The sequence below is a fragment of the Abrus precatorius genome, unplaced genomic scaffold (assembly GCF_003935025.1).
Source record: "Abrus precatorius isolate BTA unplaced genomic scaffold, Abrus_2018 Scaffold9, whole genome shotgun sequence".
Lineage (NCBI taxonomy): Eukaryota > Viridiplantae > Streptophyta > Magnoliopsida > Fabales > Fabaceae > Abrus > Abrus precatorius.
The window spans coordinates 3,769,863-3,841,951 of NW_020874439.1; the positions used below are offsets into that span (position 1 = coordinate 3,769,863).

Here is a 72,089-nt window from a genome sequence, read left to right on the forward strand (position 1 = left end):
ATAATATATTAAAATAAAATAATATAACAAAGTATTTATTAATTTTATTTTTATATAAATTTTTATAAACTTGTTCTATTGTATATATATAAAAAATTATACTAATAACTGAATCTTATATATATATATATATAAAAGTAGAATCTTCTTATACTAGTGTAAGCCTAAAAACTTTTACACTCAATTTGAGTTTTTCATTTAACTTACATTTAATGGAATATGATGTAAGTTAAATAAAAAGCTCAAATCGAGTATAAATTTTTTTAGACTTAGACTAGTATAAGAAAATTCTACTTTTATATATATATAATGAATTAAGTATTTAAGTTGGATATTTATTGTCAATGGTTTTCGACTCAAATTATGATATGAAAAATTTAAAATATTACATGACCATATTTTTAAAAAAAATATAATTTTATATTTCAAATTTAACGTTTCATAGTTAAATATAGTGGTTATTTTTACTTTTTTATTTTAATATAATTATATATATATATATATATATATATATATATATATATATAAATGACTAATGAGAGAAATTTATAATTTTATAATGGTGTTAACAATAATACATAATATGGACTAGAACATATAAACAAATCTCAAAGAATAAAGCTGGGAGGGAGAAAGCATATCTCGTTGTACTAGATAAAGATCAACTTGATCCTACTTGTAGGAAAAGAAAATTGAGTATCTGTTAAGCATAATAGGCTGGATACCCCTCGTCAGGATTAAAAGGTAATTAACCCAATTAAGAGTAATAATCAAGATATTATTTACTTTAAATAAAGGGCTAAAATAAAGACTGGCTCAACAGGCCCATTGGCCCATTACAGTGCCTATATAAGGAAGGTAAAAGTACAGGTAAAGGGTTGACTTTTCATTATTAAATACAATTTATTGCTCAGAACCGAATCTTGACTTCAGTATCGGAGTCCTTTTGCAGGTACCCTCCCACGTCAGCAACGTTAGAGAAACGTCAGCACGTCAGAGCAGAGACTTGAAGACCCGTGTTACCTTAACAGGAACATTTTGGCGCCTACCGTGGGGCACGATTAGCCTCATTTTTCAGAATTAAACATGGTACTAACGAGAAGCCAGCTGGAAGGACATGTTCAACAGGGAGGAACCTCTCGGCAACAGTTGGAGAATGTTACACCAGATGAACCGACACCTGAAGTATTGATGCAAGGAGGGACCGATGAGAGCCTTTTAGCTGTACTAAGACAGCTCAAAGCAGAAATGACAGAGATGAAAAGGGAGAGAGAGAAGGATGCACTAGAGCTCTCGACTCTGAGAAGGGAAAATGCTAGCTTGAGAGGAGAGATCAGAACACACATCCCTTCCCAAAATACACCTATCATCCAAGATCATGGGGAATCTTCGGCGCTGCAAGAGAAATCAAAGCAGGTTTATCAATCTGAAGCTAAAAATGACTGAGACGATCTCGTAAGCCGAAGCCCATTTGTTCACCATATACTGGAGGCTAAGCTGCCTGATAATTGGAGAGGCTTAACAATAAATAAATATGATGGCACATCGAACCCTGGGGAACATTTGGATGTCTTTATAACCCAAGTCAGTCTGTACACCAAGAATGATTCTTTATGGTGTAGGATTTTTCCCACCTCACTCCGAGGGCCTGCACTCAGTTGGTTCACCCGACTCCCCCTTCATCCGTCGACTCTTTTGCAACACTCGCAAGATGGTTCAACTTGTAGTTCGCCACAAGCCGACCTCATCCCTTAACATCCTTGGCGCTGGTCAACATTTGCCAAGAAAAGGGAGAGTCACTTAGAGCATTCATGGAACGCTTTGGCAAAGTGACCCTTTCGATCCATAACTTGGAGCCAGTAGTGGCCATGCACCACCTCACAACGGCCTTAAAGCCAGGACCTTTCGTTAATAGCATCTGTAAAAAAACCACCTGTCGACCTAGACGAGTAAGAAGTCGGGCTGCAAAGTATATGCAGATGGAAGAATTGTCCGAGTACCGAAATCAGGTACGGATGGACCAAGGGTCTAATTCAAAAAATACAGACAGGAGAGAAGCTTTCAAGGCTAGGCAGAGAAATGAGAGAAGAAATGAACTTGAAAGGCCGCCCCGGAGACCTAAGTATCCTTCCTACACTACGCTCAACACTAATCGGTCTAAAGTACTTGATCAGGCATTGGCCACATAAATATTGAGAATGCCTAGACGCGCCAACACCCCTCCTCGGGCAGATAAAAACAAGTCTTGCCGATATCATCAGAACAGGGGTCACACCACTGAGGAGTGTACAACGCTGAAAGATAAGATTGAAGAATTAATCAAGGAAGGACATTTAAAAGATTTTGTACAGACAAATCCCATCGGTCAAATTAAGAGAGGAAGAGATCAATACCCTGAACTGCCGAGGAGATCCGATGACAAAAGATTTGAACGATAGAGGAGTAGGTCCAGGGAACCCCCAGCTAGAAGATACGATGAACGTGAAAAGTATCCTAAAAGGATCATTAATACCATAGCCGGAGGGTTTGCAGGTGGAGGACCCACTCATTCGACTAGGAAGAGGCATCTCAGGCAGGTCCGTTCTATCAATAATGTTTCATTGGGCAGCAGAATCCGGATCCCCCTTATTATATTCACTGACGATGACTTTCAAGGAGTCGATCCGGTGCAGGACGATCCCATGGTCATTAGTGTAGATATTCTTAATTGCACTATCCGAAAAACACTAATTGACCAAGGGAGCTCGGCTGACATCTTGTATTAGAATACGTTTAAGCAATTAGGCATCCCAGAAGAAGAACTCAGAGAATATCATGAACCGTTGGTTGGTTTTTCTGGGGAAAGAGTGGAGACTCGGGGCTGCATTAACCTGTATACCTCGTTCGGGTCAGAGCATGAGGGAAAGCGAGTAAAAGTCACTTATCTAGTGGTGCATGCGAATACCTCCTATAATATACTACTCGGCAGACCATCCCTAAACAAGTTGAAGGCTATAGTATCCACTCCACACTTGGCCATGAAGTTTCTATCTGAAAGAGGCCGAATCGTTACAGTTCATGCTGATCAGAAGACAGCTAGAGAATGTTATTTTGCAAGTCTACGTCTTAAGCCTTTCCAACGGGGCAGCCGAGATGTTAACATTGTATCCCCTCGGTTGGGAGAGGAATTGGATGTGGAACTGGATCCTAGAACGGATGAGGGGTGTCGGGTTGAGCCCAATAAAAATAAGCAGCCTTTCCAACTTGGATCAAAACCAGATCAAGTAACTTATTTAAGGGTCGGGTTGAATGTACAAGAAAAGCAGGTTTTTTAGGAAATATTGCTGAATAACACCGATTTGTTTGCTTGGTCAGCTTTGGACATGCTTGGCATCGATCTGACATTTCTATGTCACCACTTATCGGTTTATAAGGGGGCCAAACCGATAGCTCAGAAGAAAAGGAAGATTGGCGGTGATAGAGCAAAGGCAGTAGAAGAAGAAACAGGTAAGCTGCTACAGACCCGCTTTATCCGAAAAGTCAGGTATTCAACATGGTTAGCCAACGTGGTCATGGTTAAAAAAGCAAATGGTAAACGGCAAATGTGCACAGACTTCACGGACCTCAACAAAGCATGCCCAAAGGATGCATACTCCCTACCAAACATTGATACCCTGGTTGATGGCGCAGCTGGTCACAGGATACTAAGCTTTTTGGATGCTTATTCTGGATACAATCAAATACGTATGTATCCCTCGGATGAGGAGAAAACGACATTCATCACAAATTCAGCAATTTTTTGCTACCGTGTAATGCCATTCGGTTTGAAGAATACAGGGGCGACATACCAGAGACTCATGAATAAATTTTTTGAGAAACAAGTGGGTAAATGCATGGAGGTGTATATGGATGACATGGTGGTTAAATCTCTCGCATTGAAGCAACATCTCGACCATTTGGAGGAGGTATTCGGCGAAGCCAGGAAGCATGGTATGAGGTTCAATCCTAAAAAATGCACATTTGGTGTAGCCGGCGGTAAATTCTTGGGTTTCATGTTATCCGAAAGGGGGATTGAGGCAAACCCTGATAAATGTAAAGCCATCATCGAAATGGCCAGCCCTCAGAATGTCAAGGAAGTTCAACGACTGGCCGGGCGGATTGCAGCCCTCGTTAGATTCTTGCCAATAATGGCAGAGAGGTCTCGACCTTTCATTGAATTATTAAAGAAATCCCAAAAATTCGCTTGGTCCCACAAATGTGAGGTCACCTTCGTCCAATACAAGCATATGCTAGCAGCGCCGCCTGTGTTAACAAAACTGAAACCTGATCAAGACATGATTGTTTATTTGGCCGTATCAGATAACGCCATCAGTTCGGTTTTACTTCAAGAAATACTTGAACCGACTCCTGTATACTTCGTCAGCAGAACACTCCAAGGTCCTAAATCTCGGTATCAATTAATAGAGAAAGTGGTGCTTGCCCTAATCCACACAGCTCGTCGGTTAAGACATTACTTTCAGAGTCATCGGATGGTGGTACGGACAGATTGTCCAATGTCCAAAATTTTAAGAAAACCTGAGTTGGCTGGTCGGTTGGTAACATGGGCAATAGAATTATCCCAATTTGATATACACTTTGAAAGCTGACGCCTCCTTAAAGCTCAAGTACTTGTTGACTTTGTCAATAAATTCACGGCTCAACCACACACCAGTTGGGATATGTGGAACTTGCATGTTGATGGATCATCAAACTGATCCGTAGTGGAGCAAGAATTATACTCGAAGGCCCAAACACCATAACAATTGAACAATCCATTCGGTTTGGATTCAAAGCCTCTAATAATCAAGCTGAGTACGAAGCCCTCCTAGCCGGCCTCAAATTGGCAAGGGATGTGGGAGTAAAACGTGTCACTTGTTGGAGTGATTCAAAGATAGTGGCCGAACAGGTCAATGGAACATATCAGGTGACGGACTCGGTCATGCTCCAATATTACCAAGAATTTAAAAATATAGAAGCTGAATTTGACAAAGTAGGTGTTCGATACACCCCGAGAGCAATGAATGAACAAGCTGATAAGCTTGCTAGGTTGGCCAGCCAAAGAAAACCTGGTCAATTACAAAGCGTAATTCACCAGGAAATCCTTAAACCGAGCATAGCTAAACAAGAGTGCCTGGATGTAGAAAATGTGCCTCACAATTGGATGACCCCCATTATCCAATACCTTACTAATAGCAGCCTGCCAAATAATCCAGACTCGGCCAAGAAAATAAGAATGCATGCAGCTAAATACCTCCTTCTCGGCAAAGACTTGTACAGAAGAGGGATTTCAACACCTATGCTTAAATGCCTTGATGACGACTAGACAAACTATGTCATGAGGGAGATTCACGAAGGAATCTATGGTACCCATTTGGGTGGACGAACCATGGCGGCAAAAATACTTAGAGCTGAGTACTATTGGCCAACACTCTCCCAAGATTGCCATGTGTTTGTAAAGAAATGTATCCCCCGTCAACAACACGGTTCACAATTACATCAACATGCCGACACCCTTCGCCCTATTAGCTCTCCTTGGCCTTTCGCCATTTGGGGTATGGACCTCCTCGGTCCTTTCCCCTTAGCAAAAGGGCAGTGTAAATTCCTAATTGTCGCTGTGGATTACCTTACCAAATGGATTGAAGCTAAACCCCTTGCCACCATCACGGCCAATAATGTACAGAAATTCATCTGGAAAAACATCATCACACGTTTTGGTCTCCCTCATGCGTTAATAATAGACAACAGATTGCAATTTGCAGATCGGCGATTTAATGAATTTTTGGAAGGACTTCACATCAAGCACAGGGTTATGTCTGTCGAGCACCCTCAGACTAATGGTCAAACTGAGGCTGCAAACAAAGTAATTTTGCATGAATTAAAAAGAAGATTGGGTTCGACAAAAGGAGAATAGGCAGAGAAGCTTCCCGAGGTGCTATGGGCTTATCGGTGCACGCCGCAAACCACAACAAAGGAAACTCCTTTTCGGCTTACCTATGGTACTGATGCCATGGTGCCGGTAGAGATTGGAGAACCTTCATTTTGAAAGGAGAGTTTCGAGGAATCGGCTAATGAGTAGGCTCTGGCCGTCAACCTAAACTTAATAGATGAGATGCATGACCAAGCAGCCATTATGACTGAGGCGAGCAGAAGAATGATGGCTAGAAAATTTAACTCCAAAATCAATCCATGACAATTTTATGAAAATGACTTAGTATGGCAAGTAACCGGAGATGCACGCAGGGATCAGCGAGAAGGGAAGTTGGTAGCTAATTAGGAAGGCCCCTTTTGGGTAGCGGCAAGATTAGACAATGAAGCATACAAGTTGGAAACATTAGAAAGAAAACTAATACCGAGGACCTGAAATGTTACACATTTAAAGCATTATTACAGTTAAAAGCTTGTAATTTGTAATCGGTGTACTCTTTTCCTCCCTCAGGTTTTATCCTCTTAAAAGAAAGTGAAAATGGGTTTTCCTGGGAAGGTTTTTAATGAGGTATCTCATCAATAAAATACTTTTTCTCAGCTATATGGTTTTTTATGAATCAGTATTTCTTTCAAGTACTTCATTTGATTTAATGAATTCCCTCCCGAGTACCCTTACTCAGCCAAGGATGAATCATTATTTAAATTCCCTCTCAAGTGTCTACTTGGTCAAGGTTGATTTAATGAATTCCCTTCCGAGTACTCCTACTCGACCAATGATTAATCATTGTTTAAATTCCCTCCCAAGTGTCTACTTGGCCAAGGTTGATTTAATGAATTCCCTCCCGAGTATCCCTACTCGGTCAAGGATGAATCATTATTAAAATTCCCTTCCAAGTGTCTACTTAGCCAAGATTGATTTAATGAATTCCCTCCCGAGTACCCCCTACTCGGCCAAGGATGAATCATTATTTAAATTCCCTTCCAAGTGTTTACTTGGCCAAGATTGAATTAATTAATTCCCTCCTGAGTACTCCTATTCGACCAAGGATGAATCATTATTTAAATTCCCTCCCAAGTGTTTACTTGGCCAAGGTTGAATTAATTTAATTCCCTCCCGAGTACCTCTACTCGGCCAAGGTTGAATTAATTAATTATTTAATCACTACCGAATCCCCTTGCAGACGTTATCCTTACAATGATTAATTGTATGAATTGTATAATAAGCGTTCGATTATGATTGGATAAGTTATTTAAGTTTCCAATACACATGCAAAAATCCAAAGAAGAAAATTGTATTTCAAATTTTTTGATTACAAAAGGGGAGCACTATTGCCCCGACAGTACAAGAAAAAAAATTTATAAAAGATGATTTTAAGATTGTTCTTCTCCAGCATCCGATCCAGGGCCCTCAGGAAGGGGGGCATTTTCATCAGCAGCTCGGATAGGGGCTTCGGCATCCGGTTCCACATCGTCATCAACTTCAGTGTAAGGAATGAACCGGCCACTGAAGAAGTCTTTTGTAATGTCAAAATGGAAGTCGGCCGGGACGTGACAGAATCCATAGCATTGACGAACAACGTGCTTAAAACTAGACTCGTGTTCAAATGCAACTTGATCCAAACACTTTGCGGCGAAAGCCCTCAAGTCAGTTTCAGCCTTCTGCCTTTCAAGTGCCACAACTTCCTCCATCTCGGTCGACTTGGCCCTTAGGATTTCCTTCATTTGAGCAGACTTTACCCTTAACGCCTCAAATTCCTCCTCATTTGCCCTCAGAGCCTCCTCGGCCGTTTTCACTCGTCCCTCCACTATCTGGTAGTGTTCCTTGTACTGGTTGACCTCAGCCTCCAAGGATTGAATGGTCTCGCCAAGGCTGGATTGAGTCTCTCGGCTCTCGGCTAAAGCTTCTTATGAAGCCGAATACGCCTTTTGCATATTCTTCAAGTCAAGAAGTGGATTAACAACTAGCCTTCGAAGCATAGCTATCGATCGTACTTGAAGTTTTGCATAGCAGCGCCAGACAGTCTCATAATCTAAACTGTTGACCAATTCTTTACCTGAATTAGACAACAAGTTTGGAGCAGCTAGTCGACCGGCGTGAGTCCCATTTACCAAGAAGGCCTCGGCAAGCATATCCAGAGGAATTACCGGATTGGATGAACTACTAGCCCCCTCAGTAATTGCTGTTCAGGTGTGCTTACGTGCCCCTTCAGCAGCATTAGGCTCACCCAAGTGAGCATGTTTTCTCTTTTTCTCCCTCTCAGTCTCCTTGCCCTTGCCCTTATCTTTGTGCCTCTTGGGCTGATTTTCTACTGGGACTAGGTCTTGGGGAGGAGGGCGAGGCTCAGATATTTCTGGAAGTTGGTCAAGTTGAGGGTGTCAGTGCTCCTCAATAGCTGTACCTTCCAGCGTCCTTTGCTTCAAAGTACGATGGAAGGTCGGTACATCAACACATCGCTGAGCCATTAAGCCTACAGTAAAAATAATAAGTCAAATCAATACAACTTGATTCAAAATATAAGTCAAATCAATACAACTTGATTCAAAATATAAGTCAAAATCAAGACAATACATACCCTCCATATCCCAATGAGGACGCGAAGACTTGAGCACGAGGATTATATGTCAGGCAGGTAGATCTCGGGGGAGCGACTTCAAAAATTCCAAGTCTGATAACTCCCTAGCCGACAACATGTCCTCGGGGAATATGTCGTATCGGCGAGGTGCCCGAGTCCAATGAAAGGGGAAGAGGGGATTATTCTCGCTATCAAAAAAATAATTCCTACCTACAAGGTCCACGGTTACCTTGAAGTATCCGGTTTTGAAGCCCTTAAAGGACAAAGCATAAGGCTTAAACAAAGGCAACTCAAGTTGCCTTATTAGGGATACCCACCTTGCTAAGTCTGATGGGCAGGTACAAGAGAGATGAAGAAATAAGCCTATACTAGGTTCTATATAATAAAATTTACAAAGTATCCTAAACGCCTACATTGCCGCCCACCCATTTGGGTGAAGTTGTGTCGGCGCTACATTTAAAACCCTTAAAACTCCCATTTGAAAGTCATCAAAAGATAGCTTAATACCTAATTCCCTAAACATATATTCATACATAAAGAAGGTGTCGACCATTCCAACACCCCCCAGGAAAACAAAGTCAGGGTTCTCGGTTTCGTCCCCTTGGCAGGGATTGAGGTGTATTGGATACGGATCAGACGCCTCTCACAAAGAAATATCACAATTATCTACAAAGAGTTGAAGACTTTTATTTCTTCTAAAACGAGAAAAGTACGCGGCCACTTCACCGTGCACCCATTCATATCCAGGTATCGTACAGGGGGGAAACACCTGTCTTTTCCTAAGGGGACTAGTACTCGATAAGGGTTCAGAAGCGTCAGTATCACTCGAAGCAGACGATTCGGCTTCGTTGCTGCATTCCCTGACCTGTACTTCTTCAGCCCTATTGTTTGATATGGATGAAACCTCGCTACTCCCCTCGGTTCCGTTCATAATGTCTACTTAGACAGTATTCGGTCCCAAGACATCAGACAGAGAATCCTCCCACTCAATAGGTTCGGCCATGAAAGAAAAAGAAGTTAGAAATTAAAACGCACCTTACAAATAGTCGGTATGGAAGAAATGCTGAAGATCTTTGAACACTCTTCGGTTTGGAGCAACAATGTGTAGGTTTTGGTACAGAGCAAAAGAGCAGAAAATGGATGCAGGGACCACTACATATTTATAGGGGATCTGGTGTCGGGCAAACGAAAAGACGCCCCTCCTTTTGAACCATCAGATCCCTTTCAGATCAACGGATAAGGTTGGGCACCCTTTCGTTTCATACACCCGCTGATGAAACCCTAAAAGCCAACATTCTAGAATATTTCTTTACAAATTATGTATTTTTATATTATGATTTTTTATCTACTATCTCGGTTTGTATCATTATGTTACTAAACCGAATACCCTTTGGTATACACCTGATACACATTCAAGTTTAAATACTACCATCACTCGTCCACTAAAAATTGAATACCCTCCTCGGTATATTCAAATTCACTCTAACCGAATACCCTTCTCAGTATAGTCAAAGACATCTTAACCGACTACCTATTGTAGCCTCAACATTGATATTTAAAGCCCTCGCTTCGTACCTCTTCGGGCTTGGGAGGCTAGTGTACTGGATAAAGATAAACTCGGTCCTACTTGTAGGAAAAGAAAATCGAGTATCTATTCAGCATAATAGGCCGGATACCCCTCGTCAGGATTAAAAGGTAATTAACTCAATTAAGGGTAATAATCAAGATATTATTTACTTTAAATAAAGGGCTAAAATAAAGACTGCCTCGACAAGCCCATTGGCCCATTACAGTGCCTATATAAGGAAGGTAAAAGTACATGTAAAGGGTTGACTTTTCATTATTAAATAGCATTTATTTCTCAGAACCGAATCCTGACTTCAGCATCGGAGTGCCTTTTGCAGGTACCCTCCCACGTCAGCAACGGTTAGAGAAACGTCAGCACGTCAGAGCAGAGACTTGAAGACCCGTGTTACCTTAACAGGAACATTGTGAAACCATAATCTGAAAATTTTAAATTGTAAATAAAAATTATAGTTATGTAATTAGTTTATATAACTTGTGGTTGACAAAGAGCAAGAGAAAAGAAATTACGAGATAAGATAATGAATATGATAGAAAGATATAAAGAGGGAATAATATTATAGAATAAGTTGTGACAAATTTGTTATATGAATCATATAACTCAATTATAAGGAACATAATATAATTTATTCATTTTTTAATCTTTCATCTATGGGGTTGGTGAGTCAATGTACGTGAACAAGTATTTCTTAAATGAATATGATGAAAGAGTGAGCAATTAAAGAACTTTTAATATTAATTCTAAATTGCATTCAATTTGAGAAGTTTAACAAACTTTTAATTAAAATTAAAATACAATGAAATGCTAAGGAGAGTAATCAAATTGTGTTATATTTGTAATAATAACATTTCCCAATTCGCATACCCCACGTTGACCTACCTTAAGTTAGTGGTACATTTTGGTGGTTGGCTTTCTGTTTAGTGTTGTGAACTCACAAGTCACAAAGCTTTATAATTTATATCATGGCCATTCAGATTATCAAGTGTCAAACAAGATCTAAACTTTGCTTGCAAGTTCGAAATATCTTGGTGCTATAAAGAAAGGAGAACAATAAGGACTAACAATTATGATGATGAAAAAAATCGACAGAAGTGAAAGCACTAAAAGATTCTAGAAAGGGTACACGAAGAGGATATCAGAGAACCCCATGAGTAAAGAAAGGTGAAATTAAACTGCTTACTTTTTGGTACAGAAAAGCTTACGGTAAAGCACTTTTGCTATAAAGTTTAAATTCTAATTTGTGAACCATCTTCAACGAATGATGATAATAATTTCATCGATTGTGCTATATGATGTCAAATGAAAGCAATTATATTGTATCCGAAACCGGTAGCCAATATCAAACAATTGATTTTTCTCGTATATATATACACATACACTTTATTTAGCCTATGTATGGTTTACTCCCTTACATATTAAAAATATATATATATAATATTTGGACAATAGGAAGGTGCTGTGTGATAGAACTTTGTCTTTATTTTTCATGCAGAAAGAAAAGAGCAAATGAGTGATAGCTGGGTTGTTATATCTTCGGGATGAACGCATCAAGACCTGCTGCACCTTTCAAAGGAAGATCATCTTTTGCCTTTTTAACCGCAGTTAGTGAAGTTTAAAAGCTTGTTGTTTTGAAAAGAAATTAAACTCCTACATATTACCAAAATGTAAAAAAGGAATAGTGACTCCTCAGCAAAAAGGAAAATGCACCACATCTGAGAAGAAGCAAATACATATGCGTCTCATTTAACTATCCTTTTTAATTTTAATTTTATTATCTTTATATATATATATATATATATATATATATATATATATTTGCATATTTCCTTTTAATCGTTTGTTGTAATTTGAATAATATGAGAAGAAACTCAAAACAAAAGGAACCTATCATATGGAAGAAGAGAAATACTGATATCATACTTTTTTTTAACGTACTTTGTGTGATTACCTATTTTTTAAGTTGAAATACTTATCTCTTAAATTAATTAATTTTTCAAAATTATTTTAATTTTTCAAAATTTGATCACTAATTATAAAAAATATTAAATAGTGTTTCTAAAGTTTCTCATAAAAGAAAAAGGCAAAAAAAAAAAGGGTTCACTTCAAATTAAGGACAATCGACCCCTCAATGGCTCAAACTGAGCATGGAGAGGAGAAAAAGTAGGAAAGTAACCATAAACCTGCAAACTAATCGTAGACGAGTGAAAAGAACGCCAAAAGTAAACTTCATTCTAAAGAGTTCAAAACCGCAAAAGTAAACCACATCAAAGTTTTCTACTATAATAATCACTATCCACGACATAAAATTTTCGTTAATATAATCTTAAACCATCCCAAAACCAAACTTGGCACGATGATCACATGAATAGGAAAATGTGTCTCTACAAAATAGGTTTACTGCAAAACAGTAAGATGACAGCCAAATAAACCACCAAAAAGAAAATAGAGAAATCTTGAGAAAAGGTCAAGTCACCAAGATCAGCCTCAAAAAAGGTTGCAGATGTACCTAGACAACCCATAATGCTCCAAAATCATGGCCAAAATCTTCAAATGTATCTAAATCATCTTCAAGCGCCACACATGTTGTAGGTCATACTATTTGCTGAAAAGAACCCATCAACAAACATGTCACCAAAATTCGTACTCACTGGTCACTAAGGTCATTAATCCTCCCATAAGCTAACCGTTTGGATTAAAAATCAATTTTATGAGTTAGAACATACGAAAATGCCAGCAAGTGCCAAAATGTGACACAAACATAGCAATACTAAAATTGCTAGGAAGCGCCAAAAACAAAAATTGACACGTATGGACAGTATAGGCAAGGGATAATAATTTGGACCCAAGAGAAGAAGAAGAAGAAGAAAAAGACAAGGGGTAAAAGTAAAGCTGAAGTTGCGTTAATTTTAGAAGGAAAATTGAGTAAGAGCCATGCCAGAGAAACTCAGAAATTCTCTTTGTAGAACTAATTCAATCTACCATGATAAGATAGTACTGGTATTATTTGAACTATTGGCAATACTGAGTAATAGTTGTTGGTCAAGCAAGAATCTTGTCAACAGGAAAGTTATAAAATGATATATAGCAACGACATAGAAGCTATTGTTGAAGGTTCTCGAAGTATTAATAGTTACACAACAACATGTTGATGTTATGAATGAGGTCTTATGAAAATTTGAGTCAAGCAAGAAACTGACAGAATTGAGTGTGACATTTTAGAAGTAATAATTGAATATTGCTTGCAGGGGCTGAGCTAGCAATTTTTTAGGGTGTCCAAATATAAAGATGAAAACATATGTTAAAAAAATTAGATATGTTTAACCAAAAAGTAAAATATTTATATGTTTAAGAAATATTTATATAAAATGCCAATTAAAAGCAAGAGAGACTATTCCATTGGAAGTGAAATAAAAAAATGAGGTCTTGACGAAGTGTTTGCTTAAATAATGAAGAGATCATTAAATAAAATAAATGCATACCAGTTTTTTATTTTATTTTATTTTATTTTGAAGTAGCTCATCATCGTAATATCAGGTTGCCGTCATATCATTAATTATGACTTTTAGTCCAATAAAAGAATTGAAAAAAATAGTAAAATAGAATTAAAAAATTTATTAAAAGGAATTTGATGATAAATAATAATTTAAATAATATTTGATTATTATTATTATTATTATTAGAAGTAGCTGGTCATACTATTTTCGCCCATAATTAATTGCTTGTGCTCCGACTTCGAACTCAGTAAAAGGACAATGATATGTGAATATTCAATTATATATGAATTTCTTTATATATATATATATATATATAAACTTATTTTTTTAAATGAGAAGGACATGATAGTTAAGTTTTTATTTTTATTTTTATATATATTATCTAATACTCTAATATTTCTCCTTTATATTATTAGATCATCTTTATAATTTAAAAAAAATTATTTTATTTTATTTTATTTTATTTTATTATTATTTTTTGCTGATCAAAATTAATTTTTATTTATGAAAGTTAACATATTATTTACTTATTGTTTTTATTTTTTATTATTAGTATTTTGCAAGTTTAATTTGAATTTTTAAGTCATTATATATGACAATGCTCTAAAAATTCTTAATTTCACCAAAAGATGTCAAACAAAAAAAGTACCAATTAATGAACAATAATTCTTCAAAATCACAAACTAAAGAATTGTATAATACAATGTATTAAGAATGGTCCTCTAGCAGAAAAATTGGCATATCCAGATATATGGCAGTAGTATTAGTATTACATGTATGACTTTTGAATTACGATAATTGTAAAATCTGGACAAGTTAATGCTACATGTCTAGGTACACCCATAGATCACCTGCTCCCGCCGCTAAAGCCTCTAATTGAGAATAAATTTACAGGAATCGAGAATTATGTGTTGATGCAAAAAAAAAAACCCAAAAAAAGAGATTAAAAAATAACAAAGGAGGAGAGGAAAAGGAGCTCCTTAAAAGGAGGAGGAAAGTTGCAGAAAAAAAGAAAAGAAAAAAAAGCAAAAATTGAAAGTTGCATATTAGGGAGGAGAAAACAAAATTGAAAGTTGTAGAATGGGAGGAGAAAATAGAAATTGAAAGTTGCAAATTTTGAATTTTAAGTGGGGATTTTATATTCAGAAAAGGGAGGAGGCAAAAATTAAAAGTGATGATCTTAAGAGGGAAAACAACTCAGAACTTGGGGAGAAAACAAAAATTGAAGGTGCAAGTTTTGGATGGAGATCTTCTATTCAGAGAAGAAACAATCCACTATGGAAGAAGCTTGGTTGGATATTTTCATTAAATCAGGATTCAGCCACAGGCCATTATTATTTTCGCTCCTTACAAATCTCGTTGGTACTGTATTTACATATCAGTTTCATTTTCCTATTCTGATATGTATGGTTTTTGTCTTATCCCACTTTCCCTTTTCTTTATTTTGGTCAATTTATGAATGCAGTAGCATTAGCCACTTTATTATTATCACTTAATGCCAATGTGTTATGTTGTACGTGTGTGTATGTATATACTCATTTACTTATTGTTAGCCAAAAAATAGCAACTGAAAAAGGATTACAGAATTTTTTTCTTATTATATGTGCTTGAAAAATCTTATCCCTTTTAGTTAATGATAATAATAATAAACTGGTGTTAGTAGTATTAAAAATTAAAATTTCTTCGTAATCTTCATGTTATTATTATTATTATTATTATTATTATTATTATTATTATTATTATTATTATTGTTGTTGTTGTTGTTGTCGTCTTTATTTTATTTATTTATCTAATTTATTTGTGTATTGATATTTTATTTTTATATAAAGTGAATGTGATTTAATGTCATTATTAGTAAATAATTTTCTTTTGACAAATAATTATTATAATAAAATATGATACACAAATAAAATTTATAGATTGATTTACAATGCAAGCAAGTAGCTTCTTTATATCATTTGTTGTAAATTATTAAGACTCTTGTACCTACAATACTTGAAGTCTTATGCAATAAAATTTTAAAATATTTTAATTTTAATTAACTAATGATTATTTTATTAATAAATTAAAATAAATTATATTTAATATTATTTCCTTAATTATAAAACTTTTAATCAATTTATTAAAATTAAAATTACTTAATTAACATAATAATCTATAACGCTATTGTGTAACATTGTAACATCTTTACCTTTATGCGTTATTAATCGTGAAATTAATCTGCACCTATGTTGTCATTAGTTTTATGTGATATAAATCTTTTAAGTTAAAAATTTCTTATTTTTAAATCAATTAAATATTTTACCCCTTAAAATATACCCATTCAAATATTTTTATTAATTAAGTTGGAAAATTGTTTTTATCAATACAACAATTTACAATTTAATTTATATTAATTGAATAACTATTTCACTAATTAATCTAAATATCTTTTATTAAACATTCTCTCTTCACTTAATGAATAATTAAGCAATTAATTTATTAACTAAATAAAGTGCAACAATTTGTGACACTAATAATGTGTAGCAACTCTACCTTTATATATTACAAATTGTCAAGACCTGTATATACCTACATTATCATAGGTTTTATTTTAAATAAATTTATCATATCATAAATTTAATTAATCAAGTAACTACTTTATTAACTAACCAAATATATTTAATTAAATATTTCTTTTGTTAATTAGTTTAATTAAATCAAAATTATTTACTAATGTAACAGGTTAATAACGTCATTGTGCAATAATTCTACTTTTGCATATTATAAATCATTGAGACTTATGTATACTTATTTTATCTTAAGTTTCACGTAATATATATTTTCTAAAAAATTAAAACATATTCTATTCATTAGATACCTGGATACCCACTTTATTAACCGAATATATTATTATAAATACAAGTTTATTTTATATTAAATCTTAAACTTTTGTTTTTAATTATTAAATAATTAATATACTAACTTACTGACTAAGTTAAAATCATATAAATGCAACGGTTTATAATGTTATTGTATAGTAACTCTACCTTTATGTATTATAAATTGTTAAGACATATGTATACTCATATTATCTTATATCGTATGCACTATTAATATATTTTAAAAAAATATTTTTAAAATTAATAAATTATATATTTATTTAATTTAATTTTATATATGTCTGAAAATCTTTCTCGTTACATTATCAAATAATATAAAAATTTTAAAAATAAAACAATATGAGTTTCTATTTAATTATATAATATGTTAACTAATTGAAGTATTCTCTTATCTTTTATTTATCTCATCTTATTAATTAATCAAAATATATTATATTTTTGTGAAATTAAAATTAATCTATTTAATTAACTCAATGATCTATAATGCTAACATATAGCATCTTTACCTTTGGACATTATAAATCGTTGAAGTTAATGTGTAACTACGTTACCGTTAACTTCATACAATATAAATTTGTTAAGTTAAATAATATTTTACCTTTCTAAAATATATTCTTCCAAATATTTTTATTTTAATCATCAAATGATCAATTTATTAATTAAAAAATTAATAATAATAATAATAATAATAATATCATTGATAAAGTAATTTGCAAATTGATTAATTTAAACATCTTTTAAAATTTTTTACTCTTAATCAATAAATAATTAAGAAATTAATTTATTAAATAATTAAGTCAGCGGTCTGTAATGTCATTGTTTAGCATTTCTACCTTTTTATGTTTTAAATCATTGAGACCTTCGTATACCAAAAGTTATCTTGGTTTCACGTAATATAAACTTGTTAAAAATATATTTTAACTTCTCTTAATTAAACTTCTATATTTACTAATCAATTTAAATATATTAATTTGTTCTCTTTAAATATTTATTTTCATTAAATACAATTAATTTCATATTTAAAAATTTTAAATCATGTTTTCAACTTTAATAAATTAAATAATCAAATATTCATTTATTTAAGTATACTTTTCTATTTTATTATATAATATTTTGTGACATAAATGTGCAATTTACATTGCCTTTTATCGATGAATAAATCATGAGATATGTATGTATATCTTACGCGGCCTTAAATTTCTTTAATATTAAAATTTTTAAATTAAATTATATATTAAAAATACTTTTTCATAAATTAAAATATTTAATTTTAATTACCACACTTACAATATGAATATGAATATATGATTTTTCTTCACCTTTCGTATTGTTTATCATAGGTAATATGTATAGCTGTACTATCTTGTATCTTAAAATATTAAATGATTCTTGTTTCATTTTTTTTAAAAATACAGTTAATTTTAAAACAAACTCTTTTAAAACCTTATAAATTTCTAATTAATAAAATAATTCTATACTTTTTTATATACAACTACATGACTTTAAGTTCTCTATTGCACCAGAGATAAGTAGGAGTAGAAATTAGACCAGTTGAGTCAAAACAGTATTTAAATTTTTTTTATTTTCTAAGATATAATTTAATATTTTAATAAATAAATTTTCTTTCTTTAAAATAAAATAATATTTATTTTTTTAAGAGTTAAATAAATACTTCTAAAATTATAATAAATTTGCACAATTAATTTAAGGTAACTGTTATTTAAACGGATATTATATGATATTTTTACACTACCGAATAGTTTCAAATATTAAAATTTTAAGTTTTTTCAAGATTTTTTATTATTATTATAAAATTTGATCTCAACTCTACTGATATTTTTTTTTTTTTCAAAACATTTTTGTCTAACGTTGCGACGGGCACGGTTGCGACACTATCTCTAGTATTCGCAAGACTTATCTTCGTCAGCAGAGGACGTAAATAATGGAGGGAAACAAAGCGATAACAACTGGGCATCGATTAACAAATCGTAAAGGTGATAAATTCTCGGCAAGACAAAGTGATTATCATACTACTATAAGAGGTCCTAGTATCATTGTAGAGGGTTCAAACGTAAGAACTTTTCTCGTAGCTCTCCTAAATTTTTCTTTTTGTATTAGGATTTAGGTTATAACCATTAAACTTGGTATGTTGTAGTTAATAGTTGAAAATTTAATCAGCAAAAGTAAGTGTAATCTCCACTAGGTTTCAATGACATTATCCTACGCCATGACCCTTCCGCACAACGTTAACATAAATATGAACAGAAACGAGCCTTTAATTAAAGCCACCCACTTGCTTTTACTACCAATCAATTGACCTTCAGACTTTTCATGGTTCAAGAGTTGGGAGCATTATCTTTTAGCACTACCCTGGCCTTTTTTTATTATCACATCGTCCTTTTTTGCATGCTTTGACTCCAAAAGATGTTGAATAAATTCATAAATTATATTTCTGAAAGTGATACAGAGTGAGTTAAAAAATGGTGGTACAAAAATTAATTATCAAGATTTGGTAGCAAATGATGATCAACCACATGTCCCAATTGCAACAAAACTTTTTCTCGTACGCCTTCCCAGCACAACGATGACAACATGTTCAGCACAAAAACCTCTGGCTCTACATATTTCTTAACCTTAAATAACAGTTTTCCAGCACCCATATTCTTCTTGCTCATCAAACAACTCGATATAACCTTAAAATCAAGTAACAGGTCCATATTTGTAATTGAGGACGTGGTTATGGTGAGAAATATGTCAATAGGACCAAAGACGTGTGCAATCATGGAGGAGCATATTAGGGTTGTACAAGGGACGGATTCCAACAGGCTTATTTTTGTTCCTATCCCACTCCAAATTTATAGATAACTTTTATTACCTGAACCCAACTCAATCAAAACTTGATGATTTTGGAACAAGAGTGGATCAATCCGACTTATTAACAAAATATATCAATCTTAATATTAAATATAACTAAACCATAGAATTACGGAAGTATAAAGGTAAAATTAAAATATATTTTACAGTATATGTTTTAAAACAAAAAATATGAATATATATATATATATATATATATATATATATGATATTCAAAATATTATTTGTTAAGCCTTGAAGTTACGAACACATAATTGCTTAAAAATATAAATTTTAAAAGAAAAAAGGCACGTGGACCAAATCGAGACAATTCACACTATAACCCAAATACAATTTTAAAATATGATAACTCCAGTTTTGAAAACCCGAACCCATCAAAATTAACATTTGGGTCAGAACGAATTGGTAGGACAGGTTAAATCTTGCACACCCATAGCCATAGTGCATGTTAAGAACATCAACAAAGAGGTTACCATTTCACTCTACAGAGAAAATATCTTAAGCTCCGTGCGGACGAGTTACCACCTTCTAGTTTATAACATTTTTTAATTTTGATCTGTATACTTTAAAAATTTAATATTTACTCTAATTTTTTAAAAATTAATTAGAGTCCTCGTTCCTTGCACTATAACAACCCGTGTGCCACATAGTATAATTTTTTCGACCAATGTCTGATATAATGGAGAAACTAAAACATATAAAGACCAAAACCAAGACAAAAATTTTACGGATCAAAACTAATATTAAAATTAATTATGAAGGCCCAAAAAAAATTTAGTCCTTCATTGCAAGTCGTTTCTGACAGAAAATTGTACACACTATATAAGTATTTGAAAGTTGGATCTTGAAAGGAAAAGAAAGGGAGTCAACATTTTCATTTTTAATAAATATTCCCTAATTTAATAATATTGTAACAGAAGAAGAAATAAGATTAATATAAATTTAATATTTTGTTTATTCTAATAAACATTGCATCACTCTCTGAATTTAAAGCCAAAGAAAATTTACTCTCCATTTCCTTTCCCTTCAAAACTCCATTTCCAAACATAATCTAAAGTTTTCGCACTGGTATTTGTAATTCACATTAATATGCTCCTTTTTTGTTTAATATTTTATATGCTTGATTTTGTAACAAACTAAATTTCCATCAAGTTGAGTAACACTAACAATTCTGAAGTTGTTAAGCATCTTCACAAATTGTTTCATAGTAGGGTCACAATTATCAGAATTCATTTTCTTTTCCGTTTTGATTTAGGGATCAAGAACCAAAATTGTGTGGACTTCTTTTATTGTCACATACAATTTAAAAGCTATAAAAATTCTACCCAGAACAGGCAATTATGGTCAAATTTTCTATGGTTCCTATTTGTCTATTTGTTCGGTATCCTTTTCAAAAAAAAGCAGAACATATACATAAAAAATATAAATCTTACACTTTTAGGAACAAGATAATTGATCAACTCTGCATGGTTGATTCCACCCTAAGCAGTATTTCGTGAACTGGTTGAAGCACACATGCATCGTGGGGGAAACTGTAGTTATCGACCCACAGGTTACTCAATCTTTCTTGTAAACTAGTGTAGGGTACTCAGGACTCCACATGTTACTCTGCACATATTTCACTATCTCATCCTGCAACTCCCCAAAAGCAGCATATCCATGATTTAAAAAAGTTTTGATATACAAATACTGGCATTTCATGTTAAATGAGAACGAACTACTTGATGATGATCCGTACAGGCATACAAAACTTTCAGCTCAAGTCATAATAAGCTAATTTAGGGAACATCGATGCAATAGAAGAAAAAATAAAACAAATTTGATGATAACGCAAAAACTGATGGGAGCCAAAGAAATAGGTACATTAAGTGTGTGTCCAATGATGTATTACTAGAATTCCTCCATCCCATTTTATTTAATTTTACTCACCATTAGCTGTTCAGAAAGTTCCCTGGTATGTCACAATGCAGATAAATCAATCTCCTATAGTTGACAAGATAGTTACTGATTTATTTTCTTAACAAACCCAGTCTGACAGACTGCAAACAAGTCTGTTCAGACCCTTGCAAGAACTTTTTCCTTCAAAATTGTTTGTCCACATTATATTAAAGATTACAATGCTACCATGCCATGTTGTCCTACAGTTAATATTAAAAACAAATTAACATTCCCAAGCAAAAAAAACTTACCTGACTAAGTTTGCGCAGCTCCCGAGCATCCATTCCATGATATCCTTCAGCTAGGTTCTCTTCCACAGCTTCTTTTATAACAGCTGCAGCTACCTCCTTGGTAATATCTCGAATTCTGTAAATATGTATTAATTTTGAGAAAGACATTACTCCTTTAGAACCATCTACATAGCCTACAACACCCCCCCCCCCCAACAAAAAAAAAAAAAAAAAGAAAATTATACCTGGATATTGAAGGGAAAATTATCCCTTTGAGAACCTCTTCTTCACTCATATATGCAGCAAGCCTTCAGTTTCCAGTGATCAGGCACACCAAAAAAGTATAAAGCAAATCAAGGTAAGACAGGATTCCAGGAAGGATATTCTGATGCAATCAATAGTTATGCATGAGATGACACCTTATTAGAAATCCACCATATCTAACATTCTAACTGAACCCCAAGTCTTATAAAGAATATTCTAACCACGTATCTAATCAGCATGAGACATCTTAACAATATCAAAACTTTGATTACCATGTGGTCTAAAGTTTGATTCTTATTGACCCCTGGACTCCCAAATGGAAGTTAAATTTGTGCACAAGATTAATTGGGCCTATCAATTGTCTACACTTCAAGCTCAAAGACATCTTACATGCGGGAGCATGTTAGATATAAAATCATTCATCAACCTTCACCCAACACCATAGCTTTCAGAGGCAAAGGTTCATGAGTTGGTATTAAAAAGTCTATAAACAAGTGGTTTGAAGTTCAATTTTGATTTCAACACAAGATAGGTATGCTTTTGTATTGTCTGTGCTAAGCAAACAGGCTTTTTGAGGACCAGGAGACACATTTGAAATAGAAAAATCATTCATGTTCGTTTACCTAATAAACTAAGGTTTCTGGACAGTTAGTTCTTGAAAGATGGAATTGGTTCAAGTAACCTCAAAATTAACTATATCATATCAGTTTGATGACTCCATTCACTCTGGCATATACAAAATTTATTTTTGACATTTTCCAGCTTAAAGCCAACTTTGGCTTCCTACTTCAACCATAGCGGTATGTTCAGAAATTAATGAATCTAGTAAAACATACCGCTCAGCAGCAGCCTGTAGCATGCCATCAGAGATGATCCTAGAGCCAGACAAGAGAGTTCCAAGGCCAATGCTGGAAATGAAAAGATATTTTCAGAAGAAAATGAAACTGCATTCTATAAAATAGCACAACTTAGCTTGAATTTAGGCTAGGGTATGAAACTGTTAACTAACCCTGGAAAGAGGTACATGTTATTTCCCTGGTTGCAGTGACCAATATGACCATTTCCTGCATAATTACAGAAAATAGCAATTGTAAGTTCCCCTAAACTGAGACACAGAAGGAAAGTAAATAAGATTTATATATACTCAATGCACATGGTAAAACATATATATATTTTAACAAGTTATAATAAAGCAGAAGGCATACTTCATATTGGAAGAAACATAAACTGTATGCAGAATCTGAAGGGTAGATAAAAAGAAAAGCTAGCTTCATCTTTACTGCTGGGACTAGCTGCAGTCAGCCAGCTTAATAAGTTGAATGATGATGTGGAGATAATTGTATCCCTAATTCCCTTTGAATTAGGGATTGTGTAGTTCATATGATAGTTTCTGTATTTAGGTTGTAGATGTTGATATCAATTCAACATCTGTTTTTTATTAGCTTCCTTTTGAAATCAATCCCTTTTATAAAGGGATGTAATTCTAGGACTACTGCAAATAAATATCCAGCTGCAAAGAAGATTTTCCTAAGCTATTCAAATATTTTTTTCTAATTTGTAAGTGACTGGAATAAAGAAGAGAGGCATGAGTTTTCTCTCCCCATTTCCTATCTTAATAACCTGTCAATATGTAATTAAAGAAACATATAGACGGTACTTGAGAAAAAATGACAGGAATTCATGTTGAATTTTGCAACACTGATGAAAAGTGCTTCAGGTTGAATATCTTTCATGGACGGAGAGACAGGGCAAAAGACATAAGCTAAAATAATTAGAATAAATAAGAATGTCACAAATTGAAAGGATGATCATCATTTTGTGACTATCAATGCATTGTACATGGATGCAGATTGCTTTCATATTCCAGGAAATTCATCTTGCTCTACATGGAATCTGCAAGTCAACTCTTTCTATGGTTGAGATTGCTTGAAGTAGATACAATGTAGGAGATCTTTGGTGAACATCAGATTTGTCCACTGACTCTAGAGCACTTTCTCTCCAATTGTTCTTGACGTATTAGAAGTTGGGGCTGGGCAAGGTAAAATAGGCTAGAACAGCCGAACCTTATTTTATAATAATATTGAATACATGTATTTTAAAATGCATAAGATTCCATACAGCACAACACATTTACTAACAATTTAAGTGCACACCGACATGGAATTTGGATTTCATATTATTAGTGTTAAGAAAGGATATTATTCCCACAACAACAGTGGGAATCCTAATCTTCCTGTATGAAACGAGTTTGTAGACAATTATCATGATTCTCAAGTTTCCAGCACGCAATAAGCAAAATAACAATATCATTTTCATTTCAGCATCACTAGATTATAAAGATTTAATATATGAAAATTGATCTGTTGAGGATTTATAAAATTGTACCAAGATCCACATCACTGAATGGACTTCCGCTTGCAAAAATAATGTTGTCACCCAAAATGGAGAATGCTTCTTCAGGGGTGCACTCAGCTGTCATAAAATGAGGGAATTGGTGCACAGACCATCATGAATCTGATTCATCCACTTCCATAGAACATGTCAATTAAGAAAATGAAAGAAGATAAAAAATATATCCACACCATTCTTTGTTGGATTTGACATGGCAAATATGGCTGGTCTTGTTGATGTTGAACCCTTCAAGGCCTCTAAAACCTAGAGGACATAATGTCATCATCAGTATATGAAATAACATCACAAAAAAGTTATTGTCCATGAAAGCATAAATTATTGCACAATGCTGTCTTCGATATTTCATTCAGTTTATACAGAGAAAGCATGTTTGTGCTTGTAACCCATAGAAAGTAAATCCTTGATTTTTATTTTTTTGTTTTGGGGCAGGAGAAAGGGATACATAATCACTGATTTATCTTATCTGTAGAATCTACATCCAAAAGACCATTTCCAGAGTTTATAATTTAGAGTCATGATGGTGCAGAAATGAAATACGACAGAAATACTATGAAAGGCATGAAGATTCTCCAAAAGCTCAACTTAAAGCACCCAACACTGGCCAACAGATTGATAGAAGCACGATAAATAGAAAAGACATCATGATCTTCTTTGTTTGGATTACCAAGTGTGCTTAAGAGGTATAGAAGGCCAAATAAAATTAGGCAAAATTAGTGCTTTTGTTATTCACAAAGGTAAATTTTGTCCTCCAACTTTATTTTTATTCATTTTAGTCCTCTAATTTTTAAAAGAGCTTCAAATAAGTCTATTGTCGTAAAAAAACACTAATTCCATTTAAATTTTTTATCTTTTTCTGCTGCGTCTATGTTCATCTTCTTTCTCAAATCTACAACTTCTCCTTTCTCCCCCACCACTACCTCTTCCCCATCCTCCATCCCTCATTCATTAGTAGTCCGCTTCCCAATGTTTTCAAAGCAGAAGGCAGTATCTTGGAAAGCTTTGCATTTGGACATGCCTATATTCAACAACCCACTGGATACTGGATTTTGAAAGGGAAGAAGAGGAAGTCGCAGAGAAGGAAGTTGTGGGAAAAAGGAGATGAACAGTATTTTTAATGAAGTTAATGTTTTTAACAACAAATGATTTATGTGAAGTACTTTCAAAAAGTTAGAGGACTAAAATGAATAAACTCTTTCTTTACATGTGGGCACGCGAGATGCATTTAATAACTTTTTCAAATTCTTGATATGTAGATATATAAATTATTTTAATGCTTTGATTCTTGATACATATTTTGTTAGTCCCATTATTGATTGCCTTTAGAATTTTTTTTATTTGACTATTTTAATTGATTTTGTTTTATGTTTATAAATATCAAACTAAAGATTTTGATTGCGTCCATAGTAGTCAATCATGGATAGCAGTGCAGAGCGGCCGACTCCAAAAACACTATAGCAGCATAGAGTATAGTGGGATGGCCGCTATTCTGAAGTTCTAAGTATACCTAATATAAAATTAATATACAATAAAGAGCAGGAAAATAAATACAGATAAGGAAATAAAAAACAAAGAAGGAAATAAGAAAAAAAAGGATTGGTCACTAGAAAATGTGCAAGTTCGTCAGATGTTTCGTTATAGATGAAGAAGATGACCAAAAAATGTTTGAATCACATTAGAAGTTTTGCCGCAGTTGAAGAAGACAACTGGAAAATGTCTGAGTCACGTTGGAAACTTCGCCGAAGATGAAGGACACTGGAAGCAAGAGAATGTAGCAAAGAAAGAAGATGGGGAAGGACAAACCAGAGAGATGAGAATGAAAACTTAGAGCTCGCGATAAAAAGAAGATATCAAAAATGTAAAAAGGGGCAAAATCCCAAGATTACCCCTATTTAAAGTCATCCAATCTTAAGAAAGGGAGGGCAAAGTCAGGTTTTGGCCAGGGATGAAATAGCAGCTGCAATGGCTGCATTTCTCCCACAATTTGGCCGCTATTCACAGTGCAATGGCCGCTCCACTGAAACGTGATGCTACAAGCTCCTCATAGCGGCGACCTGCCACTCCGCTCTGCTCCACCCCGATAGCGGCTGCTTTTGACTACTATGATTGCATCTAGATAATAAAATTTGAAATTAATCGGTTTATAACAACACAATCTCTTTAAATATGATATTTTATTATGCGATACAACCATGCACTTGTGACGTATCATAGGCTTTAGTTTGAGGGGAAGTGTTAGAATATATGAAAATATCATAGATTATTTTTCTAGGTTTAGTTTATAATTTCCTGATTATCTCTTATGATTAATTTAGGTCCTTATCTTATTATGATTTCCTAATTAGTTAGGATTACGATTAGTTTGAATAAAAGGTTAGTGCTCTAGGTTTTATTGTTAAGAAATTTGAACCTAACTCCCTACCAAAAGCTAGCTCGTAGGAAGACTACCCTAGCCCTTATAAGGAGTATTTTAGCTTTATTCCTAACCAATGTGGGGCATCTTAACACACCCCTCACGCTTAGTACTGGACATTGGTGCGTCAAATTTGCAGAACTGGACATCTGAATGGGTGGACCCAACAGGATTAGAAATCTTTGGGCAGCCCAACGGTTAAACTGAATAGGCTTTGATACTATATTAAGAAACTTGGGCCTAACTCACTCTTAAAAGCCAAAAACTAGCTATAAGAGGAGGATTACCGTAGCCCTTATAAGGAGTATTCTAACTCTATTCCTAACTAATGTAGGACATCTTAACACACCTTCCTCACGCCCAGGACTGGACATCTGGTGCGTGAAATTTGCAGGACTGGACATCTGTACGGGTGGACTTAATAGGATTGGACATCTGTGGACATTCCAACATTCAAACTGAATAGGCTTTGATACCATTTTTAGAAACTTGAACCTAATTCACTCCCAAGAGCTAGCTCGTAGAAGGAGAACTACCCTATCCCTTATAAGGAGTATTTTGACTCTATTTCTAACCAATGCGGAACATCTTAACATTTATGAACATATCAAACACATCAGCATATTTAAAACAAGTTAGCTAATATCAACTGAGTGTTTTACTTTCTCTAGTCTCTCTTCCACCCTCTATACCTAAAACGCCATAATTTTAACAAATGGTAATGAAATAAGTAAAATGTGCAATGAATAGTCAAATCAAATATAGATACCTCTTTTGAGAACAATCCTCCAACAGCAGATAATCCTAGGAGGACATCAGGCTTCACTTGCTTGACCTATTACCAAAGTTCAGTAAGAATGTATGAAGAAAACATTTTGGCAGTTAATCATTTAGAAAATGGAAAATTTCAGAGAACTGAAGTAGATTGTAAAATATTAAAAAGGGGAATTTTTCCCTAACAGATATGATGAAAGATTGGAGACATTTGATACAATAATGTTTTTTTTCTCTCATGTTTTGTTTTTATATCATAGAGAATGCCTTATCCTCCAAACTCCTTTTAAATTTGTCTCATCATCTTGTTTTATTCAACAAAGAAAATTTGGCTGTCAATTAAAAGCTCTAACTAATAATTCTAGTTATCCTGTCCACCAGATGTCTAAAAACCTATTAGAATAGGAAAACAAATCAAAAAAGATATTATAAAATCATATGAATATATCATAAAAATGTATCTTTCAATATTCTATATAAAGGTATCTAAGTTTTTCTATAAGATTTTTTCTAAGGCATATTATGTGAATTTGATAAATATGCACTTTTTAATAAAATTCATTATGAAATAAGTTAGTAATAATGCCTATCTTAAAATGTTAACATGCACTCCAACAATAAGTACTTTGGATTTTTATTTTTCAATCTTTAGGCATCTAAGGTGAGTCATGAATCGTGAAAGTTCATTAAGTTTATATTCAAATACTAAGAACTTGTCCCAAGAATATTAACTGAAGTAAAAGACTATGTCAATGATTTTTCTTTTCCTTATTTATCTCATTATAACTTTCATAATTCATACTAGTATCTAATGTGATTTTTTCACACACCACTTCCACAAGGCTTGCTCCTTCCCTCAGTCCTTGGCGACCCATTTCTTTCAAATTTCTTGCAAAAGGAAGGGCGTCTGGATCAATATTTTCACGTCCTTCTGTGATTAATCCCTGTATTTCCAAAAAACAATAAGAAAGTTGAGTATCACATGGTGATCAAAAATTCAGAAATAATCATCACTAGAGCACAAGTTCATCCTTATGCAATGAGTTTTTACACAATAAAATATTTATCAAGTGGAAAAACCGAATACTTAAGCAGGTACATAGGCAAGTCATATGATAAATCAGCTTAAGCATTAAAACATGAAATCCATTCAATCAGGAAGTTATTTCTTTAGGCTCTGCACAAACAAGGGAGAAAGGAAGACATATGACATAAACTAAATAGAGCATTTGAAGAGTGATTTGAAACATATGACAGATTGTAAATGAAAAATTAAATAGAATCCATATCTACTCATGATAATTACAAATCACTGATAAATCTCCTACTTTTTTCACAAAGTAAATGCAATGCATTGCAAAGACAAAGAACATTTCCTTACCTCTCTAGGCTAATATGGTCCTTTATCTATTCATTACTCCTTTTACATGATATATGATTTATAAATCAAGTACATATTTGGTTCAATTTATTTTGAAGATACAATCAATTATTTTTATCAGCTTTCTGAGAGAGCTTTTAAAAAATTAAGTGATCATTTCTCAGAAATCATCTCTTACCATACATGCACTAAGATGTTAAGTGATAACTATTAAAATGTCCCATATCAAATAGAAATATTGGTATAATACTCCCTATAAGACTTGGATAGTCCTCCCTTGAGCTAGCTTCTAGGAATGAGTTAGGCCCGGTTTAATTCTATTGCAATATCAGAGCCTCTATGATCAAGTGGTCTAGAAGTCAATCCTTTGCCACCCCATTCTTCCAATAAAATTGTTTAATTTTAATTTTTAACAGAAGGTAGGTGGACTAGTGCATTGTCTATGTTTTAAGCCCAGTGGGCTCTTGCATGAAGAAGCATGTTAGCAATATAATATAAATCCACTCATTTGTGTTCACCTAATAGCTTATGCTTTTGGCACAGTTGGTTCATCTGTGGTCCAACCCAACATCAAGATTGAATAGGCTTTGATGCCATATTGTGAACTTGACAAAAGCTTAAGCTATTAGTCAAGATGCACAACCGGTTTTATATATATTTTTAACATTAACAATTATATGCTCTGTTGGTATCAATGCTTCATAGATTGCCACTGGCAAGGTAAAGAATGTCAACCAATAAATACATACATAAGTATTCAATTAAATATAAAATGCATAACAAGTTATCCTTTCTATCATAAATAAAATTTATTTACTGCAAAAAACTGAACTACATCTAGTAAGAACATCAAACAGTACAATACCTTTGCATCAACAACCCAAAATTGACTCTTTGCACTCTCAAAAGCCACTTTGTTATTACCCAACATCCTTGCCATTGTTTTTCTCGCTGCGTTAAGAACCCCAATTCCAGCACTGCAGTAGTATAAATATAACCAAAGAAGCCACAAAACAATGCCCTGAATATTAATGTCCTTAGTGCTAATGGAGTCTACATATAATTTCAATTGAAACAACCATTCCACACAAAGCTCTCATTAAAACCAAAGTCCGTTTAAATGAAACCAACAGCATTTTTCAATAAAATCAAGAATCACAAAAGCAAAGGTACAGACATTACCATAAAAGATTGTCTAATGAGTAGCAAATAAATTCAACTTTTAAATAACGTTGATAAAGGAATCAGTTATTATCCAATTAAGAAATTTTATGTTTGTATTGTTTAAACTTAGACCCAAAGCATAGTATGCTAACTAAGCCACCAATACTACTCGTGTAACTAGAAATTTCCCAGGGCACAGTTTTCTTATTTTTAATAAATTTTAATTAAGCCAAAAAGGGTTTTTAAAACCCTATCTATATATAGAAAGACAGAGGACTGAATGAAAGGGAAAACAGATGGAATTAGGTTGCCAAAAACTAGAGAAAGGATTCTTGCGATGGAAACCAGAGTTTTATTCTCTTTTTACTACACAAAGAAATTACGATTTTGTTTGTTAAATCTATGTTCATACTCTTTGGGGTCCTTGAAGCCACTTAGTCAACAACAAGCTTAGTGTATGTGATTTGAACGCCACAACTTGATGGGAAGTGCTGGAAAATGAGTTTTTTAAGGTTAATATTTCCAATTTAGGTTGCGTATGTGTTGTTAATAAGAATTTGATTTGTATTATTTTCCAGATTTCCTAATTTTCTTGTTTCCTAGTTTCCAAATATTGGAGATTATAAATCATGTATATACAGTTGTGCCAAGGATTTCTTCAAGTAATTAAGAAATTGTTCATCCCTTTTTAAGTGGCACAATAACATTATTATGAGATATTTTCTAGATATTCTAACATTCCTTTTGCATTTGGAAATGTAGCTGAAGATAACTAACCAACCTTCCAGCACCAGCAACAACAATCTTCTGCTTTGGGAAGTCAATCATTGGCCTTCCTTGTGCCCTTACAGCACCTAGAAGTCCTGCAATTGCAACACCAGCTGTTCCCTGGGCAGAGCCAGAGAATTTCACACACATCAAGCAATGAAATATTCCATGACAAGATATAAACGTAAATAGCTATCAATAGATCAATAACAATTCAGATACTTCGCAACATTTAGAAAGTGAATTGTAACTTATGGTATAATTCATCTGCAATCTAATGGATCATAAATTTTGAAAGAAAAATGATTGCAGAAAATTCATATTTTAGCTCTCTCAAACCTTGGCTTTTATGATCTCAAACATATGAAGTGGAAGATAACATTTATAAGAGAAGCAGAAGGTACATATAGCTGATTTCTTCCTTCAAAGCAAGTAATCATTTTACTTCAGAGGAAAATAAATAAGTAGAAAGATAGGCTATGAAATATTGCATGAGATGCTAGACAAGACATATCCCTTACAGGAATTAAATGAGAGATGCCCTCATACCAAGTCTAGAAGCCAAGAACATCCATTTGTAAAAACAAGGTGCAATAAGCCAATCACTCGAGTACAAGCTAGTGCGTGCAAAACACCAAGTTTTCTAACTAAGGTTGTTTGGTTGGACACTAAAAATGAAATGAATTGCTACTTTGCTCATTTAAATCTTGCGCCACCTTTAGGTAATTTTACTTATCGTAGTACATCTTAAGGAGTCTTGTTGAAAACCTAGAGTTAGAATACAATAACAAAAGTCCCATCCCACTAGATGAGGTCAATGGATCACACATAATCAAAAACCAAATTCTCATTATTTATCATGAGATCTCTTTTAATAATTTCTTCCAAAATTCATTTTGGCTTTCCTCTACCCCTTTTCACAAGGTCAAAAAGCAGGCAATCCACTCCCCTCCCCAATCATTTTCTGCTTATTTATTGGCTATTAAGAGAAGTCAGCTACATGAATCACACGAAGTCATTGGACTCAAGTCAAAAGCCAACATACAACAACAATCAAGCCTTATCTCACTAGGTGAGATCGGCTATGTAGATCACAAAATGCCATTAAGCTCAGTCAAAAATCAAATTTTTAAAAATCTAGTTAATCAAAAGGTTTCTTTTAATAATTTCATCTAAATTCTTTTGGGTCTCCCTTAACCCTTCTTTACCAGATTAAGAGTCATGCAATTCACTCTCTTTACTGGCATATCCAAAGGTCTTCTCTGCACATGATTAAATCATTTTAGATGATTTTCAGTCATTTTTTCCACTATAGGTGCTACCTCAATATTCTTTCATACTATCATTTTGTATCTTGTCTTTTTTCATGTGTCCACTAATCACTAGCATTCTCATTTTTGTCACTCCCACTTTTTTCTCGTATTACTCCTTTAAGGCTCAACATTCAATACCATATAGGATAGTTGATCATATTACAGTACAATAAAACTTTCCTTTTAACTTGATAGGCACTTTACGGTCACAAATAACTTGTGTCTTTCTCTACTTTAACCACCCAGCTTATATTCTGTGAATAACATCTTCATTAATTTTTCCATCATTTTATATAATTGATCCCAAGTTAACATCTCTAAAATATTATTTATCACTATAACTCTTTTAAAAATTTCTTCTAAAGTTCATTTAGATCTCCCTTGATCTCTTTTCACCAGACTAGAAGTCAAGTCATCCACTCTTCTCACTGTTGCATCAACTTGCCTTCTTTACACATGTTCAAACCACCTTAATCAATGTTTTGTTATCTTTTTCACTGTAAGTGTTATTTCAATATTCTTACATCTACAATCATTTTTCATCTTGTCCATTCTTGTGTGACTACTATCCATCTTAACATTGTTATTTTTGCAACTCCAATTTTTTTTTTCATGTTATTCCTTTAAAGTCCAACGTTCACTACCGTTTAAGATAGTTGATCGTATGGTAATATAATAAAGTTTTCATTTCAACTTGATAGATACTTTATGATCACAAATAGCTCTAGATGTCTTTCTCCACATTATTTTATGAGTAACATCTTTATTAATTTTTTCATCATTCTATATAATCGATTAGAAACAACTTATCAATGTTTCCTTCTTTCCTTGGGAAGGAAGGGATGATAGTATGATTAATGGTTTCTATCAATTTTAATACAGTGATGAAATACTCTTACAGTGTCATAGTTATGATAACTTGATAAGTGAAAGTGATTTAATCCCAAGTAAAATTAAGAAAAAACAATATTTCCTGAGAGCTCTAATTGCTTCCTGTATAAACAACTGACATCATATGATCCTATATCAAAGAAATTTTACCTGCACATCATCATTGAACATTCTGTAGGTATTTCTATACCGCTGTAATAACTTAAATGCCCATTTGCTTTGGAAATCTTCAAACTGTGTTAACATAAAAGTTAATAGCCTTATAACACAAAAATACAAACACAAAGAATTCAAGCTACTATCTATATTTTTAACCTCACTGTTAATACCTGAACAATCACGTTTGGCCAGCGAGTAAAGACAGCCTCCATAAATTCATCAACGACAGCAAGATAGTCATCCCCATCAAGACGATGCTGCTGCAATCCCAAATCTGATACACAAGAATAATCCATTCATGTTTTATGGACTCAAGTCCACTCACTTACAAAGCTTAGGATGAAAGGTGATTATCATCATCAATGCAAGTGAAATAACCAAAGGCATATGCATATTGTTTTTATGGTTCATTGAGTGAGCAACAGAAGAGTTGTTAGAGATATTGAACCACTCCTAGGCTTCAACGAAATAGCCTAAGCATTTGGGAAAGTTGGTCCTTGACTAGTTGTTAGTCTCTTTGACCATCAGGTTAGGAGCTCTTCTAAATAGAATTTTAGCTTAAAGTAATGGGTCTGTGCATTCTTCGCATGACAAGATTAAAGGGCTGCTTCATGATGAATCATGTAACGAAATATAAAACCACTTGAATCTGAATGTGTTTTTCATTGATTAATGAATGCTGTAGAATGTTTACATACAAGAGAATTAATGGTTAACAGTATGTTAACCCTATAGTAACAACCTGACTGACAAACTAACCTAATCTATCCTTATCTCAATTCTGTTTAACAGAACAGTAGTACATCTTAACAAAACTGTTCACAGGCTTCTACCTAATAGCTCTAGCTTTTGAAAGTTGGTCTTAGGCAGGATTACTGAGTTGATGAAAAACTAGTGATAGATAACATTTTAATGTAATCATGTCACTTCTGTATCACTCCCGCACAATACCATTCACTGAATGGATATAGACTTAAAACTTACATAAGGGGTCTTTGAGTAACTTCTCATTGTTAGTACCAACATCAATCATCACAGGAAGTACCTGTTGCAAGAAAAAAGAAATCTCAGCAAAGTGAAAGATGGGTACAAAGCTAGCTAACAATAGAAAAATGATGCAATATATCATGATGAAGATGATGTCATAGTTAGAAGGTCAATGGGAGCACATTTATTACTATTTCTTATGGTCCAAGCAATACCATTGTGTATTGATAAAATTAGACAAGCTATCCAAGCTAGAAAGGAACAGTTCCAAGACATAATAAAAGGTTAAACAAACTACCAAAAGCCATGACAAATTATTGTTAAATCAACATGCACAAAATAATCAGACTACTGCAATGGAGGAACCATTTAGTAGAATGAAGGTAAGTTTTCCATAACTGACAGTATCCTTAATATACAAGAAGCAAATTAACAGTTGGTTAGGATGAAGCATAGCCAAAAGACAATAAGCATCTGAGGGTAGGATCTTAGAAAGACTTCTTTGAAATCTATAAAAGCAACACAATCCTGGGGGTAGAGATCAGGATTCCTCCTGATTTTTATTTTAATCTTTTGTTGTTCTTGTTCTTCTCATTATGTCTAGGTTATTTTACATGGTTTGTAATTCGAACATTAGTAAGTATTTTTCTTATTCTAAGGTTTGAGACCAGCCCCAATTAGGATTGATAACTATATCATGAACATTTTATAATCTTTTATTAATCTTAATTGCTTCATTCAATTCTTGGTACTCCTAATGCTTGTGAATTTGTTGAACTCCTTATTTACATGATTTTAAATGTTATGGGAAGGACCAAAAGGTGAACCTTATCATTAAAAACTCGAAGATTGAACATGAGATTCTAAAGTCTAAACTACAAAAGTAAACTAGGTTTCTTAAGGAGTTAGGAATCACCACAAAATTTAATGAATTTACTAAGATAAAATTACCACAAAAGTAAGAGTTAGACTAATTAAATATGCTATTGTATTTTGAAAGGAAACAATAACTACCTTAGGATAATTTGCCTTCAAGATGAATCAAGAATTAATATAGGATCATCTATTTTAGTTAAGTTCATCAATTCTAATTTGTGGTGAAATCAATCCCTAAAAGTTTGTTAGAATTTGAATAATCTATTTTTGATTATTTTGCCTTTTCTATTCTCTCTTTAATCCACTTAATTAATTGGTTGTGTTTAGATATTTAAATTGTAATTATTCAGTATTTAACAGCACAGTCCCTGTAAATATGATAACTTTTTATATTACTTGACAATAATTGTACACTTGTGGCTTTGTCACCTAACCAACAACTTAAACGTGCATATCATACATAAGTTTATATAGTTCAAAGTAACATTTAAGGCATTCATAATCATACATTTTAGGTTGAGTTTATCAGACATTTATTTTTATTTGTTTTAGTTCAAGTTATTGCTTTCATGTATTTGATGTGTAGATGTGTGCATTTTGGGAGTTAAAATATGAAGATTTAAGAAGCATTTATAAAGCCTAAGTCTGTTTTTAAATGGCCACGTTTCATACTTCCAAATCCATTTTTAAAAGTTCCTAACCAAAATTAAATGGGTTGAAGACAGTTATGAAGCTCAAGTCTATTTTAACCTAAAAGAGATACACTCTAAGGGACCAAAGGCAATTATGAAGCCCAAGTCCATTTAAACATAAAACAAACACCTTCCAAGGAGTCCCACACCGTTAGCAAGCTGTGAAGAACTCTCCCAATGGGATCAAAGCAAAATTGAAGACTTGGGGTACAATTCTGGAAAGCATCCCTACAAGATCTATAAGAGCAACATGCTTCTAAGGGACAAATTAGGATTCTTTCTTGTTTCTTCTCTATTCTCTTTTGTTCTTTCCCATGTTTATATTTGTTTCTTTGGCTTGTAATCAAACTATGAATGTGTAATTTTTCTTATTCTATGGTTTCAGAGTAAACCAAATTAAGATTGATGTCGATATTTTGAACACTTTATGGCCATTTGTTAATCTTTATTGTCTTGATTCAATTCTTTGTGCTCTTAATGCTTGCAAATTTGTTGGTCCCCTTATTTACCTGATATTAGATGTTAAGAAAAGAACTAAATGATAAACCTTGTCATTAAAAGTCTCAATTGAACTTGAGATTCTAGAGCATGAAGGCAGACGAGGATTCTTGAGGAATCACCGAATCATAATAAAACTTAATGAATTTAATTAAATATAATTACCATTAAAGTAAGAATTAGACTAATTAAATATGTTATTGTATTCTGAAATGGTACAACAATCACTTTAAGGTAATTCACCTTCATAATTAATCAATAATTTACATAGAGTCTATTATGATTAAGTTCATCAATTCTAATTTCTAGTGAAACTAATTTCCAACATTTTCTTAAAATTTGAATTCATTCTTTTTAAATTAATTTGCACTTTTAATTTTCTATCTTTGTCTTTTTTTATGTTTCTTTATCTTATCTTATTAATTGAGTGTGTTTAGATCGTTAAATTACAATTATTTAGTACTAAACAAAACAGTTCCTAAAGAGACTATCTTTTCACTACTTAACAAAACTCATGCACTTGCAGCCTATCTACTAACTTTATCAAAAACTTGAACAGTTTGAAAGGAAAAATAATGAAACATTCACAATGGCATACCCTTTGTGGATTTATCCCAGCAGCAGCAACATATAGATCAAGCTTTCCAACAGCAATGCCAATTCCATGAACTCCAAGATCTCCAAGTCCCAGAATTCTGCTCCCATCAGTAACTACAATCATATCAACCTGAAATGAGATGTCCCAATTTCATACTTAAATGAGTTTGTAATAGTATATGTCAAAGTATTATACAAGGAGAGCAAGCCTTGGCGCAACGTAAGATTGCTACCTCGTGAGTTAGCAGTCACAGTTTCAAATCCTAAAATAGTCTCTCTATTTAAGGGAGTAAGGCTGTATACATCTACTGTACCCTCACCAAACCCAACAAATTATGAAAATAGAAAAACCTAGAAGAATTTTGGAGGAAGTTATTAAAAAGGATTGGAAATTCTTAAAAAGGATCATATGGTAATAATATCTCAAAAAATTTTATCTTTGACCGAGATCAATAGCATCATGTGATTTAGTTAGCCAACATCATTTAATAAGATAAAGCTTTGTTGTTATATCAACCAAACTACTTTGGAAGTAGAGAATAAGCTATGATCAGAGCAAGCAAAATTCCATGCCAATTGTTATAGAAACAATTCAGCAGTCAAAACAATACATATAATTTAATGTGCATTAATACAATTTAAAAATGAAATCTAAAATCAGAACAGGCCCAATTCCAGGCCATTTGTGAGAAAGAATTAACTTCAGCAATCAAAACAGTCAGACATTTAAAATTCATTAATACAAACATGTAAAGCAATGAAATTTAGGAGTACTGGCTAAATATTTATGAGGAAAACTATGATATGGATAGTTAACAACCTGCTCAGCTGGCCAGTTATAGACCATGGACATCATTTCTCCACGATCCTCAGCACTGAAATACATTCCTCTTGGCCTTCTAAACAGTCCACTAAAGTTTTGACACACAAGACCAACTGTTGGTGTGTACACTATTGGCGCATATTCCTCAATTTTGGCAATCAAAACCTGAATATAAGACACCATTTAAGTTAAAATCATTCTTTTGATAAAACACAACTTTAAAGATGCATGAGAACTACTTCATTTATTTACATACACTAAAGAAGGCAAGTTTAGTTTTCCAATTTTTTGTGACTTGAAGAAAATATACAAAACACACATAAAAAACAAAAAACCACATGATGCAGTTGTTGAAATTATAGGATTTTAGGTATAGAGGAAGGAAAAGGAGACAAAAGGACTAAGGCCCAGTTTATATTAACTTCTCAATAAGTACTTATAAGAGACAAAAATAAGAATTGCAGGGTGAACCAAAGTTTATGTGCCATTGAATTCTAAAATCAGACAACAGAAATGTCAATTAAAAAACCTCATATGATAGTTGCACCTACAACATCTCATTTTGTCTTAATCGTCTATGCAACTGTGCATTCTGTAAGTTATGAAGGGTCACTGTGTTAGAGGCACTGGTAGATATTGACACCCAAATCATGATGAAAGTTTATTCCTGCATATTTATTATCAAAGGAGTGCAATGGAAAACTCTGGACATACCTTATAGTACATTGTCTCATTTCTGTCATGCAAGCGATTAAGTATCCGCCACTTGGCCAATGCATTAGGATCAGAAGGTCCATCTCTTGCTTGAACTTCAAGTCTCTTAAGATCAACCACTATTAACAAAAGAATTTTAGCAATAGTTAAATTAAAAACTACTAACAGAAAAGAGAAAAATATTAAAAAGAATCTGAATCCTTAATTCTCATCACCAAAGCATCAGCCAGAGATTATGTATGTACAGCCTGCCATTTATATTTCAGTTGGATGACAACAAATTTCAGTATAAATGGCAAACTTATGCAATATAATCAGCACCAGCCACTACAAAATACTTCTTGCAGAAACTCCAAGAAGCACTATCTTGACAAAAATTTACTAAAGTACAAAAATTGAAGGAAATTCCCTGACAGCCTAATTTATTAATATGGCTTAATTAAGTATTTAGTCCCTTCAAAAGCTGCATATTTTGGATTTAGTCCCTAAAAAAAATTTGGGTATAGTCTTAAACTTGTTGAACTTATAAAAAATTGGTCTCTACTGTCAACTGAATTTCATTAAGTAATGAGCTAGATAATGAAAGCTCAACTCATTACTGTCATGTTAGTCAGTACTTGATAATCATTTCAATAGTTTATTACTTAAAAGTTAATCACTAAAAAGTCCCTAAAAAAACTCTCTTTAACGAGCCTAGGGGAAAATTTCTTAGTCAGGCATCATCTTCGCCGGAGAGGTTTTTCAATATACCATAGTCTAAAATCCTGGGTGGGGTGGAGCTGGTACATCAATCTAGCCTACCTGAGTTTTGTTCATCCACCCACAATGCAGTTCTCCATTTGTTTTTCTTTTTTAGATTGGGTACATGGCATCCACCCATGACATAGTTCTCCGTTCATTCATCCAACCCCAAATCTATAATACCAAGGGAACCGGCCAAGCAATTTTCTTTCTTTTTTTTTTTTTTTGCATATCTTGGCATCATATGCACCATTATTTATTTATCCTCTGAAATCACTTGCTTGTAATTTGGCAGTATTTTAAGACACATTTAATATTTTACTGGGTCAGAATTGTTTTTTTGTAATTGCGGGATTGATTTGTGGCAGAATTTTGTTTGCAGCAATGGAACATTTTCTTGGGAGTGGAAGTTAAGAGGCACCAGACAATCAACTCAGAAGAAATTCCGAAAGCTTTAGGATTCAACTTTTGACCCCATTTTCACTCTGAAGAGGCAGCAGCTGTAGAGAGAACCATATCCAATGGAGGACATTTGTAGGTGGCAGCATAGCATGTGAGCATGCATCGCAGTGTAGATGAAGACACGATAGTAAGGGTTGGGTGGTGCACAGCGAAACTAACCAGATCCACTAGTTGCTGTTCATAAAACTCGTCGGAAAAATGACAATGGCAGTGGTGGCTAGAAAAGGAAGGAGGCTGGATTAAAATAATTAAAAAAATTGAATTAATTATTAATTTATTAAAATAATATAAATCTCTTTTTTCAATATTGACTTTTAAATAATAAAATATTAAAAATAAATATTAGGTATAGAATGACATGACAGTGTTGAGTTAGACTTTTATTATTCATCTCATCACTTAACAGAAAAGACCATTTTTTTATAAGTTCAAAAAGTTAGGAACCATATCCTAATAAAAAAAATTGTAAACTAAATAAAAAATGTGCAACTTTTGAAGAGACCAAATACTTAATTAAGTCTACTAATATTCTGCAAATTTTCACATAATCCAAAGCTATAAATATAATATCATCTCAAGCTCAATGATTTCACATAACAAAATTTTAACAAAGAACAAAGAAGTGAATAAAAGTTTTTCAAAAACTCAAAGCTATCTCATAAGAACCTTGGGAGAACAGCTAGTTGTTGTAGTTAAAGAGCCCAATGCTTTATAAACTCCATATTTACTTCCAAAATGGGACTCAAGTCTCATACCTTACAATTGAATCCTAACATCCCACCACGTTCTGCAGCACCAGCTAGTTGTGCACTAACCCCTTTGAGTAGTCCTAGGCAAATACTATAACGTCAGGATGAGAGACATGGTGGAAGACTCTGATACCAATTGATAAGAACCTTGGAAGAACCACACCACAAAAGCTAGTTGTTGTAGCTGGAGAGCCAAAGATCTTATAAATCTCACATTAGAATCACATACTTCCAATGTGAGACTCAAGTTTCATATCTTGCAATTGGATCCTAACACTATCCAATTAGCCTTTATATTATAAATGAGGGTCTACTAATTAGGAAATGAAGCATTCATAAAGTTACGCACTTTCACAGTTCATCACATGTACATTTTAATATTAAACTTGATTGAAAAGGATGTGTGAATTATATTCTCTCTCGCTGCAATAGGTTTATTTTTTACCCACATCTTTGTTAATTTCGTTCTAAATTTTAGAAATTAAAGTTACTATTTAACTTTTTCTTATTTTCTTATATAAATTTTTAAATTTTTCATGAATATTTATCTTTACACTTATAAAAAATATCTTTTTTTATTTTTCTTAATTTAAAATTTATTTTTAAGGGTCTTAACTCTTAAATTTATGGTAATTTATTATTGAAATTTAAAAAATTGATACTATACAATATAAGTATTATTTTAAAATAAATTATATTTTAAATTATAAAATCTTCCCCTTACATGGTCTGGTCCATACAACTAAACCAGACTATGAAAAACATGGAACATTTCCTGCTCTTGCAAATTATTGAAACTAACCACCAACAGACCTCAAGCATTTAAGAAAAAACCTAACTCTCCATGGAGAGGGTAGATGGCCTTTGCTATTACGCTCATCCCATACTCCTCTTCTTCTATACTAGTGTGCTAAAGGGCTATCAGTAGGCAAACTACACACCACATTCAAGCCACAGAACCATGCAAAAACAGATTTCTATTACTTGTCTGTTCAAAGACCTGAAACAGAATATATTGCAAGGCCAGTATTACTATTACATGCAAAAAAGTCATGCTATTTACTCTAAGAGGTACAGACCAAACAGATAATACAACCATGGAAGAATCCTTGCATTGAATGACCTAATTCTCAATTAAAGGGAAAACGTATTTCAATTATTAACACCACAAGCACCATTATAAAAAAAAAAAAATCATTGCAAAACACAATATTGATTTGATATGTTCAACTTTGACCTGATACCGAGGAAAATATAAAAACATACTGAAGCGTTCAATCTGTAGGTCAGGAGACATAACATTTGGTGGAAGCAGACCTCGAAGATCAAGACGATCTCGTTCTGTCATGGAAAAAGCTGTTCCCTAATTTTAAAACACAAAAGTTATTATATTACTAAATCAGATTGTAAGTTTATGGGAAATGAAAAAATAAAATAAAAAAGATCCACCAATGGAAGAGTGAATGATGCACAATCTTAATAGCAAAGATATACATTTATCTTCTGGCTGGCAATTTAAGACAGACTAGGAAGAAATATCAGACTTATGAAAAGAAGATTTGCCAGAAATTTCACGTGAGCTTTCAAGCACCAGGTAAAATAAGCTGAAGATAAGGATAATTATCTATCGAATGTAGCCTCTAAAGAATAATTTGGAGCCAACATCTACAAAATTTGTAGAGCCTCAGCCTAGAAGATAAGCCAGCCAACTAGTGAAGAAATTTTATTGGTCAGAAGTTTCCTTGAATTAAGGAGTCTATGGAAAAAGTTCATCCAAATGGCAATAAAGGTTTACTGTCTCTAAAATGAAAAGTATCAGAGAATCTCTCCATCACATCCCTTCCAAAACAAAAACAAACAAGAATCTCCTCATATAAATAAGCTACTGAGGAATCGCCTTCAAGGATTTATCAGTAGAATATAGATGACATAAAGATGAATTTCAACTCTCGGCCACACAGCAAAATCTGAAAATGTATACTGTGGTGTGTATGCAGTTCATTTGTTCCCATTAAACAATCTACTCACTTATCAGAGGACATATCAAAGAAAGAACCCATCTAAAATAGACCCAAGAGAATACACATTACTTCAATCTATGTTCTGATACCACACGGAAACTGCATTTTTGTATTCACAAGACAAATTAACAAAAATAAACAACCACTTAATCATAATCCTACGAACAGCACTTTACCAATCCCAATATGTAAAACAATTCAAGTAATTCCAATTAAGATCAAACTAACATGAAATAAGTAATCGCATCTCGTCAAAGTAAGCAACAGCATACATAAAAGCAACATAGAATCACTGAAGCCCTAACTACACTATAATTAATGACTCGTGCTTTGTCTAGATAAGCTTATTTTTCACCTTATTCGGGCTTCTCAATTATAACAAGCACTTGTGAAGCATTTTATGGTCCTCTGGATGAATTAAAACTCCGAAACTCATAAATTGCTTTTTCTAGCCTAATTTCATGAACTATAAATTGAATCCTACTAAATAAGCCTTCGCAACACCTTGTTTTCTTCCTAATTTCACCTTAATGAATTATCACGATATAAACTCTTGTATTAGCAACTGTCTAATCTATCCAATTGATATTAAGTCAAAAAACCAAAAAGTAAAAACAACAAACAACACTAAACCTTCGATTTACCTCTTTATTAAGTTATGCATCCAAACAAGGCCTTTATAAAATCGCACGATTAGAATTAGTTTTCACTCGCTACCACTGACACTCATTCCAAACAGCTCTTAATTCAATAATTCTTTAACACAACGAAAATAAGCTGCATGTTTAGATTTGTTTATTTTTTTATTTAAAATACCATAATCAAAACCTTACTGACAGAGAAGGAGTTTTTATAGAAAAAAAAAAAACATCATAAAAATTAAGTGCATGTTTAGAATCACTGATACCTGGAAAAATAATCAATTATTTTTTACTAGTTCTATCAGAAAACAAACAAAAAGAAACGATTATTTCTTCAAAATAAGTTGAATTAATCACGCATTAAGCTGAATCAATCATGCACTAAGATAAAAGAAGAAGAAGAAGAAGAAGAAGAGAAGGAAGAGCGTAATACTTTATTGAACCAAGGATCATGGAGAATGTCGAGGCTGCGTTTGTGGATGATGGTGGGGCCATGACCTTCCGTTGTGGTGAAAGATCTTGAAAGCAAGTGCGTGCAAATCACGTGCCGCTTCAGCGTCGACGACGACCCCCTCACGTGCTTCCACAACATCGCCATTTTTGTGTGAGGATGAGATCTGAGCTCTCTCTCTCTCTGAGTCGTGCTTATTTATTTATGAGAACGAAAGGACCAGTAACGTTTGTTTCCAATTGAATAGGGGTGGGGTCTTAGTGAGAAGTATAGTCTATCATTGCGGTCGCAGAGGGAACGAGTATTTGTATTTCAGAGTTTCGTTTTGGAATATTTCCATTTGTACGTAGAATTTTATTTTGACTCCAGTAAATGACAGGGACTCACTCAAGAAACTTCAATTTATAAGTGCGTCGGATAATCTTTCTTTCATTTTATGACGTATGAAGAGATTAAAAAACCATATTTATAACATTAGAGGGTCTTTTATTTATACGGTGGGATTTTACGCACACGGGGATTTTAAAAAAATTGTCACATGAAAATTTTAGTTTTTAATTATGAGATAAATATTCTTTTAGTCCTGCATAATACTTCTTTTTTAATTTAATTATTAAGTAAAAAATTTATATATTAATTCATATATAAAAATTTATTTTTAATTTTATCTTTGTTTCTGAATATATTGTAACAATATTAATTCTTTTTTAATGTGGTAAAAAGTTATATAAAATAACAGATTTAAATTATCTTTTAGTTTTTACACAAGGATATTTTTTTTTAATCTTATTGGGTTAAAAAAAATTGTATAAATCCATTTATGTAAGTTTATTTTAAATTTTATTTTTATTATTATGATACACTTATATTAAATAACATTTTCTCATCATCTTTAAAAGAGTATTTCATATTCTTCAAATAAGTTGTATTCCTTCTCCTATCATCCTTATTTCAATATCTTAAATATCAGTCATATTCACATGAGTTGTTTCTAAAGTTAATAACTTTATTCTTTTGCATCTTTGGTATATTTATAAAAAAAATCAAAATTACTCTTAAAATCATCACTATCTTTATCATTTTATTTATTTTTACAACCACAGATTAATTATCTTAAAAAATAGCATTGAAATATGGATTATAGGAGAAGAGATGAGGATTATTATGGAAATATGATGGAGCAACAAGTAGTGATATTTGAGATGAAATATTCATGTAGAGAAGAATCAAGACATAATAAAATCTTATCAAGATGATTTTTACACTGAGTTTAAAGCAAAAATGTGTTCACTTATATAATAAATATGACGTCATCAATGAAAAGGTATGAAGTTTTTTTGAAGAATTTGAAATATAAAAAAAATAGCATTGAAATATGGATTATAGAAGAAAAGATAAGAATTATTATGGAATATGATGGAGCAAACAATTAGTGATATTTGAGGTGAAATATTCATTACGAATTAAGACATAATAAAGTTTTCTCAAGATGATTCTTGCACAAGTTTAAAGCGAAAATGTGTTAACTTGTACAATAAAGTTCAACATCATCACTAAAAAGGTACAAAATAAAATATGAAGCTTTTTTGAAAAATTTGAAATACTCCTTTTAAAATGATGGGAAAATGTCACTTGATATTAATATGAAAATGTCACCGTAATGATAGGAACAAATTTAAAAATAAGTTTTCATATAGGGACTAATATACAATCTTTTTTACTTAAAGGAACTAAATTACAAAAAAAAAATTGTACAAGAACTAAAAAATAATTTAAATGTGTTACATTGGATAATCGTCTACCACATAAGAGAGAGAGTTAACATCATTATAACATACTCTAATGCTAAAGATAAAATTTAAAATAAATTTTTGCATAACGACTGGTATATAATTTTTTTTTACCTATAAGAACTAAATTACAAAAAGGAGTCTTTTACAGAAACTGAAAAATCGTTTATCCCTTTAACTATTTATTGACATTTAAAAATGTCATGAGTAATTTTTATACCTAAAAAAAAATTTAAACACTGAAAAATTGTTGATGGCAAATTTTGGGGATCTTTTTTACACTAAAAAATGGACATTGACAAGTTTTAAGAAGTAAAATATTTTAAAAAACCATTTTAACCACTCAAAATTGTCATTAGTGTTTTTTGAGGAGAAAAAAAATGTCACTATTGGCATTTTTTTAAAAATAGCATTGAAAATTTTTAATCTTGATCCTATATAAACTCAGTTCCATCCTCGTTCATGTTGCTTGAAAGAGTTTCAATTCTCTTGTCCTTTGACAAAGAAAAATGAGTACAAATGTAATAATATATTTTAATGATAAAATTGTTACAAACTTAAACTTAAATAAAGATGTGATGTTAAAATGTGAGAAGCCAACACATGTGTATATTTTATATAATATATCATCTAAAGAACTAAAGTATTGACTTAATCAATATATTAAACTTGATAATTTAAAAAAAAATGGAGAGAATAACATATAGGTGTTTAATCTTGATTTTTGGGCATTTCATGCAATACTAGACAATTTCAACGAGCAACGACAATGATCATCAACAAATGTTTAAAATACATAAGCAATATAATTCTTAAATTCTTGTCATTGAGTTGTATGTTTTTTTTTAAGAAGTTTCAATTGACATTTATCAACAAAAAGTTTTGGTGAGCACAGTTCTAAATAGAGAAGTAGAATATAAATAAAACAACAACAAAAGTGATGATGAGGACTTTAAATAAGCATGTTGGAAGTGATATGATATTGTATAAAATAATGTGGATAATAATGTAGATGATGAGCACTTCCATTTAACACATTGTGGGAAGTCAACATTCGTTTAGAGAGTTATCGTTCATGTATTCTTTATATTTTAATATTATGCATGCGTCTAAGTTTTCAAAGTATGCAAACTTGGGTATGTCAATGTTATAATTTTATTGTTGGTCAATTTAATTTTAGTTGTTTTAATTACTTTATGTTTGTGGTTGATAGGTCATTTTGATGTAGATGGAAAATAGTATATTAGAATGCAATTCAATGACAAAGAAGCTATTATATGAACCATTAAGCGTAATATTTCAAGATGAGTGGATTACTAAGTGTTTACGTTAGAACTTCATATATTTTATTGCAAATGCATTTGCTATGACATAGATTAAGAAAGACTTGTTCGGGCTAATTTTAGGAAGAATAAAGATTTTTAAGAAATTAGGAAGTATAAGGGCTTACACACTTGTACTAGAGCAAAGATTTAGCAGGATCATAAAAAATTGGATGCAAACACAATTGCAAAATATATTTATCAGGCCTGTAATTTATTATTGAGTAATCTATAATATTTTGTACTTGTTAAATATTAATTGAAAGATTATTTGATATTGAAATAGATTTAGATTGATATTGAAATTATTTTTTTTAAAAAAAAAGTGAACAGTGTCGTGAACAGTACACGTGAACAATACGAAATGCGTCAACAGTGTCGGTAAATAGTGCAACGCACATGAACAGTATTGGTGTGAGCAGTAACTCTGACATGAACAGTAAGGCGTTGTGAACAGTAACTCCGGCATGAACAATACCAAAAAAAAATTTTCTATGAATAGGGGTCCTTGCACAAAATTTTCACTTTTCCACCATTCTCAAAGGTTTCAAGGCCATATATCATCATTTTCTCTCATACTAAACTTTTCTAAACTTAGATTTCTCTCTAGATCTGTGATTCTGCGTCCGTTCTAAGGGATTTAAAGTAAGTTTCTCTAAGTTTAAAGTTAGATTCATCGTTCATTTCTCTTCTTCTTCTTCTCTTTCTCATAGAAGTTCATGATGTTCTTATGAGAGACTCTGTTCTAAAGTCAAATCTTTGGTGAATCTTACGTTAAAACAAGTAATAGTTGGTAAATCTAGTGTGAATCATCGTTCTAAGGTAAGGAGAGCTTACTTTAGCCTATAATCTATATTTTGAACAATTTGATATGCTATTAAAGAAATGTTTGAATTGATTTTGTTAGATCTCTTTGATAAAAGCTGAGATATAAAAGATTTAATACTTGAAAGTTATTTTTCTATGTTGTAACTGTTGATAACTAATTTAATAACACTGAGATTTGACTGATTTATTATAAACTTGTCTTAGCTGAGTTGTTGAAATGATTTTAGTCGCGCTGCATCATGCTGAGATATATGTCTTGTATCATTATAGAGCCGAGTTACACGTTTAGGTGGTTAGATGTGTAGCGATAGAGCTTGCTGAGTTGTGTTGTGTTGTGCTATCTAGATCCAGATATCGGAGTGGGTCGCTCTCGGACTGGCTCGGTTCCTTCTGGATTACTTAAGCTGTGAAACCAGTTAGAAACCATTTTCATGTTGTGCATTAGATGGGCTGGGAATGCATGGGGCTGTTGCTGTGAATAATATTTTGCTCTCTATATATATGATTTTATTTTATTTTTTATAAGCTCACCCTTGTATTTCTGTCTATGATGTTGTGTGCGTGTGTACTGCGATGATCGTACGGTGGTACGTGAGCAGATGTAATAGATGTTGCATCTACTTCACATGTTGAGGGGCTAGTGGAGAAATGTTAGAAGATAGAGACGAGTAATTTTGCATTAAAGTCATTTTTTCTTATATTTTAAGACCTCATGTAGAGGGAGTGATGTAGTAAAAACTATGTATTTTTTAGTATTATGAACTAAATGTAATATTATGTTGTTTTGTTGGATATTTGTCATAAGAAATTCTGTTTATTTTGAATTGAAAAGTGAATTTTATACTTATATTCTTTGTTATTTATTTATCTCAAATAAGTAAGTATTGTAAAAATAATATTCTCGGTTCCTTACAAAAAGGAGTTATGACAATATTAGGCTAATGATAGAATCAAACCTTCTTTTAAGATACAATTGTTGATTTGTGAGATTCAGTCTCAGTATGGATATACAACAATATATTGAAAAGAATAAGTGTTAAAACAAAAGGCAATCGAAAAAGTTTAGCATTGAAAAGCCTCGTATGAAATTTTATTGCAATGGTGGTATGGATATACAACAATATATTGAAAAGAATAAGTGTTAAAACAAAAGGCAATCGAAAAAGTTTAGTCATTGAAAAGCCTCGTATGAAATTTTATTGCAATGGTGTGTAGCAATGTGTGATGTTTTCAGATGTTTAGTTGGATGCTAGAGACACCTTCCACAATGATGAATTGGTTTTAATGTTCAAATATTATGTCAAGTGTTTTTTTTAAATTTTTGTCTATGCATTAGAGCATTCAAACATAGCAAATTAATTGTGCAAATTGATGAGACATATTTATATAACAAAGATAAATGAGCTTTATTGGTGGCAATTGCCTAAGATAGTAATCAAAATATACTCTCCATTGCTTATGCTATTGTTGAGGGTGATGTCACAAATGCTTATCATTTTTACTTTGATAACTTACGCAAATATATCCTGACTCAAGACAGTGTTAGAATATATCCCAACAAAAAAAGTACATATTCATGAGCACGTTCTACTATCTTGATGTTAAAATTAATACAAAGTCAACTAAAATGTTGTGTCAATTACTCTAGTCTAATTTCTAATCTTTTAATATTATTTCATCCAAGTCAGTTAATTAATAATTTTTCACACAAAATTTAAACTGTTATAGTATTAGAATTAGTAAAATCAATCACTAATAAATTATTGATACAAAGTCTAAATAAATTAAAATATATTGTAACATAATTGTTCATTCTTTATAAGATAGATAAAATGTGTGCCTTAGATTTCAACCATTTAACAAGTGTATTAAAAAAAGTTGTTTATTTACATTTGACAAACTTAAACAATCCAATTAAGATTAACATATAAAAAAATGTCTTTTATTTATGACCTAAATGACATTATTAACAAGTAACGAGGACATAATAGTAACATCACCTATTACAATTAAAAAAAAAATTATAACCAATAAATTATGAAATAATTGACATGAATACTAATAATTATTTAAAAAATACTGTTTAAGATTAATCCAAATAAAGATTTTTAAATGCTAATTAAGAAATTAAGAATAATATAATTTTACTTTTTATATTATAAGCAAACTTAATAACTCAAAATAGACATTTAATAATAATTACTATAACATTTATACTTCATTGTGATTACCAAAAAACAATTTTAAATTAATTAAAATAATTATGTCATATTAATTTTTTAACTAATTATATTTCAACAAGTACATTTAAGTTATATTTTTTAAGTAATAAAATTCTAAGATAAATGTTAATAAATTTTAAAAATAATCATTAAATTTTTTTTTCTATTTTTTATATTATAAACATGTTTAATAACTAAAAACACATTATTAATAATTATTATAACATTTATACTTTTTTATAATTACTAAAAAAGTATTTTTAAATCAATTAAAATAATTATGACATGTTAAACTTCTAACTATAAGTTTATGAAACATGTTTTGAATCTCTACCCATTTTTATTTTTAATCTAATTTTCTCTTTCTAATTAAAATTTTAATTTCCCTTCTCTTTGAATATTTTTTTTTCACAAAATTTCAAACCCTTCTATATGAAATTTCAAAATCTCTTCTTCTCCCTTCACGTTCATGGCTCTTCCTAGCGAATTTTTATGGACAATGAGATTCTGCTATAAGAGGTAAGGGATGACAAGGTAATTGCATCACCGTTGCAAAGATTCCCATTAACACTTTTTGCAGAGCTCACGATGACGTTAACAGAGGTTAGTGCATTCTGTTCCAGTTTCTGGGCAGAAAAAAATTTGACAATTTTTAAAACATTGCCATGTTTAAATTAATAAACCTAATACTACATGTTATTTTCTTATATTTAAATAGTAAAACTTTGACCGCATTTGATGCACAACATTGGATAATAATATATAGAACTAGTATTGCATAGTATAATTACATAAAAGAATATGATAAAAGTAAAATATACAAGTGTTATTCTATTTTTATTTAATATCTTTTAAAATATTATTATAAAAATATATTAAAATATGAATTAATTAAATATTTAATTCTTTTTTATTTAATTTAATCCTTAAAATTTGAACTCACTGCTAATAGAAGTTGGTTTGAATAGCAAGTGATTCGATATTATTTAAGAAAGATTTTAAGTTTGAATCTTTGTGTTTGTAAAAATTATGCTATATATATATATTTTAAAAATTACAATACTTTTTAAAAATATTTTAACATCATATTTAGTTTAAATATTATTTCTTAAGAATATTAATGTTTCTCTTAAAATATTATGTTTTTAATATTTTTTTATTTTTTATAATAATTGATAATTTTATTTATGATATTATCAAAATTTATGTATTTAAAAATTTTCAAGTAATAATATAAAAAATTATAATAACAATTTAGTTATGAAATTTTTATACATAATAACAACATAAAAATATAACAAAAATTCAGTTTAAATTTAAAATTATTTAAAAATATATTTATCTTATATTATAAAAAAAATGTCATTATGAAAATTTTAGATTCTCACTTTTTTCATAAAAATAATTTTTTATATAAAACTTAATTAAATAATATTTTTGAAGATGTTAATTTTCACAAAATATTTGTTAAAACATTCGTACTAATTTTGAAAGAATGATAACTTAATTTGCATCAACCTTTATTATATATATTTCTGTTAGTAATTAACTTTTTAGACTCATACTCAACATGTGATCGGCCTTAATCTTATATACATATGATAGAAGCAAGGATTTTAGTCAACGTTCACATTTTAAACCTTTAATGTTTTTTTTTTTTAAGGTTTAGCTTGTTACTCACTTTTTTTTTATTGTTGCATGTTTGGTCTTTATTTTTTTATATTTTTTTTAATCCTCACTCTTTTGTCTCCATATTGTGTGGGCAAAATTTCTCACACTTGCACCTTCTTCTTTTATCTTTCTAACTACCTCATTAACATTATCAAAGATGTTAACATCAAGATGTTCATCTCCAAATTATATATTTGTTACACTATCATTACTATATACAATTTCCTCTTCCCACCAACCTTTATGACATCATCAGTTTCCAATCCATCATTATTTTCTACAATATCGCATCCTGCCTTATTGCTATTTAATTGAAAATTGTCTAACAAATTTGGTTCTCTATATACATTTTAATATTTCCTAAACATCATGTTATTCTTGCCATTTTCAAAGTACCTTTGTCATCAATGAGTTCTTTTAAACCTCCATCTAAACTTTTTTCACCTATTTTTTTTTCTTTTTGCTAATAACAACCTAAAGGCCCAGAACAAAACAAACTAGCAATTCAGCTTAGAAAAGGCAAATCCCAACGCATCCATTCTAAGTTTTTTCACCTATTTTATACTAGATTATCTCTATCATTGTATAACTCATTTTCTTTCTTTAATCCAACCACTACCATTATGACCAATAATTTTCATTTACTTCCAAAAGCTTTACTTTACTACTCTCATAGGTAGTTTTCTTCTTCTCAAAATAACTTCCATGATATACTTAGTCATGCCCTAGTGTAAAAGTGCATTCAAGTAAATATATAATTAATAACAACTAAAATATACAAAGACGCTGTTAAAAATAAACTGTTTATTTATTTATTATTGTTCTAGTTGGATATTATTAAGTGTACGTTGCATTATTGTTGAGTCTTTGTTAGTCAATTTCTAAGTTGACCAAGTAAGTAGGGGAGTGGGTAATTTGCAAAGTCAATTTTTATCTTTCTGTTGGTGCACGTTTGAAGTAGTAATGCTTATCCAATCATGTGTACATTGCCTATTTATTGGGTTTTAGTTTAATAAACAATTGCCGCAAACTTCCTCCAATTTATTCCCACGGCTTCTTCCTTTTATTGTTATGCATTTTATTTCTGCTTTAGTCTGCAACAGTGGTATCTAGGGCCTGGTTTTCTTAAAAATAAAAGCCGAAGTCTTTTAATTTCTCCAACACCACATTACTTGCAATGGCTTCTGATAATTTTGTTCAACCTACAATTCCTCGTTTTGATGGTCATTATGATCATTGGAGCATGTTAATGGAGAATTTCCTGAGATCTAAGGAGTATTGGCAAGTTGTTTCAGTAGGAATAACAAAAACAACACCTGCCACGGCAGTGACTGATGCACAAAGGATAAAATTGGAGGCAATGAAGTTGAAGGAACTAAAAGCTAAGAACTATTTATTTCAAGCCATTGACCGAAATGTCCTAGAAACCATTTTGAACAAAGAAACTTCCAAGGATATTGGGGATTCAATGAAGAAGAAGTATTAAGGGTCTGCAAGAGCAAAGCGACAGTAACTACAAGCTCTATGTGCAGAGTTTGAAACAACACGGATGACATTTGAAGAATCAATATCAGATTACTTTGCTCATGTGATGGCAATTGTCAATCTAATGCGCATACATGGAGATAAAACTGAAGAAATCACCGACATTGAAAAAAATACTTCGGTCTTTGTCACCAAAATTCAACTTTTTTGTATGCGCCATAGAGGAGTCTAAAGGTATTGATGAGCTTTCCCTTGATGAATTGCAAAGTTCATTACTGGTGCATGAACATAAGTTCAAACAATCAGATGCTGAGGAGCAAGCTTTGAAGGCTTTTACCAATACTCATTTCAACAACTTTAGAGGACGAGGAGGTCGAGGAAACAGAGATTCCAACAGGAATTACAGAGGCAATAATGATCAATTTCAAGGCAAAGGTAGAGGAAAGGAAAATGACAAGTCTAAGGTAGAATGTTTTAGATGTCATAACTTTGGTCATTATGCTTCTAAATGTTATAAGCCGATATGTTGTATTTTCTGTATTCAAAAGCTTCAAGGCTCGAGTAGAAAATGAACCAGGAAAACTCATTAAGACCCTTCACACATATCTTGGTGGAGAATATTGCTCTAATGAGTTTGTAGTTTTTTGTGAAGAACATAGAATTCGAAGGGAGTTAACAACATCATATACACCACAATAGAATGGTGTATCAGAAAGGAAAAAAGGACCATTCTCAACATGGTGAGGAGTATTTTGACAATGAGTAGCATCTTTAAAAGTTTTTGGCCTGAAGCAGTCAATTGGAGTACTCACATTCTAAATAGAGCCCAACATTGGCAGTAAAAAATAAGACACCAGAAGAAGCATGGAGTGGTAGGAGACCAGATGTTAACCACTTCAAAATTTTTGGGTGCATTGCATATGCTCACATTCCAAATCAACAAAGGAGAAAATTAGACAATAAGGGAAATAAGTGTATTTTTCTTGGTGTTAGTGATATTTCTAAAGCTTATAAATTGTATAATCCTAATACTAAGAAAATTGTCATAAGCCGAGATGTTGTATTTTATGAGGAAAGTTTTTGGAATTGTAATGAAGATGCAGGCCAACTAATTATTTTTCCAGATTCTAATGATAAGGACGATGCAGAACATCAACCACCGACTATTACTCAAGATGAGCAAGTTGCAACTCAAGACTTGGATGTTCCTGCTAGAGAGTTGAGATCACCAGGAAGTAGAAAGAGACCTGCTTGAATGGGTGATTATTATGTCCTAGGAATTGATCAAAATGATGATCAATTGGTGCATTTTGCTCCTTTTACAGATTGTGATCCTGTATTTTTTGAGGATGTTGTCCAAGACTCAAAGTGGAGAGAAGTTATGGATGTAGAAATTGCTGCAATTAAAAGGAACAACACTTGGGAGCTTAGTGACCTTCCAGAAGGACATAAGACAATTGGTGTCAAGTGGGTATATAAGACCAAGTTGAATGCAAATGGAGAGGTTGACAAGTTCAAAGCACGCCTAGTTGTTAAATGTTATAATCAAGAGTTTGGCGTGGACTACAAAGAAGTCTTTGCTCTTGTTGCACGGCATGACACAATAAGGATAGTGATTGCATTGGCAGCTCAAAACTCATGGCCTATCTTTTAACTAGATGTGAAATCAACATTTTTGCATAGTGATATGGAAGAACAGGTATTTATTGATCAACCCTTTGATTATGTGAAACAAGGGAATGAATATAAGGTGTATAAACTAAAAAAGGCACTATATGGACTAAAACAAGCACCACGAGCTTGGTATAGTCGTATAGATGCATATATTTCAAAGGAAGGTTTTAAAAAATGTCTATATGAGCATACTTTATTTGTTAAAGCTGCTGATGATGGAAAAATACTCATTGTATGCTTATATGTGGATGATCTTATACTTACTGGAAATGATAATGTCATGTTTGAAAAATTCAAGAAGTCTATGATGAAAGAATTTGATATGTCTGATCTTGGTAAATTGCATTATTTTCTTGGCTTATAAATAGTACAATCAGATAATGAAATTTTTGTTTTACAAAAGAAGTATGTGCAAGAAATTCTTGACAGGTTTACTTGAAAAAAAGGAACAGAATATTATGTGAATAATATTAAAATTTCTTGATTAATTGAGAGCCTGTAGAAAATACATTTATATAGACTACTAGTCTCCTAATTAATGAAATAAGAACTGTATAAATCAAAAGCCAAATCTATCCTTAATTATAGAACAAATCTCTTAATTATAATAAATCTTCTAATTATATTTTACAACACTCCCCTTCAAGCTGGTGAATGTATATCTGTCATTCTCAGCTTGCACGTAAGATCTTTAAACTGTTCAGTGGGAAGTCCCTTCGTGAACATGTCCGCCAACTGCAGTCTTGAAGGAATGTACTCGGTGGCTACAAGACCGCTATCCAATTTTTCCTTAATAAAATGTCGATCTATCTCTATGTGCTTTGTTCAATCATGTTGAACTGGATTGTGCGCAATGTTGATGGCTAATTTATTATCACAAACCAGTCTCATGAGAGCTTCATACTTTATTTTGAGGTCAGCAAGTATTATCTTCATCCATAACAGTTCACAGACCCCTTGTGCTATAGCTCTAAATTCTGCCTTTACACTTGATCTTGCAACCACATTTTGCTTCTTACTTCTCCATGTCACCAAATTTCCACCCAAGAACATGCAATATCCTGTAATGGACCTCCTATCAACAACTCATCCTGCATAGTCAGCATCGGTATACACTTCTATGGATAGGTTCCCTCCTTTTTAAATAGCAATCCTTTCCTTAGAGAGACTTTCAAGTACTGAATAATTTTATTACTGCCTGTAAGTGTCTTTCTCTTAGATCATGCATGAACTGACTAACTACACTAACTGCATAGGCTATGTCTGGCCTGGTGTGGGATAGATAGATGAGCTTTCCCACAAGTCTTTGGTACTGTGTCTTATCCACCTTTAGGCTTCCATAATCATTTCCAATTATATGGTTTTGTTCTATGGGTGTTCCAGTGGTCTTACAACCCAAGTTACCAGTCTCTTTAAGAAGATCAAAAATGTATTTCCTTTGGGAAATAAAAATACTCTGTCTGGAGTATGCAACTTCTATCCCAAGGAAGTACTTTAACTTATTGAGATCCTTCATCTCAAATTGAGCAGCCAACTTCTTCCTCAAATTCTGTTTTTCCATCTCATCGTCTCCTGCAATAATCATATCATCCACATAGACTAAAAACAGAGTGAGTTTGCCGTCTTGTGAGTGTTTTATGAAGAGAGTATGATCACCTTGGCTTTGTTTATACCTTAGAGATTCCATGGCCTGAGTGAACCTCCCAAACCAGGCCCGAGGTGACTGTTTGAGGCCATACAAGGCTTTCTTTAATTTGCAAACCTTACTTTCTTCACTAGAAACACCATATCCAGGTGGAATTTCCATGTATACTTCTTCATCTAATCTTCCATGTAGGAAGGCAATTTTAACATCGAACTGATGCATCTCCCAACCAAAGTGTGCTACCAAAGAGAGGATAATTCTGACTGTGTTCATTTTTGCCACCGGAGCAAAAGTCTCGTCATAATCAATCCCACAGGTTTAGGTGTATCCTTTTGGAACCAACCTCGCTTTATACCTGTCCAGTGTGCCATCCGAGTGATACTTAATAGTATATATCCACCGACAACCCACTGCTTTCTTATCCTTTGGTCTCTCTACAATCTCGTAAGTCTCATTCCTTTCCAATGCACCCATTTCATCATTCATGGCTTGAACCCAATTCTTATCCTTTAAAGCTTCTTGTATTGATGTAGGGATTATAATAGAATCAATAGCTGAAATAAAACTTCGGTGCTACATAGAAAGATTTTTAGTAGACACAAATTGGGATATAGGATATTTGGCACAAGATCTTTTTCCTTTTCTTAAGGCAATTGGTAAATTATCTGGGTTAAGATCACAAGAGATATTTAAGGTGTCCTCAAGATTATGAGTTCTTACCTCCAGTTCAAACAATTGAAGTTGTTGTTCGACTAGGTCAAGTTTTTCTCTTCGCTGATATTGAATCCCAAAACGTCTAACTTCATTATTTTGCATTGGTCCAGGATCTTTGTCATCCTCCAGAAGAGTGGAATTTTGCAACAAAGGAATAGATGGCAACTCAAGGAACTCAGCTTCTTCTAGGTTACTCTCCCCCTGATGCTGAGTACTAGTGAAGAAAGGTTCTGTTTCATGAAATGTGACATCCTTGGAGGCATAGACACGACGACTTTGGGGTTGATAACATTTGTATCCCTTTTTATTTGAGGCATAACCTATGAAGACACATTTGATAGCCTGAGGATCTAACTTTCCCCGATGAGTGCTATGAACATGGACAAAAACTAAACAACTAAAGACACGATTTTGGAGGCTGGTCATAAAAGGGTTAGAAGGATAGAATGAGGTCATGACTTGAACAGGGCTAACACCATCAAGAACATGAAAGGGCAATCTATTGATTAAATATGTGGCAGTGAGAATAGCTTCCTCCCAGTAAGACTTAGGGACAGACATTTGGAAGAGTAATGCTCTAGTAACCTCAAGGAAATGACGATTTTTTCTTTCTGCAACCCTATTTTATTGGCGGGTGTCCACACAAGTTAACTCATGAATAACTCCTTTTTCTTTAAGGAAATTAGAGAGATTTTGATTTACATATTCTCTCCTATTGTCAGAACGCAATCTCTTAATAGAACTCCCAAACTGTGTTTGAACCATTTGGTAAAAATTAACAAACAGCTGAAAAACTTCAGACTTATCTTTCATGAGGAAAATCCAGGTAACCCTGTACAGTCATCAATAAAAGAAACAAACTACTTGGCACCAGAAATATTAGGAGTAGATGTAGGCCCCCACATATCCGAATGAACAAGATCAAAAGGTTTTGAACTTTTATTATCACTGGGAAGAAAAATTGTTCGGTGATGTTTAGCAAATTGACAGACATCACAATGAAAGGACTCAACTGACACTTTTGTAAACAAAAAAGGAAAAAATGACTTAAGAACACTAAAAGGAGGATGCACAAGACGCCTGCGCTGAAGCCATATCTGGGAGGAAGACCAAGATTCTGAACTCATTTGATTGTTGGATGTGAGTGCCTGTTGTTTGGTGCACTCTTTACTGTCTTCATGCTGCAGGTAATATAATCCGCTCTGTTCTTTAGCAATTCCAATCATCCTCCTCGTGGCAAGATTCTGAAAAACACAATGGGAGTGGAAAAAAGTGACTGCATAGTTTAAGTCTTGGGTGATCTTATGAATAGACAAGAGGTTATTAGATAGTTGTGGAACATGAAGCACATTTTTTAAAAAAAGGGAAGATTGAAGTTGAATGTTGCCACAACTAGTAACAGGGGTATGAGAACCATTAGCAATAGTGATATGTTGGTTACTAGATGAAATGGAATAGGATGAAAAATAAGGAGAATGAGGTGTCATATGATCAGTAGCACCAAAGTCTATAATCTAGATATTCTCAATATCAGAACCCTTAAAGGATAAGAAGTTAGAACTCTTACCAGTCATGGTTAAGGAACAAGAACTAGATGTCTTACTAAGAGAGTCCATAAGAGCCCTTAGGTGTTCCAACTCTGCTTTGCTGAGAGCTAGTTTCTCATTTTCTGCTGTTTGGGCAGATGGGGCAGTTTCATAGTCAGATGTCACCTGATTAACACGTTGTTGTGTAAGCCCTTTGAACCCTCTAGTTCGCTCAAGAACCTTCTCCTTGCCATGGAGCCTAAAACATGTCTCCTTAGTATGGCCCATCTTCCTGCAATAAGTACACCACCTATCTTCACGACTAGCTTTTATTGGTGGCCTTCCAAATGAAGAGCCTTTTATAGGACCCTTGCCACTAGCTAAGGCTAAACCATCCATAGAACTCTTGCTCGTAGCCAAGGCTGAACCATCAATAGAACTGCCACTTTCTACTATGACTGACCTCTGAGTTTCTTCACCTCGTACAATGTGAAACACCTCTGAGAGAGAAGGAAGTTCATTCCTACCCAAAATCTGAACCCGAATTGGATCAAATACTGAGTTTAGTCCATGTAGGAACTTAAAGATTCACACCTTTTCTAGGAATGTTGTCAGTGTGTTTGAATCAGCTGTACACTCCATTTTTAAATTCTGATACTGGTCCAACTCAATCCACAAACCATTCAATGTTCCGTAGTAATATGTTACTGAAAGACTCCCTTGTTTGGTATTAAAGATCTTGCTCTCTATTTCATAACATGCTGCAGTATCCTTCTTCATAGAATACGTCTTTCTAAGGTTCTCCCAAATTTCCTTTGCATTGGAGAAAAACATGCAATTTCAACTGATCTCTGGTGTCATAGAATGCCACAGCCAGGTCATGATCAGAGAGTTTTCATCATCCCAAGCTTCATATTTTCAGTCCGTTTTGGCTGGAGGGTCTCCTTCAATGTGACTTAACTTCTTCCGTCCCTTGAGGGTTGTACGAACCAACTGAGCCCACTATAAATAGTTTCACCCATCAAGGCGATAAGAGCCTTGCAAAACCTGTAGATCGTTGGTACTCAAAACAGGGGCTATCTTGTCTTCAGACATATTGGGAGAATGAAAAAATGCAGAAACAAAAATTTGATGAATAGTATCGCATTTGAATAGTAACCCGTTTGAACAGTAACCGCTTAACGTAGAATCTTCTAACAGTACTTAAAAGAGGCTGTATTAAGATGAAATGACCCCTGGAATAGAATCAGGGATGGTCTGCGACCAAGTCTGTGGTGGTTCGGTAAAAAACGGCAGCTAGGAAGGCGGCGCGTGACGTACATGTGCCAGAGACAGAACTAGCGATTGACGGAGAGATTTTAGGGATAGGTCGACCTTGAAGAGGCGCTCCTCTTGGTGTGTTTTTTTGGTTGGGTCCACAGTGGTCGGTAGCGGACTACGATGAACAGTGCTAACGTGCGCAGATTCGCAGCAATGAAGGCTGCCTAGAAGATGCGGAAGCAGAGCTCCCTGGATCAGGAGCTCTGATACCAACTTGAAAAAAGGGAACAAAATATTATGTGAATAATATTAGAATTTCTTGATTAATTGGGAGTCTGTACAAAATACATTTATATAGACTACTAGTCTCCTAATTAAGGAAATAAGAACTGTACAAATCAAATCAGCCAAATCTATCTTTAATTACAGAACAAATCTCCTAATTATATTTTACAACATGTTTCATATGAAGAATTGAAATACTGTTAGTACTCCAATTGAGATTGGCATGAAACTCAATAAAAACCATGAAGGAAAGCAAGTGGATAGCACATTCTTCAAGCAAATTGTGGGCAGTTTGATGTATTTAACTGCTACAAGACCAGACATAATGTATTATGTGAGTCTCATTAACAGATACATGGAAAAGCCAAAAGAGATGCACTTGTTAGCTGCTAAGAGAATCCTTCGTTACCTGCAAGGAACGAAAGATTTTGGATTGTTTTATAAGAATGGGAAAAAGATGAACTTATTGGGATTCAGTGATAACGACTATGCAGGGGATCTAGATGACAAAAAAAGCACATTTGGTTATGTTTTTATGATGGGGTCAGCTGCTATCTCATAGTCATCACGAAAGCAGCCCATCGTTACTTTGTCCACAACAGAAGCAAAGTTTGTAGCAGCAACAACATGCGCTTGCCAAGCAATTTGGCTAAGGAATATTCTTGAAGAAGTTCATTTCAAGCAACAAGATCCAACTCTCATCTATTATGATAATAGCTCAACTATAAAGTTGTTTGAGAATCTTGTCATGCATGGAAGAAGCAAGCACATAGATGTGAGATTTTATTTTATTTTATGCATTTTATTTCTGTTTTAGTCTGCAATATACACAATTCTAAAACAAAAACACAATACAACAACCACACATGCAACAATACAACCTTTTTCTCCTAGAACTTCTTCTTTGAACACCCAAAACCATAATATAACAACGTAATATCCCTAAAATTAACAACAAACACAAAATAACTCAATAATTTTGTATACCTTTAACACCACCAAGATTCTTAGATGAATATCCTTCAAGATTTCCTTTACAATTTTATCAACATATGATGATGAACTTTACAATTTTTCTTCCTTTAAGTCTTTTGTGTGGAATAGAAAATATCATTTGAAAAAAAAACCACATAATATTATCTTAGTTCACATTTAACTTCACATCATTATATTACTCCACGTCTAAAAATATGTGAAAAAAACTAATAACACAATTAGCAAAATAAGTAACATTGTTAGTTAACTTTCAGAGAAAAAACTAACTTGAAATATAGAAGACTAATATGAAAAAAAAAAAAGCTAAACAAACAAAAAAGTTAAGAGAATAATCTACTAATTTAGTCTACTAAATATATAAATTTAACATTTTGAACTTAAAAAAAATATTCTTACAATACCTCTTTAAAATAATTACATATAATTTTGAGTAAAGTCCCAAATTATTCTCTCATATAATATCAATTATACATATTTAGGGATGACAATGGGTAGGGTATGGGTAGGGTACTACAGTACCCATCCCCATACCCGCGTTTTAAAAAAATACCCGTACCCGGACCCATACCCGCGTGGGTATGAACATTAATCCCCGTACCCGTACCCTCTGGGTACCCGCATACCCGTCTTGTACCCATTACCCGCGCTTGTTTGAGAAAAAAATGTTTATAAAGAAAAATATGTTTATATAATTTCACATAAGTAGCATAATAATACAAAAATTCAATATGTAGTTGTCGAACAAGGTACAAATATAGATAAAAAACAAATATTCAAAGATCATAAATGTTAAATGTATCTTAATATAATAATTTTCTAGACTAAAATTCTTAGAAACAATAAGCAAAACTAAACACACAAGTTATTTGTCAGTGATAATCCTATCTTGTGTGAGATTTGATTGATTGGTAATGTCAGAACGACAACGAAATAGATCTGTACAATGGTTGTCTCTTCGTGTGGGATCACTTAGTAACCTCTTGTGACGGCATTAAAAACTAACTCTAATGAATAACATTTTATAGTTATTAAGTTTTAGTGAGACAGATATTGAGAATGTGAATAGAGTTAGAGTAGAAAAGTTCAATACTAACAATAGAAAGTTGATACATAAAATATTTTTTTTAACTTTTGAATTTGAAAGTGTAAGAAAAATAAAAGATTTAATTAAAATAATAAATATATTATATATATATATATATATATATATATATATATTAATACTAATATTTTTTAACTCATATACTATACGAAAGTATTTTATCAAAAATATAAATTTTTAAAAAATTATTTTAGTGAATTAAATATTTATAATATATATAAATTTTAAAAAAATTTGAATAAAAGATAAATAGTTACAATAAAATTTTATAATAAAGAAATATACGTGTATATTAAAAAAAATTATACTTTTTTATCTTAAAAAAATTAACAAATAAAAATTAACAATAATTTTTTTATATTTATATCTTTTCAAAAACTTCTTTGAATGTGAATAAATAGTAAGAATAATATTATTTAGATTCAATAGATTATAGTTGTGCTTGTAATACATATGTTGCATAAAAAAATATTATTTTAAATTAAAATATAAAAATAAAATTTAAATATTATTAATAAATAATAAGTTTACGGTAATAGTAGGTTATTGTAAAATTTATAATATATTTATTATTTATCATTCACTTTATGATTTAATCATCAAAATGATTTTATTAATAAAAATATTTGTGTAAAAAATATTTTATGTGTGTCATATATAAATAATATTTTAAAAAAAGTCAATCTCATATTAACTATGTAATAATTAAATTGTGTTAGCCTAATTAAATGATATAAAATAGTAAATAAATTTTTTTATTAAAAATATAAACCAAAATAAATTTTTTGGTTTACTTTATTATTAAATATATTTTTATATTAATCTTATATAACTTCACATAAGTAATATAATAATACAAAAATTCAATTCATAATTATAGAATAAAGTTTAAGCATATATATATATGCGGGTATGGGGCGGGGTGGGTACTTAGATACCCATACCCGCACCCATCCCCATTAAAATTTGCGGGTTTTACCCACACCCATACCCGTACCCGTATAGCGGGTAAATACCCTACCCATTGTGGGTAAATTTTGCGGATGCCCATCGGGTACTTTACCCATTGCCATCCCTATACATATTAGTTTCTTACTTGTTTAAATTGTTTTGTTCCTTACGTAGTTTGTCATGCAGTTGAGTTCATATTAATAATAGACACTTGAAAAATGTTAATTTTTGTCAAATGCTAAAACGATGTCATTTCATACCTCCTCCACTCTCTTTTTCCTTCTCTTTAGAGTCATGCTTTTCGCGTTGGTTTGCACCTCAAAGTCATTATAGCTACTCTTTCTCATTTTCCCTCTCCTCAAAGTTACACCATTAATGGTGGTTCACGTTACCAAAACTCCTATCACCTTTCTCCTTCATTTTCCTCATAGTTACTTTTTTTCTTTCTTTTTCTAGATTTATACATTGTTTGATTTCAACTAGTCTTGTTTTAGATTTTTGACTTTATTTTATTTTGAATACAATATTGTTAACTTATTTTATCGATGACTCGATTAAAATTGTAATATAAAGAATCTATTATTACATTAATAGATCTAGAAATAGTTATCTCACCTTAAAAGAGCTAAAATGTGGAAACATAATTAATGTAATGCATCCTCCACTATAAAAGAAGGTTTTGTTAGATATACTATTTATTAATGGTAAGGAGAGGGTCATAATCATGTTGTGGGGAGGGAGGGAAATGTTTAGTCGGAGAGATAGATATATTATTCATCAAATGGTATGAAAAGAGTCATAAACATGTTACGACATGTGATTGGGGAAGGGGAGGGGGAATGTATGGTGGGAGACAGTCATAGTTAGGAAGGAAAGAACATTTAAAATGGAACAATGACATAAAATTGGTTAGATTAATACATTATGTCATATAAAATGATATTATTTTAACACATACATATCACTTAACGATATTTTTTTCTTAATATTTTTTTAACATATATTTAATGATGCACGTTAAAATGTTAAAAAAGTTGTATTAAAAATAAAAATATTTATTATCTTAAAAATATTAAAAAAAATTCATAAGTATTCTTATAATAATTAAAAATTTTAATAAAATATATTTAAAATTTTGAATGTATACTTTTAACATGATTTTTTATTTTTTTAATATTTTTAAAATAATTTTTGTAATTGGACTCTTTTTCATGTAAGAAACGACCTTATTTTTATAATTAAGTTTCATGTTAAAAAAATAAATTTTTTTAATTTTTTAATTAAGTTTCATCTACAACAAAACTAAAATATTAAAACATATGTTAAAATCTCATTAAATTTTGTTTGTAGTAACAAAACTTTTTTTTTTTCCAAAGAAGTTTCATCAACTTACAAAACTAGTTTTGAAAAAATCATGAAAGAAAAAAAGGTGAAGAGGTTCTCGGTTGTCACATTCAATGGATCCTAGAAAAGCATTGCATATGGCATCCCTCTTGATCAAGTTGAGTTTGGTTTCCATGAGAACTCTGGGTTCTGCATTCACCTCAACCAACCATTTCCATAGCAACCTTTTGCTGTGAGCAATACCACAAAGGAGGAATATCCAAATCTATGTTACAAGAAGCTCACCTTCCCACAAATAATGCCGTTCTTCCAATCCCCAACGTAATAGTAGAATTTCCCGTTCACGTAATGCTTCTGTAACCATGTCTCTTAGAAGACACTTTTATTAAAAAAATTTATTTTTGTAAGTTGAGTGGACAAAATATTTTAAATAATTTTTTTTATCTCTAATACAAACAAAATTTAACATATATTTAAATATCTTAGTTTCATCTATTTTGCATATAAAACTTAATTGGAATTTTTTTAAAAAATTAAATTTCATTTCTTATGTTAGTGAAACTTATTTAAAATAAATAAATTTCTTCTTTTGCGTGACACAACTTGCCATAACATAACAAAAAGACTTCAAACATATCAATTATTTTAAAAAATATTATTTTAATTGTTTATTTTGTAAAATATTAAAAAAATAAAAAACCTTTTTACCACACATTGAAAAAATTTGATATACATGACGTAAAAGATATTATTAAATTTGGAAAGACGTTGACAAAGCGATGCATTCGTGATTCTAGAAACAATATCTAGGAAGTATATTATGGGTTCTCATAATTTCTACATCGTATCTAATTATTCTCGTAATTTTCACAATAAAGATAAAAATTATATTTTTAAATAAAGAATAAGATGATTTAGAATTTTATATTATTAATATAAAAATTACTATCATGCGTATTATGAAATAATTAATAATAAGTTTTATTACATTTTCTTACTTATCTTTTTAATAATTTTAAAATTATTTTATAAAGTAAAAATTAAATAAAATACACTTGTTTATTCTTTTAAAAATGAAAATTTTATTTTTTAATTAAGAAGATTTATAAAAGTAAAGAATAAGATGATTTAAAATTATTCATCAAAAATAAATCTAAACATTTATATGTCAAATATTTAATAGCCCTTACGTTACCTGTCATGTTAAAATAAACTTTTTTAAATAATAAAATAGTTTATTTTATGATGTTCTTTTAAGATACTTACTTATAGAAAAGGTAAAATATAAGTGAAGATGGAAATTATTATACAAATATTTTATTTTATGTTTTTATTTTTAATTGTGAAGTTATAAAGAGAAAGCGGTTGAAATTTGGCGCCGCCTGTGTCATGTTCTTTAAACAAATGTGGGGGCCACACACACGCATTAGACAAGAGCAGCCAATCACAGAGCAACACACTAAATTTGAAATTTCAACGTTCAAACAATCGCTGCTAATAAGTAATAAAATTAAGAAGTTTTTGTCAACGTAATTTTTCTACTACAATTCTCAATACATTTTTAACATAATTTTAATAATTTTTCATTTACTAGTTACTTAATCAACGTGTCCAAATTAATAATTGATAATAATTTTTTAATTTATATAAAATTATGCATGATAAAAATTAATAAATTGTTATTAATATTAATATATTAAATCTCTATCTTTCAAAAAATTATTATTATTATTATTATTATTACTACGTGCTAATTAAGACAGAAAATAAAATAAAAGAAAGAGTTAGTTAATAAAATTGAAATAAAAGAGTGTAACACCTTCCGCAGTATTTCGTTGCTCTTCCTTCCTTGCTTCCCTCCCTCGCTCCCTGTTTCCGTGACTTAGTTGTTCAGAAAGTGCAAAATCTCTCTCTCTCTCTCTCTCTCTAGAACTCTCTTCCTTCTCCGTCTCTGCGAAAATCTAGGGTTTCTGAGTCCTCAGTGGTAGCTGAACACCGTCATAATCATCGTCTTTGAGATGACGAGCATGGAGAGCTTGATCGGGTTGGTGAACCGAATCCAGCAAGCTTGCACCGTTCTCGGAGACTATGGCGGCGCCGACAACGATACCTTCTCTTCTCTTTGGGAAGCTCTTCCTTCCGTCGCCGTCGTCGGTGGCCAGGTCATCATCATCAACATCCATTTCCATTCTCTGAAGCATAAGTCGTAGAAGTATAACCATCCAAAATTGGAATTTCGTTTTCTGAATTTTTTTTATTGTTTATGTTTTTGAAATGAGAACAGAGTTCGGGTAAGTCTTCGGTTTTAGAAAGCATCGTTGGACGTGACTTTCTTCCTAGAGGATCAGGTAAACATTACCTCTTTTTCTTTCTTTCATTTCTTTAATGTTTTTGATTATTTAGTTAATTAATTTTCTTTTTTCTTGCGTTGTGGATGCTGATTTTGAATATGAATATGAATTTGAGTTTGAATTTGAATTACAGGGATTGTGACAAGGCGTCCGCTGGTGTTGCAGCTTCATAAGGTTGAAGGCAAAGCAAAGGAGTATGCTGAGTTTCTTCACATGCCAGGAAGAAAGATAACTGATTATGGTAACGTATATAACGGTTCACGCGTGGATGATTGCTTTTGATAAGTTGAGACTTTGTGTTGTGATGCATATATTTTTCGCTAATTATAGAAATAGAAATATAGGATGATCTTTTTGTTTCCCCTGTTTCTGTGTTGCTCGTAACAATTTTACTTCAATGCTTGTTTCTGAATCTTCTGATTTTGTTGGGTTATCTAGAGGCGTCGGTTATCTGCCGCTGCTATGTTTCAAATTTTCGTTTGTTTTGCGTGCTCGTGTCTCTTAGAGTTTTAGGGGTGAATTTTGTGATTTTATTATTGGAAAATGATACCATCGTTACTTAATTGTAGCATATTCTTTCAAGCGATTTGTTTTGTTGTTATCCTTCAAGTAATAGTTTGCTGGCAATTTATCTAGTCTTCAGTGAGGTGCTGCCTACTTGGCTTATTAGTGCAATTATTTGTGTCCTATATTGCTTTTTGTTTTTTTTTTTAATGCATTTTTTTTCAATAATTTTCATTTTTTTTTTTAATTGAAAGTTTGGTTTTCCTTTTGCAGCCCTAGTGCGCCAGGAGATTCAGGATGAAACTGATAGAGTAACGGGAAGGACAAAACAAATATCTCCTGTTCCAATTCATCTTAGCATTTATTCTCCACATGGTGCGCTTCAATTGTTATTACCCCACTATTGATGTAATTCTAAGTGTTAAGGTCCATAAGATTGTATTATGAACTTGCCCTTCTTCTCTCGTTTTACTTTTGTTCCACCTTTTATTACAAAGCAGAGCAGGATTAGAATCTCCTTTAGTAGAAGTTACACTATTACCTGGTCTTTAGCTAATTGGGGCTACCTCTTTTGTAGATTTGGTGTGTTTCAGGTCTAAACAGTACGTGTCAAAAGTTTTTGAATTGTTTTATTTAATTTATGTTTTTTCCATTTATTAATTATCTAATCTAAATTTATTTACTTTGCTTTATGTATAATTATGTGGCATAAAATGAGACTAATGATTCAATTGTTATTTGTGTTTCCTAATTCAATTTCTGTGTTTATTTGGGCAGTTGTCAACCTAACCTTGATTGATTTACCTGGATTGACTAAGGTTGCTATAGGTATGATTTGCGTTCAATTGCTAATTGTAAATAATTTTATTTTGGATAATATTAGTCGTTTATAGTTTGCAATGCTTAACTGTCATTTTCAGAGGGACAGCCAGAGACTATTGTTCACGACATTGAAAATATGGTTCGATCGTATGTTGAGAAGGTAAGAGTGGTTTTCCGATTATGTCTTAATTTCCCCTCACTCTTTCAATTGAACAATTTGATTGGATAATGCATCGTAATTTCATTTAAAACGCTTTTTACTTTTATATTTATTTCATTGGGATAGTTGTAAGCTGCCTATTTCCAAGCAAAATTCCTTTATCTGTCTCTATTGGTGTTGGGAACCATTTTATTTCCTTGTGTGTTTATTAATAATTAATTAGTCAGCAAGAGATGCTGGCGTCATTAAGATGCATATTTGCTTGAACTAATACTTGATGTTTTTGACAGCCTAATTGTATTATACTGGCAATATCTCCGGCCAACCAAGACATAGCAACTTCTGATGCTATTAAACTTGCAAGGGAGGTGGATCCCTCAGGTATTTAAAATCTATGGAATGATCATTTATAACCTTTGCTCGAGTCATTTTTATCACTGAAATCCTTGTATGTAAACTATCCAGGTGAGAGGACATTTGGGGTGTTGACAAAGCTGGATTTGATGGACAAAGGAACTAATGCCTTGGATGTAATCTCTCTCTCTCTCCCCCCCCCCCCCCCCCCACCCCACACCCACCCTTCTCTCATGTTCCCTGTCATATGTACACCTCTAAAGTTCTTAAAGTTTGAGCAGTGCAGTTTAAGTATATAATCAGTATACCCTCATTCCAATTTTTATTCCCTTAAGGTCCTTGAAGGAAGATCCTATCGTCTGCAACAACCTTGGGTTGGTATAGTAAATCGATCCCAAGCAGATATCAATAAAAATGTTGATATGATATTTGCTAGACGCAAAGAGCATGAATATTTCGCAACCAGTCCTGACTATGGGCACTTAGCCAATAAAATGGGTTCTGAATACCTTGCCAAACTTCTCTCACAGGTTTGTTTTTCCGGAAGTTGTTCTTTTCCATTCTCTTATGAAATAATGTGTTATTTTAATCATGTTAAATTAAACTATTATGTAGCACTTGGAGTCAGTAATTAGGGCACGGATACCTACTATAACATCTTTGATAAACAAAACCATTGAAGAACTTGATTCAGAGATGGATCATATTGGGAGACCAGTTGCTGTTGATGCTGGGGTGAGTGGTTCACATTGATTATATCTTGAAAGAGTAAAGTCTTTCTATAGCAAATTTCAACTATCTTTCTCTTACAGGCTCAACTATACACCATCCTAGAACTTTGCCGTGCATTTGATCGGATATTCAAGGAGCATTTAGACGGAGGGTAAATATATGTTATGATGTTTGACTTTTACTCTATTGAACGTTTTAGGTGGACATCATTTTGTTACTGTAACTTGACTATTTTCAATCCGTCCTTGAGGGATTGTTTGTGCCCGGTTGGGTTAGCTTATTTTGGGATTTTCTTGAGAGAAATAAAAAATTGATTAGTTCCTATAAATTGTTGCTAAACATGCACTCACTTCAAATTAGGTACATGACTTCTTTTTCCAACAATCATCACTCAAGAATTAGATTTGATGTCTCAATAATGCTTTATTTGTTTTGAACTAGCTAAATCCAACTTCAAATTTGGTTTTGTTTTTAGTGCTAGTTCTTTTCTACTAAAAAACTACCGTATACTGCTTTTTGCAAAGGCATGGCAAAGATTTCATGTACCACCTGAATATGGTTAAGAAAATTGGAATGATTTGTTATGAAGTAAGCTTGTTATCTGATGGACAAGTTGACAGTTATCTTAACTTACATAATCACCCTCTTGTTTATTGTCATAGGCGACCAGGAGGAGATAGGATATATAATGTTTTTGACAATCAGCTTCCTGCTGCTTTACGGAAGCTTCCATTTGACCGTCATCTTTCCCTTCAGAATGTAAAGAAAGTAGTGTCGGAAGCAGATGGTTATCAGCCTCACTTAATTGCTCCAGAGCAAGGTTACCGGCGTCTCATTGAGGGGGCTCTCAGTTACTTTAGAGGCCCAGCTGAAGCTTCAGTTGATGCAGTAAGCAGTCCTGGTTGTATTCTCTTTTGTTGCTATTTTAAAGCTAACATTAATAGAAGAATTAAGCTATATTTCTGTGATTTGGATGTAGGTTCACTTTGTCTTAAAAGAGCTTGTGAGGAAATCAATAGCTGAAACACAGGTAAAATTGGGTTCTTATTCTATAGTAATCCTGTGCAAGTTACTAGAACAGTCTATTAAGCTATGAATTTGTGATTGAATAGGAACTGAGACGTTTCCCAACTCTTCAAGCCGAAATAGCTGCTGCTACAAATGAGGCTTTAGAGAGGTTCCGCGAAGAGAGTAAGAAGACAGCTATTCGACTTGTGGATATGGAAGCTTCGTATCTCACTGTGGAGTTCTTTCGGAGACTTCCTCAAGAAGTGGAGAAAGCCGGAAATCCAGCTAAGGCAAATGTAGATAGATATGGAGAAGGACATTATAGGAGGATTGGATCAAATGTGTCATCCTACATAGGTATGGTATCAGACACACTCAGAAACACGATTCCCAAGGCTGTGGTTTATTGTCAGGTCAGAGAAGCAAAACAGTCATTGCTGAACCATTTCTACACACAAATAGGGAAGAAAGAGGTACTCTCTTGCCCTTGCTTTCAATTTGAACGCTTACCTCTTCCCTATCTCTGCAATTACAATTTTGGATTCATCTTTAACTTCCACCTTTTAAAAACATTATACTTCTTTTAGAGCGGTGGAAGCAGTCATGTAAAATACAATCTGTCCTTTTTGTGCATGATACCCGTTTTAGTTGTTTTAAGTATATCCTCCATAAGATTTTATCTTTCATTAATGTTCGTGCAGCCTAAACAGCTATCACAGTTGTTAGATGAAGACCCTGCCTTGATGGAGAGGAGGCAACAATGTGCTAAAAGGCTTGAACTATATAAAGCAGCGAGGGATGAAATTGAATCTGTTTCTTGGACACGATGAGCTTGGTAGCTATTGGACTGTCTTACACGTCTTGTATTATATGTAGCTGTCAGCGATTGATTGTGGGTTGGCTAGACGATATGTGATTTTTATAGTTTCTATTTTTTTATTCTTCAGCCACTTTATATTCATTGACAAAAAAGAAAACCATTTTATATCCCTCTCTTGGTCGCAGGCAAACGATGGAGCTAATTATCATTTTTGTCTGATGAGTTTGTACATCAACACAGACCACAGACTATATTGTTTTATTTAAAATTAAAATTGCAGTTTTTTTTTTTTTGGTAATTTGAATATCTAAGATTATGAATTGCAATTTGATCCAACGAACGCTCATACAGACTCACTTTAGTAGAAGTTTTTGTTTTATTGTTTCTTTTGTTATACAAGGATAGAGTTGTCTTGGTGATTTAGAAGTTAAGGGATAAAATCCTAGAAATAGCTTTTTCTAAATGCGGTGGTAAAGTTGCATGTAGCTATCTTCTTCACACCATACAGGATAAACGTCTTGTGCATCTCTTTAAAGGAAAAAAATTAAATGTAATTTAGGTTTAAAATTATTTTTTGTTTTAATCTTTATATTTTTTTAAAATTATTAATTTTAATTTTTATTGATGTGACTTTATAAAAAAGTCACAAGTGATACAAAAGTGATGTGCAATAATATTTGAAATAATTATGTAATCATATAATAATAATTAAAAAGTAAAACTAATATTTTTTAGAATATAGAAACTAAAACAATAAATAAATAAATTTATATGAATAAAAATTGAAATTTAATATATTTTGATCGACGAAAACATATTTTCTCTTACATTTATTATGAATTGTTTTCCAAAGTTTAACTTCTTTTGTGGTCAAAATCATGACGCATTTTTTAAAGTTTGATTACTTTATTTGGTTTTAAGAGTAAGAAGGTTATGTAATACTTTCACAAGAGCTATTTTTTTTTAATAAATTATATTCCTTACCGTCTCAATCCATTTATTATCAGTTTAATTTAAAAAGTTTATTACAATATCTACCATTAATTTTACTAGTTAAATGTATATTACTTTTCTCTTTCACCACAAAAATACAGTTGTAACGAGTTCTAGATGTTTTTTTATACTCAATTGGAAGTAATTTTATTTGAGTCAGAAAAAAATTATACAAATGAAAAAAATTCTCCCCCCAAATACTTATCATAACGGCATTAATTGA

At 32.3% G+C, this 72,089-nt stretch overlaps 2 protein-coding genes across 8 annotated transcripts; one reads left to right on the forward strand and one right to left on the reverse strand.

Annotated features, from left to right (window-relative positions):
- Positions 1-20,744: 20,744 nt before the first annotated feature.
- Positions 20,745-43,639, reverse strand: LOC113848983 (NAD-dependent malic enzyme 62 kDa isoform, mitochondrial). Of its 5 annotated transcripts, none has more exons than XM_027478463.1 (19): positions 43,290-43,639; positions 41,461-41,557; positions 38,243-38,361; positions 37,526-37,693; positions 36,707-36,835; positions 34,040-34,100; positions 33,226-33,329; positions 33,047-33,130; positions 30,706-30,812; positions 29,626-29,737; positions 28,210-28,323; positions 27,375-27,440; positions 24,366-24,438; positions 24,169-24,255; positions 22,793-22,847; positions 22,620-22,691; positions 21,765-21,827; positions 21,541-21,655; positions 20,745-20,983 (listed from the first exon to the last, which is right to left on the reverse strand). In XM_027478463.1, exons 1-19 carry the CDS (start codon positions 43,452-43,454, stop codon positions 20,909-20,911), a joined length of 1,866 nt encoding a protein of 621 aa, XP_027334264.1. In that variant the 5' UTR covers positions 43,455-43,639; the 3' UTR covers positions 20,745-20,908. The 5 variants fall into 5 exon arrangements, with proteins under 5 accessions (XP_027334264.1, XP_027334266.1, XP_027334267.1 ...); XM_027478465.1 differs by having other exon boundaries at positions 20,745-20,959; positions 43,290-43,532; XM_027478466.1 differs by having other exon boundaries at positions 41,512-41,557; positions 43,290-43,531.
- Positions 43,640-65,921: 22,282 nt separating this feature from the next.
- LOC113848949 (dynamin-related protein 1E-like) lies at positions 65,922-71,238 on the forward strand. 3 transcript variants are annotated; one of them, XM_027478397.1, is made up of 15 exons: positions 65,922-66,284; positions 66,407-66,470; positions 66,607-66,714; positions 67,251-67,352; positions 67,755-67,805; positions 67,898-67,959; positions 68,250-68,340; positions 68,425-68,489; positions 68,649-68,843; positions 68,929-69,048; positions 69,126-69,196; positions 69,708-69,933; positions 70,025-70,075; positions 70,158-70,526; positions 70,755-71,238. In XM_027478397.1, the coding sequence occupies exons 1-15, from the start codon at positions 66,141-66,143 to the stop codon at positions 70,881-70,883; spliced, it is 1,848 nt and encodes a 615-aa protein (XP_027334198.1). In that variant the 5' UTR covers positions 65,922-66,140; the 3' UTR covers positions 70,884-71,238. The 3 variants fall into 3 exon arrangements, with proteins under 3 accessions (XP_027334198.1, XP_027334199.1, XP_027334200.1); XM_027478398.1 differs by having other exon boundaries at positions 65,945-66,284; positions 70,046-70,075; XM_027478399.1 differs by lacking the exon at positions 67,755-67,805 and having other exon boundaries at positions 65,945-66,284.
- Positions 71,239-72,089: the final 851 nt, after the last annotated feature.

What these genes read in the sequence shown, in the direction of transcription:
- LOC113848949 (XM_027478397.1), top strand. Translation starts at nt 66,141, where the DNA reads ATGACGAGCATGGAGAGCTTGATCGGGTTGGTGAACCGAATCCAGCAA. An exon ending in AAGAAAGATAACTGATTATG is followed by an intron (nt 66,715 to 67,250) that starts GTAACGTATATA and finishes TTCCTTTTGCAG; the next exon opens with CCCTAGTGCGCCAGGAGATT. An exon ending in TAGCATTTATTCTCCACATG is followed by an intron (nt 67,353 to 67,754) that starts GTGCGCTTCAAT and finishes TTATTTGGGCAG; the next exon opens with TTGTCAACCTAACCTTGATT.
- LOC113848983 (XM_027478463.1), bottom strand. Translation starts at nt 43,454, where the DNA reads ATGGCGATGTTGTGGAAGCACGTGAGGGGGTCGTCGTCGACGCTGAAG. An exon ending in GGCCAAACGTGATTGTTCAG is followed by an intron (nt 33,131 to 33,225) that starts GTATTAACAGTG and finishes ATGTTAACACAG; the next exon opens with TTTGAAGATTTCCAAAGCAA. An exon ending in GAGCAAGCCTTGTGGAAGTG is followed by an intron (nt 27,441 to 28,209) that starts GTGTGTGAAAAA and finishes CTTTGGTAATAG; the next exon opens with GTCAAGCAAGTGAAGCCTGA.